The sequence below is a fragment of the Amphibalanus amphitrite genome, unplaced genomic scaffold, assembly GCF_019059575.1.
Source record: "Amphibalanus amphitrite isolate SeventyFive unplaced genomic scaffold, NRLGWU_Aamphi_draft 000551F_arrow, whole genome shotgun sequence".
Taxonomy (NCBI): Eukaryota; Metazoa; Arthropoda; class Thecostraca; order Balanomorpha; family Balanidae; genus Amphibalanus; species Amphibalanus amphitrite.
The window spans coordinates 56544-117491 of record NW_024882045.1 but is presented as its reverse complement, the minus strand read 5'-3'; the positions used below and the strand labels follow the sequence as shown (position 1 = coordinate 117491).

The 60948-nt window shown below is 49.2% G+C and overlaps 1 protein-coding gene across 1 annotated transcript; it reads right to left on the bottom strand.

Annotated features, from left to right (window-relative positions):
• Positions 1–13836: 13836 nt before the first annotated feature.
• LOC122393746 (tubulin beta chain-like) lies at positions 13837–40230 on the bottom strand. Its single transcript, XM_043390048.1, has 4 exons — positions 40192–40230; positions 38237–38311; positions 22705–22924; positions 13837–15485 (listed from the first exon to the last, which is right to left on the bottom strand). Exons 2-4 carry the CDS (start codon positions 38291–38293, stop codon positions 14395–14397), a joined length of 1368 nt encoding a protein of 455 aa, XP_043245983.1. The 5' UTR covers positions 38294–38311; positions 40192–40230; the 3' UTR covers positions 13837–14394.
• Positions 40231–60948: the final 20718 nt, after the last annotated feature.

The window sequence follows — 60948 nt, the reverse complement described above, 5'->3', positions numbered from 1 at the left end:
TAATTTCAAACTAAATTGATGGCTCGGTTAAGACTAGACTGGTGTAATCATCGTTGTATCTGTTCCGTCACCTGACAAAGTTTGTCATGTTCAATGATGCCTTATAAATTTTCAATTCCAGGATGTTAAGTGAAACTGCACTGGTCTGAAACTGTTGTGCTAGCATCCAAGGCCAGATATGAGATCAGTTGTGACTTGAGAGGTCAATGATCATTGACATTGAAATTCCATGTTCAATAGATCATGTCAATAGAAAGGGATCAAATAACCTTGGATGTTACTGGGAATAATCTGACTCGAATTGATGCATGCTACTGATTTACCATCTGAATTCATTAATTTCAGCGTGTCCCTCCAAAACTTTGTAAGTATAGTTGTCAGTAGCTTTTCACACCACGCATGACATGAGATGAATGTCCTCCTAGCTTGGGTGGCAATGACCTTGGACATATTGTAGTACCTGTTCGTTAGGGAATGACACTAGAAAGGTGACTGGGGTTGGTGCTATTTCCTCATAAGTCCCTGGTACTGTTCAATTGAATCTAACACCATCTGACTCAGCCATGGTCCTTTCTTTCTTTTAATTTCTAAGTTTTAGTGATACACGCTCAATCATAACACAATTAATTATCCATTCCTGCCTTTAGCCTATAATTGTCTGCTAATCTGATTTGGTGGCATGCCTTGCAATGCAGAGTTTGATTTCGACTGACATAGGTAACCAGTTTCTCCCTGAATTAGACTAGGGTTATAGGGTTGTTCACCAAAATTTTCTAAAATTTGATCGTATGTGACTCTGCTCCCTCTTTCTCCCCTTTAACCACCCGCAATTGTGTCCGTCATTTTTCACTGAAGTCAGGATGGGTCAATAGTTAAATTAGGTGTTCGTCCAGCTATCTTAACATACTAATTGTTTCTCTCAGCAGGTCCATATTCGTGTACTGCCCGCGGTTCAACTGAGCTGAGGACTTCATGGGCCCGTGCTTTCTCCGATCCAGCGGCGGGGGGACCAGGTCGCATTTGTGAGATCCAAAGCATTCGCGTCATTGTCTTCTCTGGTTTAAATTAGCATGAAGGTCGCTTTTGCCTACAGATATAAATGAAGTATTACACCTGGATATCTCACTCACTCACTCGCCCACTCTCTCTCTCTCTCTCTCTCTCTCTCTCTCCCTCTCTCTCTCTCTCTCTCTCTCTCTCTCTCTCTGTCTCTGTCTCTGTCTCTGTCTCTGTCTCTGTCTCTGTCTTGTCTCACTCTCACTCTCGATTATCTGTTCTAACTCACTGTCGCAGGTCTTAAGATTGAACCATATCGTTGAGTCTTTTAGGCAAACGGGATTTATCGAAATTGTACAATATTTGTAAATTAAGCAAACACAAAGGGACAGGTGATAACCGGCCTTTAATTGATTGTAATGAAAGCTCTGCGGCGACCTGACCCTGCTTCAGATCTGATCGGCGCCCATTCTGACTCATCGGTGATTTTGGCGACTCCTAGCGGATGTCGTCAAGGTTACGTTAGCTAGGTGGCGGTAGGGAGTCACGGGTTGGTCTGGATTGTCGAAGTTGTACCAAAATATTTTATGTATGAGATCGATCTTTATAACTACTGATTTAGAAACTTCGACATCTTGCTCTCTTTCTCACATACATACCAACTCACGCCCCAATTTACTCATCCACTCCCGCACGCGTCCACTCATTCACTCATCACTCACTTACTCTTTCTATCCTTGCCAGTCTGTCTCTCCTACGCATACTCGCATACGCGTCAGATTCAGGGTTATGTGGCGACCTCTCATGGCAGTTTTGGGAACCAGTGTGGCGTATTCCATGCTAGGTGGCACTGTTAGTACTGTCAGCTGCAGCTGAGCAGTGAGCACTGTCGGAGTCTGCACTGAAGGCATTGGATCTTGTAGGTGGCGCTAGTGGTGCTGTCGTCGGTGCGTCTATTGACCTGTTAAGTGTTTAAGGTCATGTTTAAGGTCAAGGGTCATACATTTCCATTTCGTTTGGACTACAATCGCTCAGTTTAAAGAAAAGCTCACAGGTCCAACATCAGTTAATTAGGGTCTGCATCTCGTTCAGTAAGGTGGCCTGGTGACAATCTGACCTGAACAAAACAAATTCTTCATCCTACATAAATGACGATGAGCTGCGGTAATTTCTGGCTTCCCTCCGTGACCAACTCTAGTTGTGTACAAGCAGGGTGACATTTTGACATAGTCACGTCACATTGAACGGTAACTCGCTTGATGTTTATGATCAATTGCCTCAAATGATGCATCAATTTAACAACCGTAACATTTCTACGTTAATCTTTGATATACCTCGACGGGGGAGCTAGCATCAGTATCAGTAGGTACTGATAATGCTAGGACAGAAGGAGTAATTGATTGACAGGTTACGAACAGCGATAAATTTATAACGATTGAAATGGTGATTCAGATGTGTCGGTTATATATAAACACGAGTCACGAAACGGCTCAATGCTGATTTAATAACGAACCGGAAGGCGATTCAGACTCACAGCGTTCTTGTTCTGGCGCTGAGCTGCCGAAGGAGCAGAATAATGTTTGATGTTTACAATGTTTACTCTCCCTATCCGAATGTAACTGAACACGTTACGACTTCTGGGCCGCCTTCATGACAAACCGTATCCGAATGATGAGTATATCCCATGAATGTGACAATCCTACGATGACCGTCGATTTATCTCGAATAGCACTTGTAAGGATTGAGAATCAATTGACAAACTTGGAATTAACACTAGATTGATAATGAATTGATACGCTGGCCTACCGAGTTCAAACTGATTAGATTATGAAACAACTTATGCTGACCTACTAGCTTCGAAAAAAAATGTATCTGTAAGGGTCGCGTCGTGAGGGATGATCATTGCATTTCCGTTGATTGGTGATCAGACGGCCGTGGCGTAGTCTCATTCAACTCCGGTGAGTCTGTGGTGCTAGGCTGGCGTGAGGCCGTGTGATCGACGATGACGACTCAATGATAATTACGTTAGCGGTCTCTGTGAATCTGAATCAGCAACATATCTGGAGTAACCCTCCCTTTCTTTTCCCAGACAGATTGTTAAATTTTCACGCTATATTTACAAACGGGCGATACAGTAATGCTCAAGCTCAAGCCATAACCGGTGCATTGCGATCGATATAGTCAACTCGCCATTCTCGATACAAACTTAGCCTTAAACCTAATCCTAACGCCCTAACCGCAAAAAGATTATTTACAAAACATCGCCAATTGAACTGTCATGACGTCATCTGACGTAGTTTGACGCGTCAGTGGTGACCAGCGCCCTAAAAATGACACCACCTGACCTGTTCCACTCCCCTCTCATACATTTGAATCCCACACCTCACTGCGGCCGGACCGCGCGCGCGATGACCGACAGATAGCGCTACCCCAATACCAATGTAATGGTGAGCCATTAGCCTACACTGACCATTACTGACCCGCCCCGGCTGTCCCTCTAACCCCTCTGTCTATCCCATAGACAAGGCCGGACCAGTCATGCCCATTAGCCCCTTCCCGCCTTTACAAACAGACGCACCACTGCCGCGCTGCTCGGTCGGGAGCGGAATGTAGCGACCATCTGCCCTCCCTTCCCTGCCGAATAACACTCCCACGATGTTAAATCCATTACCCTCTAATGGTGGCTCAGGTTAGACCCCAGGGAGTGGCATTTGTAATCCAGATCAGAGACATCCGACGGGTAAATGGGAGGTGAATTGTCCATGACGGGGAGGCAGTCTTGATGAGGCGGACAGATGAGATGACTCACTTGACAGTGTTTGATGATTGCTGTCCACTCCAGCTGAGGTCCGGTGCAGTGATGATCCGATCAGCAGAGAGGCCGCTCCGGCCGAAGCCGGGCGGGGCGGTGTCCCGCGCCGAGTCCCGAGGCGTTCTGTCTCTGGTGGTCGGCCACCGGTGGTCGGTCTCGGGTCTGTCTGAATCCCTTCTCCTTCTGCATTGAGTTTTTGTTCTCCTGTGATTTCCGGGCCGGAGGTTCCGGGCGTCGCCGGGCCTCGCTGACCGGGGCAGAAAATTGGCGACATCCCGTCTCGCATCCGGAGTCGAGACCGTCGCCCTCCTCCTCCATTCCGCCGGAACGTGACGTCATCCTCACTTGCTCGGCTCATCCGTCTCAGCTGTCTCCTGCCGGATGACGTTTTCACACTCGATTTTCGCCGGATGTCGGTCCCTGCCTGTGCCGGACGGCTGACCGCAACGACATCCTCCCACCTTCCTGTCAGCTGCGTCGGCAGGATGTGCGTGGCGCCAGGCGTCGGGAGGCTGGTCCAGCACCGGGAGCAGCTGTTTCCGGCTGCGTTGCGTTTGTCGGCGGCCACTGCGCCGGCCCGGATGGGTGTGTTTGTACTCCACCCTTCGGCGAGCCTTTGATCTTCGCTTAATGGTGACCGGCCGACGAGTCGGGGATCGTTTGGTCGACCCCCTCCCCACGCCGGCTCAGCGCCGCGGCAGGCAGTGCGATCGTCCTTACGTATAGAGTGTGAGAGATGTCCTTTTTGATGTACGGAGAAAAAAATGTCACAGCTTCCAGCTGTTACACTGGTCGCTGTGTCCCTGTGTCATACGGTACTGGCCGCTGTGTCTGTCAGTCGGTACCGGCCGCTGTGTCCCTGTGTCAGACGGTACCGGCTGCTGTGTCTGTGTCAGACGGTACCGGCCATTGTGTCTGTCAGTCGGTACCGGCCGTTATGACAGACGGTACCGGCCACTGTGTCCCTGTGTCAGACGGTACTGGCCGCTGTGTCTGTGTCAGACGGTACCGGCCGCTATGTCTGTGTCAGACGGTACTGGCCGCTATGTCCCTGTATCAGACGGTACCGGCTGCTGTGTCTGTGTCAGACGGTACCGGGCGCTGTGTCTGTCAGACGGTACCGGCTGCTGTGTCTGTGTCAGACGGTACTGGCCGCTGTGTCTGTCAGACGGTACCGGCTGCTGTGTCCCTGTGTCAGACGGTACACTACCGGCCACTGTGTCCCTTTGTCAGACGGTACCGGCTGCTGTGTCTGTGTCAGACGGTACCGGCCGCTGTGTCTGTCAGACGGTACCGGCCGCTGTGTCTGTGTCAGACGGTACCGGCTGCTGTGTCTGTGTCAGACGGTACTGGCCGCTGTGTCTGTCAGACGGTACCGGCCACTGTGTCCCTGTGTCAGACGGTACTGGTCGCTGTGTCCCTGTGTCAGACGGTACCGGCCGCTGTGTCCCTGTGTCAGACGGTACTGGCCACTGTGTCTGTCAGTCGGTACCGGCCGCTATGACAGACGGTACCGGCCGCTGTGTCCCTGTGTCAGACGGTACTGGCCGCTGTGTCCCTGTGTCAGACGGTACCAGCCTCTGTGTCCGTGTCAGACAATTACCGGTCCCGCTGTGTCCCTGTATCAGACCATAACGGCCGCTGTGCAGCTATGACAGACCGCGGCACAGCCAGCACCGGCCGATGTCTGCGCCAGCCGCCACCTGGTGGCAATTATCCGTGCTGACGCTGGGCCCAGGGGGCGCTGGGACTGAGGAGCTGCTGAGGACGATAAGAGCCGGGGCGCTGGGTCCGAGGGGCAGCTGAGGACGACGGGAACCGGGGCGCTGGGATTGAGGAGCTGCTGAGGACGGGGGGGGGGGGGGGGGCGTGGCGCTGGGACTGAGGAGCAGCGGAGGACGACGGGAGCCGGGGCGCTGGGACTGAGGAGCTGCTGAGGACGGGGGGGGGAGCCGGGGCGCTGGGTCTGAGGGGCAGCTGAGGACGACGGGAGCCGGGGCGCTGGGATTGAGGAGCTGCTGAGGACGACAGGAGCCGGGGCGCTGGGACTGAGGAGCAAGCAGCGAAGGATGACAGGAGCCGGGGCGCTGGGACTGAGGAGCAAGCAGCGAAGGACGGCAGGAGCCGGGGCGCTGCAACTGAGGAGCAGCGGAGGACGACGGGAACCGGGGCGCTGGGATTGAGGAGCTGCTGAGGACGGGGGGGGGGCCGTGGCACTGGGACTGAGGAGCAGCGGAGGACGACGGGAGCCGGGGCGCTGGGATTGAGGAGTTGCTGAGGACGGGGGGAGCCGGGGCGCTGGGTCTGAGGGGCAGCTGAGGACGACAGGAGCCGGGGCGCTGGGACTGAGGAGCAGCTGAGGACGACAGGAGCCGGGGCGCTGGGACTGAGGGGCAAGCAGCGAAGGATGGCAGGAGCCGGGGCGCTGGGATTGAGGAGCTGCTGAGGACGGGGGGAGCCGGGGCGCTGGGACTGAGGAGTTGCTGAGGACGGGGGGAGCCGGGGCGCTGGGACTGAGGGGCAGCGGAGGACGGCAGGAGCCGGGGCGCTGGGATTGAGGAGCAAGCAGCGAAGGATGGCAGGAGCCGGGGCGCTGGGACTGAGGAGCTGCTGAGGACGGCAGGAGCCGGGGCGCTGGGACTGAGGAGCAAGCAGCGAAGGATGGCAGGAGCCGGGGCGCTGGGACTGAGGAGCAAGCAGCGAAGGATGGCAGGAGCCGGGGCGCTGGGACTGAGGAGCAAGCAGCGAAGGATGGCAGGAGCCGGGGCGCTGGAACTGAGGAGTGAGGAGCAGCGGAGGACGGGGGGAGCCGGGGCGCTGCAACTGAGGAGCACCGGAGGACGACGGGAGCGGTTCCGAGTTCCGGACACAGATACCTGCTTAGTTACATACAAAAAGACCTACTATGGACGTCAAACCCCGTGAGACCCCACTTTTTTGCGATAATTTTTAAATGCGTCAACTCTCGTTGACAATATTCTGGCAATGTGTGTTTCAGAACCTGCCGAAACTTTTATTACTAAGGTATTTTGACGCCAAACGATTATGAAAGGTACAGTCTGTCTTGAAAGTACCGCAGCATGGGCTGCGGCGGCCCGGCGAACTAAAGGTCGGGAGCTCGGTGGTTTGAGAGCCCCAGAGCACGTGACGGCAGTGAGCCAGGAGAGAGTGACCGGGCAGGTCGCGTGGGGTGCCGCTCTCCCTTACTCTTTCCACCCCGCTGCGACGCCTGTCGCCCGGGGGCACGGGCCGTCTGCGAGCACGAGTGGAGAATTTGACCGGCCCGGCCGATCCCCCGGTGGCCGGTTCACCCTTGGAACCGTTTTATCCTGGACGAAAAGACAGACGTAGCCAATCTAAAGGATGAGCGCGACCGCTTGCATTGTTATCAGAACATGATGCATATTGAGCAATAATTTACGATCATTGAACGGAACAGAATAAATGTAATAAAACTGAAGTGATGATGTGAATAACAACACAGAACAATGTCAATGCAGTAGTTTTGTCGAAAATCTCAGATTAACTATGGGTTTAAATCTGATCGATTGATCCAGTAACTTAGGATAAAGTAATTTTGTTTCGCATTTATTTATGCGAGATAAAAAAGAAATCCCATTCTCACCACCCTTGTTGAAATTGAAACACAATAGTACCTATTTAAAGCGAAAGCCAATGGTAGTAAGATGGAAGGGTAACCTTTTGCTAATAACTTAAGGAAGCCAAAGCAAATCATACACTTGGGTGTTTTTCGTCTTCCTTTTATTCCATCTTATTACAAGTATAATCATCATCATGAAAAAAAAACGTTTCGAACCATTCAAACTATAGACGGCCAATGGCTGCTACATAAAAAAACAACACAAAATAACTAACACATTATACTCCTTTGTTTCCTATCCATAAAAGTTACAGGCAAATATTTTCATTTTACGATCGAATGGCCAAGCAATTGTTCGTAGCGCCTACTTCCAGACCTAGAGGATACGATCACTTTGATAATCGTATACCAAACACGAATTATGCGTATTTGTGCGGAAGGTCACTGAGATTATGGGTAGCTAGCGGCATATTAATCTTTCAGTTCCTGAGTGCTCACTGTTCACTGTTCAGCCCAAGATGAGAGTTGAGATCATACGAGGCTGTATAACTAGTGTTTATCTTATTCGTTTAACGATCTATCAAAACTCCTCTCTTCCTCTCTCTCTCCCTCTCTCCCTCCCTCTCTTCCTCTCTCTCTCTCTCTCTCTCTCTCTCTCTCTCTCTCTCTCTCTCTCTCTCTCTCTCTCTCTCTCTCTCTCTCTCTCTCTCTCCCTCTCCCTCCATAAGATCTGCTGAAAATTTTAGCAGACCAACAAATGTTGCAGAGTCTAGCTAGGAAAGCAGTCCGGGAGAGTTGCGTCCATCCCCGTACCGGCAAGTGATACGTTTAGCTTATGGCAGTGCACTGGTCCGGAGTCAGTCGGAGCCGATCAGCAGACCGAAGTCAGATTAAGAGTCGCAGTCGGAACAGCGCCGTCGCGACTCGGAACCCTTTTTCTTTATATCTTCGGCTTCAAAGAAGCTGGCTAGATTTATTGCTTAACAAAGCAGGCTCTCTGCACACTGCTGCGTTGGGGGGGGGGGGCTGCAACACCCCTCCACGCATGCCTGATAAGTGATATTACATCTTTTCTTAACACTTGTGATGGCGGAATGAATCAGACCCAGATATTTCAAGGTCTGTATTAAACACTTAGGTTACGTTATAGTGTCCTAGCCTCAGGAAAAGTTATAATGCTCGCCGGCACTGAATAATGCTCGAGAGGTTAACGGTTGACCTGAGCTCTTAACCTTCACACTTACAGGATGAGGTCAAACTGATGCGTCCCTCACGGCTTTTTCACGAATAACTCGGGTAAAAAGCGACCGACCTACAGACCACGACAAAACTTTCAATATCCTCGAATTGATCAATGTTATATCTTCCCTAAAAATATGACCCTGAACCCAATTGCCTTTGACCTGTAGCCTCTTTCTCGATACCATGTCAGGCCAAAATGCCGATTCCATGCATGTCAGCACATATTATCTACGCGTTTCCAGGCATTTTGTGATAGGAAACATTAGGTCCCAGCAGGTGAAATGATCAGGGCCGACCTGATCATTTCACATATCCGATCAGAAGCCGAACGGCTGTAAGGCAGGTTCCTACGGACCATTTCCATCAGTAGACGCTATGAAGCGGCCAATACTGGAAATGTTAGAAGTAGTTACCAGTCACTGTGTCTCGTAACCACGCACACAATTTTTTGGAAGCCCTAGGTTAATCTGAGCGAAACGACGGAGGCCGCACCCGCTGCCCTCTAGCCGGATTACATGTGTAACATGTAAATGTCTGGCCAGGCTCGAAAGGGAAGCTCACTTTCCATTTATCAAAACTTTCATGTCAGGACGAGAATTACTACGCTTAGCTGGTGTCTCTGTATAAGTAGGTATTCATAAAACAGCGCCTTGTCTGCCGCACTGGCAGCACAGAGAGCCCACTCACTCGCGCCCATCCCTCTCCTCCCTCCCTCCCCTCCCTTCCCCAAGGGTCAGGCGATCCAGTGGCCCTCAAACCTGACCGCCCTCCGCTGCGCCGGCCCAACAGCGCCACCCTGCCATGCTGCGGTACTTTCAAGACAGACTGTACTTCTCATTCACTCGTAATGCTAAGGTCAATTTAGGCCCGGGCAGAGGCTTGCGCTCGGCCACACTCGAGTCCCGCCACCAACGCCATCTGCTCTTAATGTCATCTACCGGCGCCCGCTATCGCTACCAGCTACCGCCCACCATCAAGCCTGAACGGAGCGAGAGTCGCGAGTGACCGGTCGCCGGGCAAGGAGCGCCAGAGGGGTAGGGCGGAGCTTAGCGCTGACGTCATTACGTGGCTCCGCCCCATGAGCGCGTAGCCTCTACCCAAACAGCAGATTCGTTCCGTAAAATTTAACATTACGAGTGAATGAGAAGTACCTTTCATAATCGTTTGGCGTCAAAATACCTTAGTAATAAAAGTTTCGGCAGGTTCTGAAACACACATTGCCAGAATATTGTCAACGAAAGTTGACGCATTTAAAAATTATCGCAAAAAAGTGGGGTCTCAAGGGGTTTGACGTCCATAGTAGTTATAGTTACTGTTGGCTGTTAGCATTGGTTGTCTCAGGTTCGGCAGAACTGGCACCACGGTGTCGGCAATAGTGCTTTTAACATGCTGTGGCTGATCCGGTCTTATTCCACTGGCTTGTTACCGAGTCCTTTCTTTTACCTTGCTTATTCCAATGCGTCATCCAACTTACCTCAGGACCGGTGTATCCCCTCCCTCTAGCAAACTGTCAGAGCTGTCAGGCCTATCAAATGTCAGGGCTGACGGTCACTCACACCCATTAGACAACCGATGATGAGGGCAATTTCTTTCGATCCCTCCGATCTGTAAAGAAGTCCAGGGCACAGGAATCCTTAGTTATCAAATATCAATTATCAATCCTCGCTATCAGACGGTATCGCGGGTTAAAGTGACCATCCCACCTTAACATTAGTTTTGAGTTGAGATAGCCAAATTGGTGGACATGGCCTGAAAATACCGGTTTGGGCACTCACAACATCGAAAAATGCTTTAATTCGGAGATATGGAATTTCAAATTTGCAGTATTCGGATTCTAAGGGGCTAATGCATTGGAATGCCCCCTTAGAATTTGTGATGCCAGCGGTGATCTAACGATTTTTAAACCTTATACTATAGTTCGTTTTTTTCAAAAGGACGCTGGCTCAAAGTATGTTTTTCGAACAAGCACGTGTTTTAGCGAGCAAAACGAGCAAAAACTGAACCTGAGAAAATCGAACGTCGGCTAATTTTAACATGTGATTTCTTCCCGATAATTTCCATATGTGCGTTTTGGAACCAGATATGAGAACAGTGTTGACGTCATGCTGTCGAACATGTATTGCAATGTAACGTATAACAATCATGGACGGAACCGCTTACTCGATTATAAGCTCGGCAACAGTGAAAAACTAAGTTTCACACAAATTCGTTGACACTTGTCCCAATGCACGGATATTTGGGTGCCGGCTGCCACCAGTGACGTCATCAAAGTATGTTCATTTTTAAGAAACAATTTCCAGCCACTTACCGTGCACAATTTGAAATCGATTATTTTTTCGGTAAGAAATTTTTGGCCAGACACTGAAGCCGCCAAAACTCACGTGAGAGGTTCGATATTGAACTTTGAGCCAGCGTCCTTTTGAAAAAAAAAAACGAACTATAACATCTTTGTGAATCAGTGGTGGTATATGCTATTTGCGCGCAACATCTGCCGCAAATGCCGCACTTCCCAAATGAAGTCGCTAGGAATAGCGGAGATCCCAAAAGTAAACAAAAGTAAAAGTTTAATATCTTGAAAACTGGTGAATATTTTTCGGTGAAATTTGGTAGATATTCGTTTTTGCTCTTTCGGAACCAAGCGACATCACTTTCATGCCAATTCATTAACTTTTTTGAAGGTGGGAGGGTCCCTTTAACCCTCGCCCGCACATGGGGGGGGGGGTTGCCACCCCCCCAGGTAGTCTTTCTGCTCTGCACTCAACATTTTTAGAGCTAGAAGGCTGATTTTTCGTATAGCTGCTTCTCTATCCTTTTTTGATGTCCACTGAAAATTTCAAGTTTCTGTGATTTTTGGTTTCGGAGATATGACCTTGTTTTTCAGGTCATGTCATGACCCAAATGGCCAATTCTCAACATCTTGCGTTTGCCATGGGCCTTATGAGCTTTTGACACCCTGATTTCGGCCTTTTTTGCCAGTCTTACCTCCTACCTATCATGGAACATGTTGTTCGACGATGTACAGGGGTCAAGGTCAGGGTCAAGGTCAACCTAGGTCACCTAAGATAATTGCGTTTTAGGCAAGCTGAATTTACTTTTTTTGAAGTTTTTTGACTGCATTTTTGGTAAAAGCTTCTCAGATCATGATTTCATGTAATATGGACCCAAAAACAATCGGTGCACACATCAGTATACGCACAGACACACACAGACATACAAACACATATAATTGACCTCGACCTAACTTGACCTGAAATGACCTCAGCAGCAAAATTCTAGTCGGGTAGTGTGACAAAGAGGTTCTAGCTGGCTTGACACCAGAAAACAGCATCGTCATCGGTATTTGATAAGCAGCACACTTGATATCCAACGGTGACCCAAAACAGCAACATTTTTTAGTTTGACCTGACCTGGAAGGTCAATGACTGACCTGAGAAGGTAAAACTGGGTATCATTGGATTCGTCTCTTCTCAAAGAATCTTTTTGGTCTTTACTGCTAAGCTCTATCTCCAACAGGAACGAAATGGCGCGGGGGGGGGGGGTGGCAACCACCCCCCCCATGTGCGTTCTAGGATGGGAAAATGGCATGTGCGGGCGAGGGTTAAACGCCTTGTTCCGAACTGAGCGGCCACCATCATCCGTCTCGATTGACTCCCTTCGAAGCACGTTCCTGTGCGCTGTGGGATGAGCGTTTGCAGGCGGACTGGTCTGTCCAAGGTGACAAGGTCGATTGACATGGGCGACATGGGGTCCTCCTTGGAGGCATATCATGGCAGCCATATGCCGGCCAGACCAATAACCACCCCCTCGGTCCTCCCCCGCCCCTCCCTCTTATTCCTGATTCTTCCAATTTTCATATTGTTTAGCTGGGCTGAAATAGCCTAACCTAACAATGCAAAAAGGAATGGAAGAACGAAGTCCTTAGCTGTACTATACCTTCGCCGGGGCGTCCAGTTTGATGGTATAACGGGCTGCCCGAGCGGCACACTCCCGTCTCACCGGAACGCTCTTTGCCACCTTTAGTGGTGTGCGTGCTCAGTCCAGTTTCTTTACTCTATCAGTCATCCCCATCCCATAGCAAATCAATGCTGTGGCCTTTGCACAATAACAGACTTGCTCACAACACAAATTCATTGTGCCCGCCAAGCTACTTGAAATAAACACTTTAATCTAACCCTCGCCGGCCGAGGGGGGTGCCGCCCCCCACACGTTTTTTTTTCGCGATAGCTCCGAACACGCAACTGGCGATAGAGAGCTGAAACTTGGCATGCCTGACCTTTGATTCAAGCCGGATTTTTTTTTTACACCAACCACATTTTCGGGTCAGGTCAGGTCACTGACCTATGACGTCATAAGTGAACCTCTGCACGGTCTTCAGATGTCGCAACTTCGCAACGCCCTCACTGCCAGAGGAGCTTTCACAGGGAAATGAAACTTGCAGGATCTAGTATCCATTACGAGTGTCACAACTTGAATATCTCGGATTTTTCGTAAAGCCGGCATATGAGGTCAGGTAATTTTCGTGACCTCACCATTATAAGTCAAGGGGGAAAAATGAAAACTGCTATTCTGGCGCCGGGAACGATCTCCAACTATCTCAAGCACATATAATCGTGATTTGATGCACTCCTTGCAAAGTTAGATGCGTCCCTTTTGCAATGTTGACCTTGCGTGACGTTATTTGTGACGTCATCAAGGTCATATTCGTTTTTCGTCAATAACTCCCGATCAAATTGAGCTAGCGAGTCGGGGAAGCCACCAATGGCCTCAGGAAGACCTGTCAAATAGAATGATATGCGAAATGACCTCCTCCGACCAGCTTCGTGACCTGGGGCGCTGACCTGACCGTGACCTGAGGTCAACACCCTAAGTTGACCTGACCCAAACAAAAAGTACCTATATATCATTCGACGCGCCTTAGCGAGGCAAACACGATGCTGCCAACATCGCGGCTCTGCGGCCTTTTTTGCGAAGTTATTCACCAAAAACTGAACCGTACATTTGGGCACTTGACCTGACCTCAGAGGTCACCGGTTGACCTAGGACCTTAAAATCGGTTATCAATCTCTGCGTCTCGTAATGGCACACACGCTCGTTTCTTTCCGCGACGCGCTAGCTCCACCAGGGGCGAAACGGCGAGGGTTAATGTACCCTCTACAAATAAAGGCGGAAAACAGTACAAACGTGTGCGTATTTGATGTATTTATTCGCCGTATTCATTGCATCCATTTCGTTTATGAGCTACGACTGATGTGCTGTATGCTAATGATGAATATATCTTACATTTAGGCATAACAAATGAGCCATCCATTTGATGTTTGCATCGATGACATTGTGATGTTTTCGTTGTAAAATGATTTAGATGTTCAATATTGAATTGCAAAAGGCAAAACAAGGTTTACACATACCTACAATGAATGTAAAAAGGTAAGCAATAATGAGGAATACCTATGTACGTAATGTCCTGAATCACCTTTAGTAAAAGTGACAAGGGTATATTTTAACATTTTGCTTTTATAGAATGCCAAAACATTTGTTTTTCCATTATAAATCATGATTACTGATACAACTTCATGCTGTTACAATAACAGAGATAATCACAGGCAAGTGTAAGCAGATAGACAAGTTTCCGAAAGAAGGTGGCCTTCAGAATACAGCTGTGCAAACTTCCCGGCACCCGCCGGAAAAGGTTTCATCGCCTTCCACAGGATCGTTGTTTCAAAGTCTGAACGTGACGGTGCCTCAGCTACTCCTGATCATCGTATTGGTCATTGTCCATGCCTTCCCCTTCGAGATCCTCCTCTTCATCATACTCTACGTCATCGGCAGTGGCCTCCTGATACTGCTGGTACTCGGAGATGAGGTCGTTCATGTTGCTCTCGGCCTCGGTGAACTCCATCTCGTCCATGCCCTCGCCGGTGTACCAGTGGAGGAAGGCCTTGCGCCGGAACATGGCAGTGAACTGCTCAGAGATGCGCTTGAAAAGGTCCTGGATGGCAGTTGTGTTACCGATGAATGTGGCTGACATTTTCAGACCTCGCGGCGGGATGTCGCATACAGCGGTTTTGACGTTGTGCGGAATCCACTCCACGAAGTAGCTAGAGTTTTTCTTCTGGATGTTGAGCATCTGCTCGTCGACCTCCTTCATGGACATGCGTCCTCTGAAGATGGCGGCCGCAGTGAGGTAGCGACCGTGCCGGGGGTCGCAGGCGGCCATCATGTTTCGGCCGTCAAACATCTGCTGGGTGAGCTCCGGCACGGTGAGTGCTCGGTACGATTCGCTGGGCCTGGCCACTAACGGCACAAAGCCGGGCACGAAGAAGTGCAGACGCGGAAAGGGCACCATGTTGACGGCCAGTTTCCTGAGGTCGGCGTTCAGCTGGCCGGGGAAGCGCAGACAAGTGGTGACACCCGACATGCAGAGACATATCAGGTGGTTCAGGTCACCGTACGTAGGATTCATCAGCTTCAGCTGGTTGTTGCAAATGTCGTAGAGCGCCTCGTTGTCGATGCCGAAGGTCTGATCCGTGTTCTCGACCAATTGGTGCGTGGACAGTGTGGCGTTGTACGGCTCGACGACCGTGTCGGAGACTTTGGGAGACGGTGTGACCGAGAAAGTGGTCATGATCCGGTCCGGGTACTCCTCGCGCACCTTGGAGATGAGCAGGGTGCCCATGCCGGAGCCGGTGCCGCCGCCCAGACTGTGCGCAAGCTGGAAGCCCTGCAGGCAGTCGCAGTTCTCTGCCTCTCGTCGGACCACGTCGAGGACGCTGTCTACCAGCTCGGCGCCCTCTGTGTAGTGGCCCTTGGCCCAGTTGTTGCCGGCGCCGGACTGACCTGCGGAAAAGATCAGGTAAGTGTCAGTACGTCAATAACGTACCTCGTCAATAACGTCAGTACGCCAGTACGTTAGACAATAGCCTTGCCCAAGGTCACGGAAAAGAAATATTTCATCTGCTTTTAACTTGAAGGCACAGATGGCGGACCGCAGTCATTAACTCATGTGTCTTCGCCATGTGTCTAAAACTGTCGATAGCTAACAGTAGGGCTGTTAACGTAAGGAACGGAGCGACAATAGAAACACGTACTGCTGCTTTTGACATTAAGAAGGGCATTTGTGTCCGTCCGACTCAAGGTGTACCGAGAATCATTTGCGTCAGATCCACGAGTGAAGTTACACTACAGTACAGCCACTTCTTGGCCATTCGTGCCTCCTCAAATGATGATACTTTTGTCTTGTACATAATAAGGATACACTTGTAATTTGATCAAGGCAGCAGGGGCTTGATCTTTCATGCTCGACCATAAACCTTTATATCGGTTTATCTATCCAAATATGACTCGACGCGCTCATAGCTTAACGTAATTGGAAATCGCTGGTTATACCTGTCCAGCTCGTCAATGATAGGAGACATGTTATTGTTGACAGAATTGACGAATGTGAAAACCCATACTTATGAGCAGACATGTGCATGGATCCGAGCGATGGATCTATGATCTCAGTGGATCTCGAAGCAAACTGCAGGTTAGGATCTATGATCCCATCGGATCCGGCGTGACAAATTTATCTTGGATCTATGATCTCATACGATCTGACGATAAATCAAGAACATGGATCTATGATCTGAGTGGATCCCACCATGCACAACATTTGAAACCATGTTTTAACACGCGCAGTGGAAGGGTTGCGAGTACTACGCCCAGTGGAAGGGGGGGGGCGGATGTCGCCCCCCCCTAAGATCTCAGCTCCCACTGGAGCTAGAAAGACGAAATTTGGAGGGTAGGTGGGGGCCATGGGGAACTCTGTTGTGTGTGAATTTCATGACCCTAGGTCAATATCTTCAAGGTCAAATGAGGTCAAATGTGGTCAAATCTGCCATATTAGCGACTTTTTTGCGTTTACACGCCGATAACTCAAAAAGTTACCGGCCGATTTTTTTAAATCTTTCTTTATACGAAAGAGCAAACATTTGTGAGTATGTATGGTGAATTTCTAGATAATCCAACAATAAATATGGCAGTTAGAAGCCTGCTAAGGATAAGATGTCGCCGGCTGAAGCGGCATCGGCCGACGCGGGAAACACGGCAATCACAATTTTGTGTTTACACACTCATAACTCAAGTTGTTACCGGCCGATTTTCAAAATTCTTTGACCATATGATTGCCCGTACATTTCTCAGTCTTCTCACCGAATTTGACGCGAATCTGATATAATCAGCGGTAAGGAGCGCGATGTAAAGACGGAACCGTCCCGCCCCGGCACAGTCTACAATTCAGGCGGCGCGTAACGGCTAGCGCCGGCCGCCGCGCCGCCGCGCCGCCGCGGCGGCAGGATGTTTGACTTTACACCGCTATTACTAGAAAAGTTGTGAACCGATTTTCTTACTTCTTGCACGAGAAGATCCGCAATTCAATTCTGGACAGATAGCCGAAATTTCACATTGATGTTATGCTTGCGGCGCGAGTTATTGGCGAAAAACAGGAGGGGTGGGCGAAATCCGCCCCCCCTTCCACTGCGCGTGTTAAAGGGTTTCTGTGTCAATAAGTGCCACAAAATTATCGATTATGACGTGCGAGCACATAAAATCACTAAAACAGAACGTTTATGAGTTGCAACAAGTGTTTTTTGGGGATTTCTGTGTTGACAAAAATAAGTGAGGATCTATGATCTCACTGGATCTCAAGCAAAACATGAGACTCGGATCTGTGATCCCTACGGATCTCTCGATAAATTTGAGAGCTGGATCTATGATCCCGTTGGATCCGAGATCACGATCCGTGGGATCAGATCCCAGATCCATTTTCTCGGATCCATGCTCATGTCTGCTTCTGAGGCAGCTGCTCGCAGTGTGGTCATGATGCAATGATGTATACTGTTTAGATCCAGGACCAAGTATCAGTAACCAAGACAGAAGCCAGAAGTCATATATCATGCACCATGTGGCACCATTCTTTATCCATGTGTCCACAGACCGGGCGGTACAAGGGGTCAATACCGGACTTTTCCTGTCTCCATAATTTAGCATATCGGCAGGCACGGCACGGGGGAGCGGCACAGATCGGCGGCAGGTGACCTTTCGCCGCCGCTCCATACCCACGGCTAATGAAGAGGTACATTTATGCATATTGTAGGTGTACTTGTATAGGTTCAGTCACTAATCCCTACCGGTTGGATGGGTCAGTACCGGCATACCATACTGGGAGTGACGGAAGTGTACAGTGGTTTATTAAAGGTAGTGTGCCAGCCCAGTTTTCCTGGACCGTATGGAGTTAATGGCCCAGATAAGGAAAACCGGATTTTTAGAACTTATTCGTACCTTCAAAACTCATGGAAACGTCTTAAATTCTTCAAATTTTGAGTACCCCAGTGCGAAATTCGCCCCGACGGGTTGTCGGTCGTACCCCAACCCCATTTCACACCACTATGAACAATAAATGCACACACTGAAATCGCTATTACCGATAGGCTCATCCAATCAAGTTTCGATAAACCCGTTCATCATCATCTCCTGCGGTTTCGAACACGCTTGTTAGGTGGTGCGGTAGACCGCGTCCAAAGCCAGGGCCCCGGTAACGTGAGGTAGCCGAGTCGGGGCAGCGTGCGCTGACCCAAGCCGGGGCCGCGCGTCCTCCCGGTGTCATGTGATAGCCCGGGGCTGCCCAGGGATGCGGTAGACCGCGCCCAAAGCCGCGGCCCCGGCTTGGGTCAGCGCACGCTGCCCCGACTCGGCTACCTCACGTTACCGGGGCCCTGGCTTTGGGCGCGGCTTCTGCTCATACTTTGTGGTGCGGTGGTGGTGCGTCGGGCCGCGCGCTCTGACTTCGGCCAAGAAAAATGCGTCAGCTGATCATTGTCAATTCTGCCACTTTCATGTGGTGAGATGGGGTATTAACTTTGGAGACGGCTGTTTCATATCAATTATTTTACATAAAATAATATTTCAAACCATAAATTAATGTTCGACAGCCAAATTAACCCGCGAGTTGCTGGGGGGGGGGGGGGCGTTAAACGCCCCCACTTTTTTCGCCGGGCCATAACATAAAAATGCCGCGCCGCAGGCAAGCCAAATTTTGGGTACCTGTAGGGAATTGATTGAAGCTTATTGTGACAAAGTTTCAACGAGGTTTTAGTGACGTCATGATTTCTGAGTTTTCGACCAAAACGGCATATGTTCAAAAAATCATATAAAATCACAGAATAGACATACAGACATGCCGTAAACGCCATTAGACTGCCAATACCATGAACAATCAAATGGCTATCTTCGATTATTGATTATCGTTTCGCATTTTCCAAAATCTTGAACTGAATCTTGGCAATTTCTCGTGACTACTTCACGACCATGATACATGCATTTCTTAAATTGAACTTTTTTAGCCAAACACGTAGGTACACATATGATAAAATAAATGTGACCATCGTGTTCTACGCCCTAAATTACCCATAAAACATGTGTCACAGGCTGCGAACATCAGTTTTGATTTTCGGGGATATGTGCCTACCCGGTTGACCTGACCTTGACCCTGACCTATGCTTGACTGACCCCTACATGGAGCTGACCAAGGCTATAGAACTCCAGGTAAGGACACCAGCCGTTTGACCTTGAACGCCGCCGGCCGGCCGATGACGTCATTGGAGGCAAGCCGGCTCGGCGGACACATAAGGCGAATGCATAACGGAGGGGCGTTGGAACGCTGCGGGAGTGGGGGAGATATTTTAATGTGGTTGCATACCACCATTGTTATGTTGATTGATCTATAGACTGCATTCTTTTAAACCTCGATGCATCCTAGGCCCGTGGATGGTGCGCACATTGTAGAAAGATTACCCCGTCCGAACACATGTTGTACTCGTGCAGGCGTATAACCATCAGAGGTAATGCCTGAACGTAGGAAAGCATAAGTAGTCTGTCATGTTGTTTAGGAATATAAAATCATAATGGAGATTATTGAGGATATGATCTCTACATTACGGGAATTCACTAATTACTACGACCCATAGGGGCACCGCCGGAGCTGTTGTTTTACCATCGGTCCCAGGCAACTCCAGGGAGCTGCAGTACCCGGCGGCCAAAGCGGCCACCTCGTCGACTTGCAGGTCCTGTGGGATTCTGTGATGCTTCAGTGCTTCACCCACAGAAGCACGGGTATAGCAGTAGGATGTGGGGTTAGGTGTCTGTCCAGTGTCCACCTCTTCCTTGTAGATACAACGTAATACAGCGCCTGGTCCCGTCGAAGCTCGGTATCGACCGTGACTTATTCATAAGTGGCGGATCCAGGAAGCGGTCGGTCTTGGACACTGCGGGGGCTTACCCCAAAAAGGTTTCTCCGAATTTATTTAAAAAACTCGGATTTCGATTCCTTGCGTACTGCTGTGCTGTGTGATTAACCAATATTTCCTCAGAAAAGTTGTGAAGTTTTCTTTTATTCTCGAAAAGCGATTTCGGGCGCTGCCCCGGTTGTGGGGGAAGACATTTGCCCCAAATGCCTTCCCCTGGATCCGCCAGTGGGTTGCCACACCCCGAGCTTAACTAAAAACGTCTTCAAACCCCACCAGAAACCGATGGTAAGGTGAATTTAAATCCAATAACTCATCTCTGTCTGCCCGCCTAAATATACTACACATGGTACGGCACCCGGCCCTGACGCAGCTTTGAGCCGATCGTGACATTTTCGGCTTTCCCGGCCCAAGCTCGATTAGAAACGTTCTCCTTCCCCAGCCGATTGCTGATGTCAATTAAAATTCAATACCTCATCTCTGTCTGCCCGCCCATAACCCGTTCATAACCCGTCATTGCACACCGTTCAGCGCCCGGTCCCGCCAGAAGTATCCTAGCGCGCTGAGCAGTTGCCTCCAGCCGCGTCATCCCGAGGCCCCGCGCGGCTCATAACTGAATACATTGCGCGAATAGCCGTGTCGCCCCCCTGGAGCTGACACTCTTGTAGGCTTTATATGATGGATTGTGCACCGTTTTGACAGAGTTTGTGACGAGAGGCGCCCATTGCGAAGTCCTGAAGTCCATGGTACTGAAAGCCCGATTTCAGGTGTTTGACCTGACCTTGACCCGACCTGTGACCTCAAAGTTCAACTTCAAAGTACTCATCTGAAGCGTCTCGTCGCGCTCTTTCGTTTGCCGTCTCGTGCGTTTCGCTGCGCCTATTGGTTCTCGAGTTATCGGCTGGGGGCGTTTAACGCCCCCCCCCAGCAAACGGTGGGTGGCGAAATACCCCAGCAACTGCCGGGTTAAAGGAACAATACCAATGCAGGCTTACAGTTTAAATTCGACATTGTGTTGTCTACGATTAGACAGCTGATAACTCATTATCGTACGTCGTAACTCTATAATGACCTTTGCTTATTGTCACATGTGCGCCGCATTCGCGATTGTTGCCGACGCCTGTTTGCAGGTCAGCCCACTACAGTTGTTACTTGTTATACATATCGAAAAACCGATAAACTTTTAGGCGAAAAAAGCACTTTTTAGGCCCATTTTTGTTTTTTTTTGCGATATTAGGTAAAAACAGAAGCTTATTATCCTAGGAAAAATAAAATGGGAAATCATTGGAAGGTGGCACACTACCTTTAACACTCTACCGAACTTTGTCTGAATGTACAGCGAGTCCGGTGGCAGACTAGCCTCTATGTCAGAATAGCTGCTATGTAATATATGCATTAGGCAACTATGAAGGGCGAAGGCCATTGTAGAGAGAGAGAGAGAGAGAGAGAGAGAGAGAGAGAGAGAGAGAGAGAGAGAGAGAGAGAGAGAGAGAGAGAGAGAGGGAGAGAGAGAGAGGGGGAGAGAGAGAGAGAGGGAGAGAGAGAGGGGAGAGAGAGAGAGAGAGAGAGAGAGAGAGAGAGAGAGAGAGAGAGAGGAGAGAGAGAGAGAGAGAGAGAGAGAGAGAGAGAGAGAGAGAGAGAGAGAGAGAGAGAGAGAGAGAGAGAGAGAGAGAGAGAGAGAGAGAGAGAGAGAGAGAGAGAGAGAGAGAGAGAGAGAGAGAGAGAGAGAGAGAGAGAGAGAGAGAGAGAGAGAGAGAGAGAGAGAGAGAGAGAGAGAGAGAGAGAGAGAGAGAGAGCATTGCCATTGCCCCTCTCCCACGCTTTAATCGTTCCGCAGACAAATGACATGACGTTGAACATCCCGAGTTGTTTAACAGGATGGCAATAGACGTCTGTGATGACTGATCTCCGACTGAAACCGCTTCCACAAACTCGTGGCCTATCACGTCATTGGCAACCATGTGTATGCAGAGCGGCCCATCGTTGCCAAATGTTCTAACGGGCCTGGCGTAGGTACATACCTAACACTATTCGTGCCAGCTAATCAACGGACTTCCCCATCCCACTCGAATCACCCATACCGTGAAATACCATACCATACTGACCGCTGAGGTGGTTGAAAACTCCGAGTATCTAAGATAACATTCGCGAGTTATTCGCGAAAATCCGATAGGGTATGTTGGACCCCCTCCCCCTCCTATGCCTAAGTGCGAGGGTTAATTGACATCAATACACTTAAGGTAATAGCCTGATTTACAATGATTTCCTGATTTAGATTTAAGGCCTGGCTGTGGCTACACTATGCGTTTTCTGCGTGCGTTTTTGCAGGTTTGCGTTTTTGCGTAACATCGTTATTGAAAAAAGTTAATAATATAACTTTTACATTAATTATATACAAAAGCCAATATAACCCTTATATTAACTAAAATTAAAGTAAAAAACATCCCAAAAGCGTAATATCGTTCTTTTTCCTAGAACGATATTACGCAAAACACGCCAACCCGCAAAAAAAAAACACGCAGAAAACACATAGTGTAGCCAGGTCTTTGCACCATAGGCGGCGGAACGGGGAGGGCGCCGGGGCACTTGGCATTTTAACATTAGCCCTATGGGCGTTGCATGGAAAGAATGGGACCAAAAGTCGGCAGTGCCCCCCTTTGATTGAAGGTGTTCCGCCGCTACTGCTTTGCGCTACACTGATATCTGGCATTAGCCGACGTCTCGCTATGCAAATAACTCACTCACTCGAAACATGCGGGTGCACAAGATGTGCTCACCGAACAGGAAGTTGTCTGGTCGGAAGAGTTTGCCGATGGGCCCGGCTCGGACGGCGTCCATGGTGCCCGGCTCCAGGTCCACCAACACGGCGCGCGGCACGTACTTGGCATCGCTCCCCTCGTTGAAGTAGACGTTGATGCGCTCGATTTGCAGGTCCGAGTCGCCCTCGTACAGGCCGACGTTGCTCAGGCCGTGCTCGTTTGAAATGATCTCCCAGAACTAAAACAGAAGATAAATATAATCAGGTATTCTTCCATACTTATAGAACAGTTCAATTCACAAACGGAATATGATATACGTTTATCGTACCCCGTAGGTAATAATACCTACGAGGTCTCGTTGATAAATGAATCTGTTGCTAGGTAATAGCTTGAAAATGCTTCCAACTAGACCATACTTGTCGGTTGATCTGAGGCTTTTATAATTGGCATTCACTTGTTTGGTCATTTCATGCCTCTTCAAAATCAAAAACAGTAAGAATAATAACCCAAATCTCGTATTTCCTAAACAAGGATTCAAAATAAAAACAAAGCAACTTTTTGAAAAGTTGATGAACCTGGCATGCCGCCATCATCAGCTCAACAGAGAGCTGATGCTGGGTACCGCAGGGTAAAAAAAAACTTACATAAGGTTACTGTTCTCCTTTTTAACAACGTGTCTCAAAAAGCGTTGAAATATATTGAAGGTTATTCAAAGCCATTTGTTTGAAACGTTTGCGATTTAAAGTTTATAATGCACGCATATTCATTTAGCTTGTAGTTATGCGTTGCGCAATGCTCGACTCCTATTGTTGCAACGTATCGCATCCGCTCGCCACTTGTGGAGCTCCGAAGCTTCAGACGTTGCAAGTTAAAGGTAAATTGTCAGCTAAAATACACCAGTATAGCGCCTTTTGGGGCGACTAACGGAGCGAGCGAGAGGGTGAGCCTTGCACGTGCGAAATTTCGAGGGGGTACCTCCAACTGACTTGTGCACGGCACCCTACTTACCGGTCTCTAGCGATGTGCCAAATTTGAGCACGATCGGCCCAGCCGTTCTCGAGATCTGGAAGCGGCACCCTGCACGTGCGCACGTGCAGAATGGGTCCCAACTGACTTGTGCACGGCACCCTACTAACTGGTCCCTAACCGTGTACCAAATTTGAGCGCCATCGGTCCAGCCGTTCTCGAGATCTGGAAACGACCCCTGCACGTGCGCACGTGCAGCAGCAACCCAACTTTGGCACATGAATATGCAGTGCCTAGTGGGTGCCTACCTACATGCCAACTTTCAGCGCAATCGGCCAAGTAGTTACCGAGATATTGCAACAATTACAAAACTGACACCTCTTCGTTTTGCGCGTGGCACGTGCATAAGGGGTCACCCACATGCATCGGGAATAGTCCAATACTTGGTAGAAGGAATGAAGCTACCTTACAAAAATTACCCCATGTAAATCGGTCAAGTGGTTGCTGAGATATAAGCCTCGCAAAAGCGTCCGCACGGCCGGCCGGCCGGCCGGCCGCTCATACTCAGAAATTTCCGTTAATCTAAGGAAAGACTACGCTCGCTTCGCTCGCTCCGTAAAAATTTGATATTTGGTAGAATCAGCACTCCACTTTACGAGACTGAAGTCAGATTTTCGAAATTCGGTCTGAGTCACGAGCAATTTAATGTTGAAATTGGGATTTCACCAATTTTTGAACTATTTTTACATTAAAACCCACCAGACTCCTCAACTATCACTATATTTGAATCGCGTGAAATCGGAGCTTCTCTACGAAACTTCAAATCAAAAGTTAATTTACGATTTTGATGAATATCAACATAATAATATCATCCTAGGTCATGACAATTCTGAATGTACACTGTAAAAAAAATCTTACAAGCCCCTTGTAGGAAAACCGCTGGCGCAAAAATGAGCATGCAGCGACGTGTAAAAATCGCCTCATATTTAGCTAGTAAGAGGGTACAAGCTTGTTTCGTTAGTAAATGACAAGCCCACGCCTGATAAACCGAGCACCTCCGTGTCAGCCCCTCGTTTCGTTATTCGGTACTTCGTTTGAAAACGAGGGCAAAACCAGCAGATCGGTACGCCGATTAGGCTCCTTAGCAGGACTCGCCTGGTAACCCAACCAGCTAGCGCCTGCTATTGCTGCCCGGTAGTAATACTAGCTCAATTGCGTCCCCCCCCATTCTTCTCCCCAGCCGCCCCTCCGACTGGTGGACGACCCGGCCAACGACAGCCACGACAGCGTGCCAACCACGTTACAAAAAAGCATACACAAAAATAACGTTTATTACTTATTAACATACGATACAAAATATCTTAATATATACATATTACAATATCATAGTGGAGTGGTGCAAAAGCTGATTCGAGTCACCACCAATAACATTAACAAAATAATACGGTTGCATGAGACACGATCGGGCACTTCCACGGGCTCTGACGCAACGGCACTTACAACAGGCGAGTGAGCAACTTGATCCTGCCATGTCAGGTACATTGTGCACTGTGCAGTCCATCAAATATTTGCCATACTTTGCAGATTCAAGCAAGTATTTTTCTGGGCGAGGCTTACCAACAGAAATATCGCTGGCTTCCGGTATACCTTCATGCCTCAGTCTCCCACAACTTTGAGCAACTCTGCAAAGAGAAAAGAAAATTAACTGCTGATTTTAAAATATCAGTGAGGATGGCTTTATTATCTAGGTACATCAACTGACTTTTGTATAAGAGAAATCAATGTGAGGCAATATGTGTAGCTTACACATTTGGAAAAAAAGGCTAGACAGCAACTGAAAGAAAGTCCGTCTTCCAATAGTCGGAATTCAAACGAAACAGTGGCCCACAACGGTCAAGGGGTGAATTCTATGACGCAACATGTGTTCAGAATATTACAAAATAAATAAAATGTCGCCCATTGCTACGTAAATATCATACAATATAACGTACCTTCGAAACATCCCAGTCCGAGAACTTCACAACGCACCGTGCCACAACACAACCGCACCAACCGCCGGCAGCCGCAGAACTGAACAATGGCGGCCGGAAATGACGGCCTCGCCGGAAGTGAAGGACGCGTTTTAGAAGCAGTCTCAGACTCGTCGCTGCTCACCGTAGCAGGGATTTATGAGGCACTACCGAATCAAAGTCGTTTCGCCTCATTCGGCAACACGAAAACCCTACCAGGACTAGTCCGATGATGAGTTTCCGACTAGGTGGCGTGTGCGCAGGATTATATTTAAAGCACGTGCAGGGCGGTGCCTCATTAGCCGACATAATAATGATATGACACGATAATGAAACACGCATGTAACTAGCATGCAACAAGCTTCTGGCGGATTTAATTATGAGACTATGCGTAGTTTTCCGACACACCGCGAAATCTGTTGATAAGCAGGAAGGGGTGTTAGGGAAGCATTTAAGTTATTAGGTTACCGTTTGTAACCAATTGTTTCACGAGGCCACTCTTTAACTAACAACTCTCAGGCTGATAATGTCCCTACAATTGTAACAGCAAGGTACAATTGACGACCGTGTAACCCACTCCTTGTCATAGAATTGGCTCGTGACATTTTTTTACAGTGTATTACCGGTTAAATTATTTTCAAAAACCATTGGCGTTTCGCATTTTTCATTTTGCAAAAAGAAAGCAGAAATCGATTCGCCGATGCTGTGGCTTTGGACAAGCTTTGGAGATTAGTAAACATTAGTACCATTCACTCAACGTTGGCGCCGGAATTCCCGGCTTTGGACCCGGGGAATCGATACACCGCAAAAGTAAACAAAGCCGGGTTGACGAGATTCAACGTTCGGGTATGGTGGTACCACTGGCGGTCGCAGCCGCTAGCAAAAGGGGGGGCCAAACTCACACTCGCGGGACATAACATTTATTCGTCATCGGAGGGGGATCGGCGGGTGATCGGAGGGGTGATCGGCTAATTTTTACGTCCACGAGGCGCAGCGCAGTTGGCACTAATTATGCTTCATCCATGTCATTCTTGCGTGGAATCAGCACAATTTAAGGCAAAATCACCAGTTCCATTTCCCGTCCCACGGTGTTTCCACCGGTCGGGCCACTGCACCATGGCGACGGATCGGTGTAGCATATACTGGAAGGTCGGGCACGCGGATTTATGACCTTACCACTATAAAACAATTCGGAAAAGTACAGATACCTACCTCTTGCTTTGAACAAGCATGTGAAACCCAGAGAGCATTTTCAGACTATGACATTTACCCATATAGTTGTGTGGCGGCGGGAGAGAGTAGGTCACCGACCTCTGGAGACCAAAGGTTCCTGGCTTTCAAAATTGGCATCTGAGGGCCGCGCGCGACTCCTGCGGGCTTCGTAACGGCTCTATTGGGGCTCACTCAACCTGCCTAGTCCTCATGCTGAAAAGACTGGCCCTGAGCCCTGAGGATTTCATCAGTCTCTGGCTCTGCCAGCCCCAAGACCCACAACGGCTCATGGGGTCCCGATGTCGAAATATGAGGGAATCTACGCGGGACCATCAGGTCGTAAAGTGATCTCGATCAGGACCAGCGTAAGGCTGTACAGGAGTCTGTGTAGGGGAAGTTGGGGGAACGCCGAAGACTTTTTTTCTGACGCCCGTAGCACGCAAGGTAGACAACATAAGCTATTCTTATTGGCGTCATTCGAGAGGCCAGTCTCTTGCCTTTCAAACATACCAGGCGCATTTGATGAATTCGCAAACCGTTAAGCGCACAAACTAAAAATATCAAAGAAGTGACTTTTTCGGCGTTGCCCCGGACTGCGGGGAAAGCCGAAAATGGGAGAAATGATCTACGGGGAATGCCGACATTGATGTTTTGCCATTTTATCTCAAACTTTATCCAGAATTCATCAAAGCTGACACGCGTTTTAAGAGCTTGAGGACGCGGTGCACACTGGAAGTTATAATCGTGTGATATAATAAGAAAATGCCAGGTAAATCATTCCTTATAGGTAACAGGCCGTTGTGTCGGTTGAAATGTAATTTGTGTGACTAAAAATACGCGTTGCTATTCTACTGTAGTAAAGTCCACGTAGCGTGCTTTTAACACGTGCGTAATCGCACGTTTTCGGCATTACCCCAGCCAGCCATACTTTCATTTGCAGGCCCATAACTTTTCAACGTGCTGTATAAATTTCAAATAGGCAGCACACTTATGCAAAGACATGCTAAAGATTACTTGACCGAATTGGCCAGACAAACGGTAGCATAATGAGTAAGAAATGCAGCTTCAAAGGCGCATGTGGTACAAGGGAAACGTACCTTGAAAGCGCTCTTGGCGCCCTCACAGCCGAAGTATTCCGAATGACGACTCGTAACAAACATGCGATATTTGTAGTCACTTAAGCTTCAGAGCATCACTGACAGGTGGCATCCATGTCTTACGGTTTTCGAAATATCTCGAATTTCGGCTTTGCCCCAACTCCGGCATTGCCCCAACTTCCCCTAAGCCCTCTGATCTTCAGAAGCCCACCCATGTATGTTTTCACTTAGAGGCCAGATTAGGGCCCTCTGAGACCAGTACAGGGCCTGCAAACTGCAAAGGCCAGTAGTTTGAGACCGTCAGAGACCGAGTTGGGTTCTCAGAGGCTAATGTGGGTCCTTACTCATTACAGGCCAACATGGGGCCCTCAGATGTCAGCGTGGGGCTCTAAAAGACCGGCATGAGCCGTCGTTGGACCCCAGAGGCCAGCAGAGGGCCCTCAGAGGCCAAGATGGGCCCTCCTCAGAGGCCAATGCAGGCCCTTAGAGGCCGGCATCGGGTCTTTAGCAGCCAGTGCGGGGCCCTCATTGGCACCTTAAGGTTCGTCTTAGGACACCAGAGACAGAAATAAGGCCACCAGAGACCGGTGTGAGACGCTCAGACGCCGGTTGGGGCCCCTGAGGCCGGTTAGGGGCCCTCATAGGCCAGATGTGGGGCTTAAGAGGTCGATGTGGGTTCTTAGCGGCCAACGTGGGCGCTTGACCGCCACTGAAGTTCCCTCAGAGGTCAGTATAGGACGCTCAAAGACCGGTGTGGGTGCTATATTAATAGCTTGGAGTGGGTTTTTTGAGCCTCGTGACGATCGAATAAGGGCCAGGGCCCCATACACCTATGGAGGCCCATCGGTTGTTTGAGGGGGGGGGCAAATGATATGATGGCCCCCTTTATTGGCCTTTGGGGGCATGGCCCTGATGCCCCTCCCCCCCACGCGACCGCCACTGTGTACACATTACACACAGGCTTCTGAGATTGCATACTAGCTCATGCAAACTCTATGCAGGCCCCGGAGGTCCCACGCTAATCCTTAAGAAACCAAGCCGGCATACGGCGTCACCACCGGGCTTCTGAGGTGCACCGCACCAACCCATGAGGTCTTACTTTAGTGTCGTAGAGTCACGCTCCTTTGGCAGGGCCCACCCGCCACTGCCGAAGAGGGTCTCATGCCAGCCATTGCTGGGCCTACGAGAGCCTCAAGTAAACCCACGCTGATATTCCATATAAGATCCGGCCTTACTCGTGAACCGGTGCCAGCGACGCTGACCGCCAAATTGACAGAATGCGAAGCTGAGCCCACTCATGAGTAAAATTTACGTCCTTTGATGGCGCAAGAAAGAAAATGAAACATACAAAAAGCTTTCTAGGACTTTTGTTCGATCTGAAAGGTGGGGCCAAAAGATAGTATGGCCCCACCTTTCAGCACCAAAGGGGGGGCCATGGCCCCCTGGGACCGCCTATGGGTGGTACGAGGGTATTTGGTTGTGTGTTGGCATCATTTTTTGCCTTTTTCTTTAAATGTGGAACGGGCGTGAGGCTTATATTGAAAAAAATAACATTGTAGCTTGCCTTCGGAAATTGCGTGATAGATGTATAAAGTGCGCCATTCAAGGTGACGATTTCGCCGTCGGCCATGCGTATTTGGAATTTCCGACCTCGACGAGCGTCTGTGGTAGAAAACCACCACTTTGGTAGGGGAAACTACTGCTGTCTGCTACAATTTGCACTGCATGTCAAGCTATTGTAGCGACATTTATGCATATGTTATAGGGAGTTTGAGAAATCCGTGAGTTTGCAAACTCCCTAGGGAGTTCGCAAACTCCCTGACCCATCAGTGAGTTTACAAATTCACTAGGGAGTTTGAAAACTCACTGACCATTCAGGGAGTTTGAGAAATTCCAGAGCGATTGGGCCAAATAAAATAAAGTGTGCAAGATGAGGGTGGCATACGTGCCGTCCGTGATGTTAAAACAAAGACGACTAGTGGTACGGCCTATATAACCGTCGCACGTTGACAAGCTTACAGATCCTTAATTGTTTTACCGGAAAAAATGCTACTCGCGGCTATGTAAAGGGGAGGCTCGGAGCAACGTGCTCCTCCGTTCCGTCGTTTCCATCCTCAGGAATCAGGATACTGAAATCCTTCTCCTCCACGCCGAAGCCCCCCACTCCGGGCTGGACAGGCGCCTTTATCTCATGCGGGCTGCTCCCTTGGAGCGGCACCGCTGCTCCCGAGGGAGCGCACCCCGTAGCCAGGTGCAGAGAGTGCTTGGGGGGACTGGTCGGCCTGTCCGTTCGGACGGGCTCAGCCCGGCCACTCTCTAGGGTGCCTGCCCAGACCAATGGGCAGACACCCTAGGGAGTCTGCCCATTGAATTCCCTAATTCCTGTCATTCGTCCGGCTCTGAAATGGTCTTGTCAGACCGAAAGGGCCTAACCCAACAAAACAAAAACAAACAAGCAGCGTGCGCCAGTCGCAGCTGGGCTGGCTGCCAGCAGCGCTGGCTCTCGATGACACGTCTATGGCGGAGTGGGAATGGGCGTGAATTGGTGCGTGTGCCTGTACTTAAGCATAAGTGACCAACAGTGAGCTGTTTCTACTTTGATATATTGAGCCTGACTCTGGAATAGCCACACTTGAGTGGAACGGACGTAATTGGGACGTGAACTAAATAATGTTTTACTAAATAAAGCGGCGGTACATGCATGGATAGATCACTGAGCAGTTTAAAATAAAAAAGGTATTAATAGTGTGCATATGATCTATAAGTTTTTTTTTTGTCAGCGTGCGAGGCCCTGTAACTAGCCGCCTTTGTTTTAACATCACGGACGGCACGTATGACACCCATATGCTGCACACTTGTTTTTATTTGGCCCAATCGCTCTGGAATTTCTCAAACTCCCTGACCGGTCAGTGAGTTTGCAAACTCCCTAGTGAATTTGTAAACTCCCTAGTGAGTTCGCAAACTCACTGATGGGTCAGGGAGTTTGCAAACTCCCTAGGGAGTTTGCAAACTCACGAATTTCTCAAACTCCCTGTAACACATATACATTTCCGACCTCGACGAAAATCTCGCGGCGCTTTGCGCCGACCCGCGCCGCCCATTCATACTGGAGACCAAAAGAGATTATGAGTTCAGAGTTGTGACAACTACCTAAAGCAACCACCACGTATGATGTATATTGTATACATTAACAGTTAACTATCAGATTGACGGCATGTGTCAACAATTATACCCTGATAGAAGACCGGAGTCTCTGGTTAACCGTGTAAAAATGAATACTCCAGACGCGTACCGCGTAGGAATTCAGCCCAGTATCGTTGAACAGATAATGCATCGGCCTGAAAAAGTACGGTAACGATACCTAATTTTGGGTTTTTAGTCGGCCGATCCGTCCCCCCTGTCGAAAATCTGTGGCGACGCCCCTGGCACGTAGGACAAAAGTACGCATCGCAAATGTTCGTACAGTATAAAGTACGCATGGACAAAGCTACGTCAAGGACAAAAGTACGCATGGCAAAAGTACGTACAGTATAAAGCACGAATGGATAAAAGTACGTCAAGGACAAAAGTACGCATCGAAGAAGTACGTATAGGTGCATTATTAAGTACCTACGCATAGACAAAAGTACGTCAAGGACAAAAGCACACATCGTAAAAGTGCGTACAGCATAAAGTACGTATGGACAAGAGTACGTCAAGGGCAAGAGAACGTATCGCAAAAGTACGTCGAGTATAAAGTACGTATGGAATAAGTACCTACGTCAAGGACAGAAGTAGGCGTATCGCAGAGGTAGGTACAGCCCACCGCTAAAGTAATGTAGGGTTTTACCAAACTCAACGGTTGGCTTTGACTGGCGATTGTTTAATGCGAAGTGATTGAAAAGAAGATGTCAATAGCTAAAGTTGCAGCTGCAAGGGTGACGATACATATAAGCTACATTCAAAGTTTCATTGTAGTCTGGCTAATCGTTCCTAAGCTTCAGAAGCAGAACATACCCATGACTGAAACCCCACATTACTTCTGCTGTGGACTGTACGTACAGTATGTACAAAGTACCTACGCATACCTAGACAAAAGTACGTCAAAGACGAAAATACGCATCGAAAAAGTACGTAAATTATTAAGTACGTATATCGCTAAGGTACGTACCCTTGCTGACTTACATAGATGTCGCAATCGGTCGCAACTTCAGCGAGACATGCAGTGCAAACGGTAGCAGACAGCAGTAGTTTCCCCTACCAAAGTGGTGGTTTTCTACCACAGACGCCCGTCGAGGTCGGAATTTCCAAATACGCGTCGGCCATAGTGAAAACAGTGATGAAGTGTTTTCGCACGCACTATTTTAGACTCGCAAGCGACTCTGGAATCATTTATCGAAAGAATGTGTTTGAAGAATCCGGTAAGTCTGAAACCTGCACAGAACGACTTCTAAAATTCGAATTGTGCAATCTTATAAAAATGAAAAAGGTGATAGTTTCCCTTTTTAATTAAAGATCAGTACAAAGTCCACCACATGTGGCGATCAGATCCACCTATTTAAACTCTGACATTTGTGTGAATGTTTGCACAGATGCCACTCCATAGCTGCCCGAGACACTTGTTCCGGACCTCCAAAGTCCGTGGAGGTATGAGAATATCCCCCAGTCTCTCCAGACGGATCTTCGCCACTGCCCTCGAAGTTCGAACATTGTGATCCGTGAACCCGTATCGCTACAGTGAGAGGCCATGGCTGACCCTGGATCATCGAGCGACGACGGGCGGACAGGTTCTGAGCAACAGAACCTGCTCGCAGGCTCGCCCCACAGAAACACTCACTGCAATACGTCATATTCCTCGTTGAGTGATTCCCCTCCCTCGGCCGTCGCTGCGCCGTCCCTGAGTAGAGGCGAGCTGGGAATGCTGGCGTGCCTCTCCACCAGCAGTCTGCTGATCGGCTGCTGCATCGGCCTGCAGGAGCCGTTCTTCACGCACGAGGCGCGCTCCCACGGCCTGAGCACGGCCTCCTCCGGCTCCGTCTACAGCTGCTTCGCTCTGGTGCAGATGCTGGCGTTCCCTGCGGCCGGCTGGCTGGCGCCGCGGCTCGGCGTGACGCGGCTGTACCGGCTCGGCTTGCTGCTGGCCGGGGGAAGCACGGTGGTATTCGGCCTGCTCACTTACCTCGAGCGGCCGGCGCCCTTCCTGGCCTGGTGTCTGACGGTGCGCGCTGCAGAGGCCATAGGCACTGCCGCCGCTCAGACGGCCGAGCGCACCATCACCATCCACCAGTTCCCGAGCCGGATGAACTCGGCCATCAGCGTCGTACAGAGCATGTACGGAGGAGGCTTGTGCCTGGGCCCGGCGCTCGGCGGCGCTCTGTACACTCTGGGCGGCTATGGGCTGCCGTTCTACACGCTCGGTGTCCTACTGGCCTCCACAGCCGCCGTCAGCCTGGCCCTGATGCCGCCCTTGGCGGACCGACCAGCAGACAAGACTGAGGGTGGCTGTCGACGCCAAACGTACCGCGCAATGATGGTTCCGGTGCTCTCCTCCGCAGACAACTGGCTTATCCTCATCACGCTGGTACTAATCGGTGCCAACTGGAACGCCCTGGACGCCAACCTCGAACCGTACGTGAACCAAGTCCTCGGCATCCAGCCGGCCGAGCTGAGCCTCTTCTTCCTGGGCTCGTTCGCCGGCTACGCGCTCTCGAGCCCGCTGTGGGGTCGACTCTCGGACTACGTCGACAACACATTCCTGCTGGTGTCTGGCTGCCTGGCGCCCACCGCTCTCGGCGTGCTGCTGGTGGCGCCGCCGGCCCCGCTCGGTGTGCGGCCGTCCCGCCTGCTGCTCGCCGCCGGTATGGTGCTGCGCGACGTGTTCCAGGTGGGCGCCTACCTGCCGCTGCTGCCGCTGATGGTGCGGCTGTCCGCAGCGCGCGGTCTGCAGAGCGACGTGGGAGGTCAGGCGCTGGTGTCGGCGGTTTCCGAAACGGCCTACTCCCTGGGTAACATGCTCGGTCCGGTGGGCGGCGGGCTGGTGACCGACCACCTCGGCTTCCCAGTGGTGACCTCGTGGCTGGCCGGCGCCACGGCTGTCCTCTGTCTGCTGCTGCCCGTCCGCGGCCTGGCCTTCCAAGTGAAGAAACAACCTGCACACCAAATGGTAGCCGAGTACAATGGGCTAAAGTAAGTGATGTGCAGTTACATTACACATCATTGTTTTGCTATTTAATGCTAATGCTAGCTATACTAGTAATGTACCAGCTTATCTGACGTTGAGCACATTGCACAATGCACATAGGACTTCAGAATAGTCGAGGTCTTTCGAATTCTATGCTAACTAGCATGATATGACGATTGGGCGCTGTACATATAGCAATAAACATACACGTCTGTTAGAAATATAAGATCATGTATTAACTGACATATGGATGAGGTACAGGGAGTTTCAATTGGCCTGTAAGAGGTATTGAAAGGGGAGCTAGCTTTCTTACTGGGGCTACTGTGCAGCAATTGGTCATTTGAACGTTATGTATTTGTCACGCATTATGCGTTTTTGCGTGAAGTACGTACCTATGTAATGTATGTCAACGGAGTGTCCTATTCCGGCTGTTTTGATCCGTTAATGACTGTTTAACCCTCGCCCGGCGAGGGGGGGGGGGGTTAATGCAACACCCCCTCCTAAGATTTAAGATTTTTCGCAAATAACGTAAAAACGGCGGCGTGTAGCGCCGCCAAATTTGGCATAGGCTCTGGGGCAGCTTTTTTGCACCTATGCTGAAAATTTCAAGTCCCATTCTTTTCAGGTCAGGTCACTAGGTCACAAAAAAACGGTACAAGGTCAGGGGAAAATTGAACTAGTTTAGCGGCAACTGAATGACAGCGTTATTCGTTGATAGCGTGGGTGCTATGGCACGTAGCGCTACCAAATTTCAGGCACGACTTGGGGCATCTATTTGTCACTTTACCAGGGAGTTTTAGGTTCCAGTGACCTGAGGTCAGGTCACAAGGTCACAAAAACCTGTGATTGTCAAAATGGCACTGAAAATGCACTATTTTGCTCATGGAAACTAGAGTTCTTCATCGCCTTGATTCAAACTTACAGGATATGCTGAGGTCACCAAGTGCCATCATATGCATCCCATATTTTCAAATTCGGTTGACCTGAGGTCATCTAGAAGTCATAACAATTTTTAAGGAAATTTGCCTGAATGTGTAAACTGTAAAGATAAGAGATTTGTGCTTTCTTTTAACATTTTTGTGTTGTACTTCCTTGATTTACATCTACTTGGTGGTTGCAAGCTACATGAACACTGGGGTCGGGTCAACTGAGGTCAACTAAGGTCAAACTACTTTTTTGCTAATAACTTGTCACACAATGAGGCTAGAGCTTCAAAAATGGTGTCGTTTTGTTCCTTGTGAGCAGGCGGTTCGAATGATATGCGACATGATGCATTTCGATTAAGTTAAACTTGGTTAATTACTTTAAGTTTACTTAATTTTAAAGAAAACTTGAAGTTCACTTAAATTGGTAACAAAGTACATCATTCGATGTGCACGGACATCCTGAATTCACTGGTGCTTTTATTTTTGCTCTATATTTACCAGATAAAAAGTTATAGAGGGTTAAAAATAGTCGTTTTCGTGAAAGTCCGTAGACACAAGTATGTATAAATGCAATCGCGAGGGAATAAAATATCTGGTGTTAGGCGACAATTTTGAGTTTTTCTAACAAATTCCACAGGCCTCTTACTGGTTTAAAGGCCTAATATTCTGATGTTTAAAAACATAGCAGGTGGTATTTCGACATTGAACCAATTCTTCGTGTCTATAAGAAAGCAAACTTCAGAAATCCTCACATCCTGGGAAACCCTATTGCCACCGACATGACCCATGTATACAGAGGTCTATGCCACCGATAACTAATTAACAAGGGCAAGCTCATAGCGTATGTCTACATTTCCAGCGACTGTATGATCGACCCCAAACCAGCTAGCGCGTCACGCGGCCATTCCCCGGAATCGGGCAGTTCCGTGACGACCCTGTTGACCTGGCCTCAGACCAAACGGTGCAGACGTCACGACACGAATTCCAGCGTAGGCGCACTCAGGACACCGCCCGTGGCTCATACGAGACATGTCTAAAAGAAGCACATAACATATGTTAAAACCAGTGCACAACTGGAGGCTGTTATACACTGGAGGCCTTTACGCACGCACTGTACACACATTACGCGGCTATTAGGTGATTGTATGCTGCTGGGGCGGCGAGTAACAGTCGCCACTGGTCGCCGTTCAGTTCCGGTCAGCGCTGGTCAGCGCCACCGACCCGCTGCATGCCTGGTCAGTGGTCAGCCCCTCGGCGGCCGGCTGGCGGCGGTGACAGCGCCGCTGACCGCGTGCCACGGCTCGATGGCACCCGTCCCGCCCGTGCCGGCCACCGGGCGACTCACGGCACGTCGTTATCGATGATTGCCGCCGGCGCGTGCCGTGCCAGGTCAGAGCGGCGGAGGGGGAGGGGGACTGAGCTGTTTGCAGAGTAAGGTGACCAGTGGCCAGCCAGTGACAGAACTGTAGGTGACTGAGCTGTGCTGTGGGTTATGGTAACTGACTCAGACTATTGCTGAGGCTGACAGTTGACGATGTCAGCTGTAAAGGCAGTGATGAAGTATGATTGATAGCTTCGAGAATGGAGGCGATAAGCCACCCACTACATTGTGACCTACATAATGTTAATGACCTACCCAGTACCCAGCGCGGCCAGGCGCAGGTTCACGGCGACATTCCATATAGCCGATAGTCATTCCACGCAGCCAATAGGCACTCCGCGAAGCTATGCGAGTGAGCATACAATGCAGCCAACAGGTCTAGTCACAATGAAGGGCTACATCGTTGATAAATTATACCTCTTCGTTCGCCTCTGCGGCTAAGTTATTTTTAATTGCCATTTGTAGTTTATGCCGTACAGCTGGGCGTCTTCAAAGTGATCATTTTCATGACAACTTTCCGAATTTGTTTACAGATCAGCTATGCAATGCTGTCACTTTGTGAGAAGCTAAAAGTGCGAAGAGAAATTGAGTTGGAATGCATTTGAGATGACCGCCATGTGGCTTGCGTTGAATAATTTGAACCATGCAGTCATAAGGTATCGACAAGCTGGTACAGCAAGTTAATGTTAAGGCGATTAATAATGCAGTAAGTTACTTTTGTTGTCTAGATGTCATCCATTTGCTTTATATTTCATTCATTGACTCAAACAAAACCATTTGAAAATAGTCGAATCGCTGTAGGTACCTGGTGTGGGAACACCGTTCAATAAATATGTACAATTGCGATGTTATTGATTTCAATCGATAAGCTAATCGGTAAGCTAATCAATCAACTTATTTACATAATTGAATAATGGACGCAATTTTCTGCCGTATGTGCACACATGCAGCAAAAGTTAACGGTTTCCGATGAATAATTTTTGAAAGCTTGTCTGAAAGTAGAACACTGAGCATCAAAATGCTCCCGAATTTCGCTTCGCTGCTTTAATAATAGAGCATCAGCTGTTGCCCTTTCAGTGATGGGGGCTAAACGCAATAATGGCCAAGTTCCGTGTGACAAATTAGATTTTGTCGTGCGTGGTCGCCCTTTTAGGAACAAAGAAAACATGCAGTGTCACGCAACAAACACGGCCAGTCTGCCTTTACATCCGAATTGGCAGCACTTCGAAGGGCGACGAAAGAAAGAAGCGGCCTCAAAGTTCAACGTCCCGATATCAACGCAGCATTTGCAAAGAAATATTTGACCCTTGATTTATAAACTGACAAATGAGTAGTAAACCACAGAAAGTGGGCAATATTAGAATCCCTTATAAAACCATATGATCTTTGTACCTACTATTTGAAATTAACAAATACAAAGAAGTCCACTCTGCAGATTTAGCGTGACGGTACCTAACCTGCAGTCAGTTTTACTTGGACGCATGCCGCGCATGCCAAGCAAGCCAAGCGCACCGTGGCAGCGCGGGCAAGTGAGTTGCTTTTTGCGCAGACATTGGGGACAAAGGTTACACCGGGTGGCCACTGGCCAGCCCACGACTAGCGCGGCCACCTAGCCGGTAACGGCTCGCAGAAACGCTGCCGTACCGGTGCCACACTGGAAGTGCGAGTAACGACCCAAGCTGGTGCGTGAGCAGGCTAGGCGCGTAACAGTATTATTGGAAAGATAACTATGCAGCATGCGGTTTGTGCGCCGGCTGGGGTGACAGTGGGTGAAACGGTGCAGGTGCCGCGGGCTGTACCTTTGAGCCGATCTGGTTCCCACACTGGCCCGCCTGGATGTGCACAATTTCACGCATCTTGGCGCCTGTAGATACCTGCGTAGAAATGTGTCTGTGAGAAACACCTTCTGGCTCAAGGCGAACATTAATCCACGGAATAAAAAAAAAAATGATGAGAAGCCGAACCTAATAAGGTCGAAAATGCAGTTCTAATATCGCTATCAAAGCAAAACTGGCTACAAAATGTTAGGTTAAACGATGCACAATGTGACACTTGTCTGAAAATTGGTGCATGACTAAGTCTGTGACGGTTTAAGTGATGATTACTAATTGAGCTACTGCCGCCTTTAGCACATTGAAATTTTGATGGTTAACTTCATTTGTCGCTACTCTCCAAAGCATTAAAGTATAAAAAAAGAAGTTGCAGCCGAAAGCTCGCCGAGCAGCCAGTCGATGCCGCTATGTTCGCCACCTGCCTTGGTGTCCTGACCTCGTGTGTTCTGACATGTGTGTCCTGACCTGTGTGTCTGACCTGTGTATCTCGGTAATTGTATGGACCGGTGTGTCCTGACCTGAATGTCCTGATCTGTGCATTCTGACCTGTGCTTCCTGACCTGTGTCTCGTTTGGTATGTGTCCTGAGCTGTGTGTCTTTGCTTGTGTATATTAAAGTGACCATTCTACCTTAACATTTGTTTTGAGTTGAGATAGTCAAAATGAGGCCCCTGGCTCGCACTTACCGGTTTCGGCACTCACAACATCGAGAAGGGCCTTTATTCGGAGATATTCAATTTCAAAATTGCAGCACTTTGGATCCAGAGGGGCTAATGCATTTGAATGCCCCCTCTGAAGTTATGACGTCAGCGCAGATGTAGCGATTTTTAAATCTTATACTAACATCTTTGCGAAGCATTGTTAGTCAGGCACGTACCCAGGATTTCGCCCAGTAGGGGGCCACCTGCTTCCGAAGGGGCCCTTAGGTCACCCGGGGGCCCCCAGGCCGCCCAGGCGACCAGGGGCCCTCAGGGGTCCCAGGCAACCAGGGGCCCCCCATGTGACCAGGCCCCCGGCTACCAGGGCCCCTTAGGCGACTAGGGGCCCCAGGCGATCAGGGGCCCCATGCGACCGGGCCCCGGCTACCAGGGGCCCAGGAAAACGAGGGCCCTCGGATGACTGCAGGGGCCCATCGGGTCATCAGGGGCCTCTCGGGTAACCAGGGGCACATAAATGAAACTTTGATATCATTTTTTCTTCCTAGTAAAAGACGTTTTATCCAGAGTTTGAAAAAATATACCGGGGCCTGAGGGGCCCCCTGAGCGCCTTCGGCGCTCAGGAGGGGGCCATGGCCCCCGTGGCCCCCCCTTGGGTACGTCACTGTTGTTACTATATGCTGTTTGCTCGCAACATCTGCCGCACTATCAAGATACCAAATTATTGCTTCCCAATGACGTCGTAGAAACAGCGAAGGCTCCGAAAAATAAACAAAAGTTATTGTCTAATATCCCAACAACCGATAAATATTTTTCAATGAAATTTGGTAGATATTCATGTTTGCTCACCCTGAACCATGCAACACCACTTTTATGCAAATTCATTAGCATTTTGAAGGTGGGAGGGTCCCTTTAACGTGTGTATTTTTACGTGTGTATCCTGACCTTTGTGTCCTGAGTTCTGTATTCTGTCTTATGTGTCCCTTGACCTGTGTGTCCTGGCCTGTGTGTCTTAACCTGTATGCCACTCGGTGGGTGTTCTAACCTGTGTGTTCTAGCCTGTGTGTCCTGAAATGTGCTCTGACATGTGTCCTGTGTCATGACCTGTGTGTCATAACCTGTGTGCCCTGACCTGTGTGTTCTGATCAGTGTGCCCTAACCTGTGTGTCCTGACCTGTGTGTCCTGACCTGTGTTCCCTGACTTGTGTAACGTATGTCCTAGCCTGTGCGTCCTGTGTAGTGTATACCCTGACCTGTGTGTCCTGACCTGTGGTCGCTCCGCGGTGGTCAGCCAGCCGTCCGCCGGTCACTGGTCAGTGGTCACCCAGCCCGCTCCACCCCTCTCCAATCCTGTCGGCACGGCAACCGGCCACCAACAAAGCAGTGCGCACCAATCGCCGCCGACTCCTCTATTATTGCTGAACGACATGGTCCTGGAGGGGGCGGCGCGTCGGCGACGACAGAGACACGGTCCCGCCACCCAATTCCGCAAACCCTGCCCGTGACGTCACCGTGAAAAGGGCACGATTATTCGGAGAAAAGTCGCCCCAGACCCAGACTCTGGCCATAGGTCACGCGTTGGCGTCATTGTCTTCTTTGTGACGTATCACGTAGGTACTGGCCCATACTTGCTCTAAATTTGGCACTACATGAATGAAAGGAACTTCGAATTCAAACATTATAACAAAGTATTCATTTTTATGAACTACTATGCATTTCAGACCCCATGAGACCCTGTTTTTCGGCGATAATTTATTGAATATCTATCCAATTGGCTTCAAATTTTCGCACAAAACATTTCAGTTCAAGCGCCAATTTTCGCTAATATGGTCTCTTAACAAAATATCAATTGTTAGAGTACTTGTCGTTGCCTCGTAATATTAAAATCAGCTCCGTAAATCCATCAGTGGAGTAGATGCTATCCGTACGTAGGCCTGACGTCACAGGCACGTGACCCCGCCCTCCCGGCGGACGGAGCGGTGACCTTGGCCGGTCAGTCGGATGCGTGGAGCCGACGGGGCAGTAGCCGCCGCACCCAAGGCCGTATGCCGGATCGGGGCGGCTCGCACTGGACGTGGCTGCCTTGCGGTTGCCGTTGCAGTAATAACGATACAGCAGAAACTAGCGCTCGTTATTAGCGCACTAGCCTTCGTTATTGCATTTTTTTTTCAAATTAACCTTCACCTTGCCAATCAATAAAGATATTCCTACTTTAACCCTCGCCGGCCGAGCGGGGGTGCCGCCCCCCATAGGTTTTTTTTTTCGCGATAGCTCCGAACATGCTGGAGATAGAGAGCTGAAACATGGCATACCTGACCTTTGATTCAAGCCGGATTTTCTGACACCAACCGCATTTTCGGGTCAGGTCAGGTCACTGACATATGACGTCATAAGTGAACCTCTGCACGGTCTTCAGATGTCGCAACTTCGCAACGCCCTCACTGCCAGAGGAGATGTCACAGGGAAATGAAACTTGCAGGATCTAGTAGCAATTATGAGTCTCACATTTTGTATATCTCGGATTTTTCCTAAAGGTCATATGAGGTCAGGTCATTTTCGTGACCTCACCATTATAAGTCAATGGGGAAAAATGAAAACTGCTATTCTGGCGCCGGGAACGATCTCCAACTATCTCAAGCACACAGAATCGTGATTTGATGCACTGCTCGCAAGGTTAGATGCGTCACTTTTGCAATGTTGACCTTGCGTGACGTCATTTATGACGTCATCAAGGTCATATTCGTTTTTCGTCAATAACTCTTGATCAAATTGAGCTAGCGAGTCGGGAAAGCCACCAATGGACTCAGGAAGACCTGCCGAATCGAATGATATGCAACATGACCTCTTTCGACGAACTTCGTGACCTGGAGGTGCTGACCTGACCTTGACCTGAGGTCAACACCCTAAGTTGACCTGACCCGAACAAAAAGTATATCATTCGACGCGCCTGAGCGAGGCGAACACGATGCTGCCAAAATCGCGGCTCTGCGGCCATTTGTTGCGAAATTATTCACCAAAAACTGAACCGTTCCTTGGGACACTTGACCTGACCTCAGAGGTCACCGGTTGACCTAGGACCTTAAAATCAGGTACCAATCTCTGCGTCTCGTAACGGCGCACACGCTCGTTTTTCCCGCGACGCGCTAGCCCACTATGGGCGAAACGGCGAGGGGGCGTCGTACCCGCCCCCCCCCCTCTGCCGGCGCGTATGTAGAAAACCAATAGGTCCGGCGAGGGTTAATAGGTACTAAGTTCAGGGCTAGTGACTGCATTTTGCTTGATTGAACGTCATTAAAAAAGGCCGTTGATGTGAATTGACTGTAAAATGATGCAAGACGTCGGCCAGCCTACGTCAAAATGCAAGAAATGGTAAACACTCAAAACAGTGACACCGTAGCGTTTAAAGGTAGTGTGCCAGCTTTCTTGGACCGTATGGAGTTAATGGCCCAGATAAGGAGAACCGGATTTTTAGAACTTATCCATACCTTTAAAACTCATGGAAACGTCTTAAATTATTCAAATTTGGAGTACCCCAGTGCGAAATTCGCCCCGACGGGTTGTCGGTCGTACCCCAACCACATTTCACACCACTATGAACAATAAATGCACACACTGAAATCGCTATTACCGATATGCTCATCCAATCAAGTTTCGATAAACCCGTTCATCATCATCTCCTGCGGCTTCGAACACGCCTGTTAGGTGGCTTCTGATGCTCGTCGAGGTCGGAATTTCCAAATACGCGTGGTGCGTCGGGCCGCGCGCTCTGACTTCGGCCAAGAAAAATGCGTCAGCTGATCATTGTCATTTCTGCCACTTGCGTGTGGTGAAATGGGGTCATAACTAATAAGACGGCTTTTTCATATCAATTATTTTACATAAAATCATATTTCAAACCATAAATAATGTTCGACAGCCAAATAAAAGAAACACTACCAATACGGGCTTACAGTTTAAGGCTCGACATTGTGTTGTCTACGATTAGACAGCTGATAACTCATTCCCGTATACGTCGTATGGTCGTAACACTATAATGACCTTTGCTTATTGTCACAAGTGCGCCGCATTCGCGATTGTTGCCCGACGCCTGTTTGCAGGTGAGCCCACTACAGCTGTTATACATATCTAAAAACCGAAAAAACTTTTAGGCGAAAAAGGTACTACCTATTCCAGGCCCATTTTTGATTTTTTTGCGATATTAGGTAAAAACAGAAGCTTCTTATCCTAGGAAAAATAAAATGGGAAATCTTTCAAAGGTGGCACACTACCTTTAACCCTCGCCCGTAAACGGTGTTTTGCCACCTTCGGTTGGTGCGACCCCCCCTGGCGTTTGAAAACGAAGCGTCGTAGAGCTTAGCGGAAAAGACCAACGGATTGCTCTCAACGAGATCTCGCGATTGGTGGTATATTTTTTGGTCCTAGGTCAACATTTGACCTACTTATGACCGGTCAAATGTCAAATTTTCGGAAAAAACTAACTTTTTCTGATTTCCGCGCCGATTGCGGCAAAACGGGAAACCTTCACTATCGTGATCCTTGATCAATTCTCTATCGTTTGGTGTGTATTTCGATGTCATAACTCTAAAAATGATGCGTTGGGAGCATCGGAAGTCTGCAAGGTCATTTGTGCATTGGGTCACGTCAGGCGTGTGACGTCACTGACCTGACCCTGACCCAAAATGAACTACAAGAAACAACCGACGATGCCTGAAATGGATAGCAAATTCGAATTCAGGGCATCAAAATACCCCGAAAAGGCATACAAGTGCAAGAAGTCATTACAGGTCAACCGAGGTCACTGACCTTACCTTGACCTTTAGTGACCTTCAAAATGTCAACGGACATTGTGCCAATGTCAAATCAGCCAGTTGTGATTCTTAAACAATCCATCAGTGCGTCAGGTCAGTCGGCATTTATACCAATGTGAAGCAATCTCCAATTTAGCGTAAATCTGGCCGGAGGTTGTTCCCTTTATGACGTCATAACTCCGTGACCTGAAATGACCTTGACAAAAAAAATACCAAAAGTTGCGCAAAGGATACCCCAAAGGGTACTGAAAATTTGAGCAGGCTATCTGAAACGGTTCGGCGTGTAGCTAAGAAAAACCTCAGGGGGGGGGGGGAGTTCACCCCCCCTACATGGGCGAGGGTTAAGAAGTATGGTTTACATACATATGATAGGCACAGCACGTGTTGTTCCAACGGTGACCCCAAACAGGAACATTTTTAGTTATTATTCCCGGCCGCCCCCTCCGTGAGGACGGAGGGGGCGGCCGGGAGACGCCCGCCCCCTCCGTCCTCACGGCCTGGCTGGTTGTCGGCCTGCTGCCCGCCGGCTCAATGGTCTCCCATATCGTCACCCATTTGCCGTTGGATTGCTGCGGAACGCTGACGCCCGCCTCTGGTAATGTTTTTCTGCAGGGGCTTGGCTTCTTTGCCTGGTTTCTGCTTCTGTACATGCTGGTGGTGAAGTTTTTACTCGCGTCCCAGCTGTTGGAGTCCTGTTTGGAGACGCTCCATGCCGGTTTCGCTGCCGCGTCTGCGCAGACCGGAGAGGACGGAGTCGATGCCGACATGCGGAGCATGGTGCAGCTCCAGGAGGCGGTCTCCGAGGGTCTGTCGGAGCTGACGGAGACCATGGCCACCGAGCTGACGCTGACCACGCTGTACGGGGTGCTGGTGCTGCTGGAGCTGGTGCTGCTGCTGGTGGACACGGTGCAGCGCGGCGCCCGTCCGGCCAGCATCGTCTCGCTGCTGTTGTACATGTCCGGCGCCGTGGTCACCCTGGTGGTGCCGTGCGAGCAGAGCGAGCGGCTGCTGCGCGCGCTGGGCGGCGCCCGGGACCTGCTGCTGCGGCTAGAGCGGCGCAGCTGGCCGCGCGCCACACAGGCCGGCCTGCTGCGCCGGCTGGTGGCCAGAGACCTGGCCACGGCCGGCGACCTGGGCCTGTTCCGACTGCGGCGCGCCACCCTGCTCACCATCTGCACCACCATCGTCACCTACATCATCGTCGGCGCCCAGTTCCGGCTGTCCGGCACCGGCGCAGGCAGCAACAGCGACACCCTGGATGTGGAAAACGTCACCGTGACGCAATAGCTGCACAGTGCCCAGTGCACGTGCACAAGGCGCTCAGCACCTTGTGGCTAGTTATCACGCTGTAACTATACGGACCTGGGTTCACCTATCACTGATCAGGTTAGCCTCCGATCTCTTTGTTTCATCCTCAGAGAAGTTTATGCCCCTTCTTTATAACTACCCAGGACTCACAAACCAACCATGCCTCGAATCCTGTGTTGTGGGCTGGACGGTCGTCGATCATCTTCCATCTGACTTGAGTAGCCCCCATCGGAGCACGCTTCTGCTCACACTTATGTGCTTCTGTGCGGTGGAGTGACTGTTATAGCGAAACTGGATAGCCAGTCCATCGAAATGGGCCCAACATCGGAGGTGCATCATAACCGTACCGGAGACCACAGACCAATGTCTCCCAGTCTCTCCTTTATTTCTATGATCCTTCCGGCTTTCCACCTGATCGCCTCGCTAGACCGAAACGGTCAACCCATCAGAATTGAAACGTCGATTACTGTGGTGTGTACCTACTTATTTTGCGATGGATATGTATCAACACATACCTTCGGTAAGCGTAAGGCACCTACTGCAACTAGCGATTCAGGCTACAAGTGAACATTTCCTTTACAATAAAGAAGTTAGTGAGTGATTAAGAAGTTTCATAATTCTTGAAAATCCCACTTAACTAGTTGATACAGTTACATGGCCTGCCGCTGAAGAAGAAGATTTCGGCCAAGGGAATCCCATTTAGACGAAACACAAACTATAGCAGAGACACTCCACGACAATGCTGCATTCGGGAAACGGGAGTAGGCCCACAGACTGCGAACAAGCCCTCTACCTGGTGGCGAGAGCTGTAAGCTTTAGTTGAGGTTCGATCCGTGGCGCCTGAGATCTGTTCTGTGTCCAATGTCCATCTAGCATTATGCTGATTGCTAACCCATGGGAGATTGGCCACCCACGTCGGCCAGTCCGTAACTGTGTTGTAAGATTGACATTATACACAACACAATCAACATTGTATATAATATGTATTCACTTGGTTCACCTGGTTTGTAAGCAGCTACAGTAAGGAAATACAGTAAATAATATGCATTGTAATGTGAGTCGATTGTGCTCAAATTTGGTAAGCGTCAGGTAAATTTGGTAAGACCGGCTAAACGAGCAACACTTTGATCAGGACCAACCAGCCCACCCTTGCTCACACCTCACTGTCTAGGCTGACGGTAAACCCCTCCAGAAAACCGGGCTAAGGTCAACTGAGTAAAGTGTCAAACCCAGTAGGACTTCGGAGTCGCTGGTTGATTCAGCCGTGCGAGGTCTCCGCTTTATAATCCCATCACTCAATGGCACTGAAGTGGTCTCAAAATACCCAGAAACAGAAAGGAGTTTAAGAATGCGCTCGTTCTTCTTAATTAGTTTAATGTTTCTCTGAGGCTCTTGGATTTCTATGAGTCCCTCCCTCGGCAGCTTGTCCCAAGGCGGAACTGGATTGCCACCTGCGATAGACCGGTAGTCGTACCGTCCGCCGCCTGCGATAGACCGGTCGTCACACCGTCCGCCCCGCCGGCAGTTCAGTTGTTTCAGCTGCTTCCCGGTAGACTCGGTTCGGACTGAGCTCATTGCTCAGCTGGCTCTGCGCAGCAGTTATCAGCTGTGTAACCATCCCCTCCCCTCTCCTTCGCTCCGCTCCACTCCCCTCCCCCGCACGGCTGGGGCGGAAGTACCCGCGCATCACCTGTGCGCTCAACCGTCCGCCCACGTCTGTCCGTCCGTCTGTCTGTCTGTCTGTGTCTGTCTGTCTGTCTGTCTGTCTGTCTGTCTGTCTGTCTGTCTGTCTGTCTGTCTGTCTGTCTGTCTGTCTGTCTGTCTGTCTGTCTGTCTGTCTGTCTGCCGTCTGCATGTCTGTCCGTCTGACCGTCCGTCTGTGCGCCTGCTTGTCCGTCTGTCCGTCGGCTGGCCCGACCGTCCGTCCTGTTTATTTAATTTAGTTATTCATTTGAGTAGGATTTCGGGTTTTTTGAAACGCTGAGTTTTTGCAGCGAGCTTTTTCTCTTAGGGCTTGCGAGATAGTTTAATTATTCATTTGAGTAGGATTTCGGGTTTTTTGAAACGCTCAGTTTTTGCAGCGAGCTTTTTCTCTTAGGGCTTGCGAGATATCTGCGTGCACACATATCTCTTCAACATTGCGCGCCTCACAGGAATGCGGCTGAATCACGTGCGATTGTGAGTGAGGTACCCCCAGTTGGAAGATTCGGCTGTAGAATTGTAGTTTTAAATACGTAGTTTGACGTAGATCTCGGAAAAGTGAGATACGGCCAGAAATGAGTGTGGGTATGTACCTCCGTCCTGAAGATTATGATCGGCGCCGATTGAAATAAGTCGCCGTGCATATCTCGGCTTATTGACGACCGATTGACACGGGACAAACACCGATCGATACCAAATGGCTCTGGGGGGGGGGGGGATAGAGTGGCAAGTTTTTCTACCCGACGAACCCGGAATTATCCCGAGGGTGTAGGGGTGGGAGTAGAGTCGGGGGAACAAGGGGGGGGGCGAGTACAAGTACCAAGCAAGTACCAAGTACTTTCGCAAGTACCAAGTACTTTTACAAGTTAATTATTCATTTGAGTAGGATTTCGGGTTTTTTGAAACGCTCAGTTTTTGCAGCGAGCTTTTTCTCTTAGGGCTTGCGAGATATCTGCGTGCACACATATCTCTTCAACATTGCGCGCCTCACAGGAATGCGGCTGAATCACGTGCGATTGTGAGTGAGGTACCCCCAGTTGGAAGATTCGGCTGTAGAATTGTAGTTTTAAATACGTAGTTTGACGTAGATCTCGGAAAAGTGAGATACGGCCAGAAATGAGTGTGGGTATGTACCTCCGTCCTGAAGATTATGATCGGCGCCGATTGAAATAAGTCGCCGTGCATATCTCGGCTTATTGACGACCGATTGACACGGGACAAACACCGATCGATACCAAATGGCTCTGGGGGGGGGGGGATAGAGTGGCAAGTTTTTCTACCCGACGAACCCGGAATTATCCCGAGGGTGTAGGGGTGGGAGTAGAGTCGGGGGAACAAGGGGGGGGGCGAGTACAAGTACCAAGCAAGTACCAAGTACTTTCGCAAGTACCAAGTACTTTTACAAGTACCAAGCAAGTACCAAGTACTTATGCAAATACCAAGCAAGTACCAAGTACTTTGGCAAATACCGAGTACTTATGCAAATACCAAGCAAGTACCAAGTACTTTGGCAAGTACCGAGTACTTTGGCAAGTACCAAGTACTTTTGCAAGTTCAGCAAGTTTTTCGCCAATATCGAAGCTTCTAGACGTCCGATCGTCACCGGAAAAACACCATTCGATCCCAAATTTTCTCCCGAATCTTTTTATGGTCAAAGCGACGCGGAGCGAGCCAAGATATCTTGTTTAATTATTCATTTGAGTAGGATTTCGGGTTTTTTGAAACGCTCAGTTTTTGCAGCGAGCTTTTTCTCTTAGGGCTTGCGAGATATCTGCGTGCACACATATCTCTTCAACATTGCGCGCCTCACAGGAATGCGGCTGAATCACGTGCGATTGTGAGTGAGGTACCCCCAGTTGGAAGATTCGGCTGTAGAATTGTAGTTTTAAATACGTAGTTTGACGTAGATCTCGGAAAAGTGAGATACGGCCAGAAATGAGTGTGGGTATGTACCTCCGTCCTGAAGATTATGATCGGCGCCGATTGAAATAAGTCGCCGTGCATATCTCGGCTTATTGACGACCGATTGACACGGGACAAACACCGATCGATACCAAATGGCTCTGGGGGGGGGGGGGGGGGGGGATAGAGTGGCAAGTTTTTCTACCCGACGAACCCGGAATTATCCCGAGGGTGTAGGGGTGGGAGTAGAGTCGGGGGAACAAGGGGGGGGGGGGCGAGTACAAGTACCAAGCAAGTACCAAGTACTTTCGCAAGTACCAAGTACTTTTACAAGTACCAAGCAAGTACCAAGTACTTATGCAAATACCAAGCAAGTACCAAGTACTTTGGCAAATACCGAGTACTTATGCAAATACCAAGCAAGTACCAAGTACTTTGGCAAGTACCGAGTACTTTGGCAAGTACCAAGTACTTTTGCAAGTTCAGCAAGTTTTTCGCCAATATCGAAGCTTCTAGACGTCCGATCGTCACCGGAAAAAACACCATTCGATCCCAAATTTTCTCCCGAATCTTTTTATGGTCAAAGCGACGCGGAGCGAGCCAAGATATCTTGTTTAATTATTCATTTGAGTAGGATTTCGGGTTTTTTGAAACGCTCAGTTTTTGCAGCGAGCTTTTTCTCTTAGGGCTTGCGAGATATCTGCGTGCACACATATCTCTTCAACATTGCGCGCCTCACAGGAATGCGGCTGAATCACGTGCGATTGTGAGTGAGGTACCCCCAGTTGGAAGATTCGGCTGTAGAATTGTAGTTTTAAATACGTAGTTTGACGTAGATCTCGGAAAAGTGAGATACGGCCAGAAATGAGTGTGGGTATGTACCTCCGTCCTGAAGATTATGATCGGCGCCGATTGAAATAAGTCGCCGTGCATATCTCGGCTTATTGACGACCGATTGACACGGGACAAACACCGATCGATACCAAATGGCTCTGGGGGGGGGGGGGGGGGGATAGAGTGGCAAGTTTTTCTACCCGACGAACCCGGAATTATCCCGAGGGTGTAGGGGTGGGAGTAGAGTCGGGGGAACAAGGGGGGGGGGCGAGTACAAGTACCAAGCAAGTACCAAGTACTTTCGCAAGTACCAAGTACTTTTACAAGTTAATTATTCATTTGAGTAGGATTTCGGGTTTTTTGAAACGCTCAGTTTTTGCAGCGAGCTTTTTCTCTTAGGGCTTGCGAGATATCTGCGTGCACACATATCTCTTCAACATTGCGCGCCTCACAGGAATGCGGCTGAATCACGTGCGATTGTGAGTGAGGTACCCCCAGTTGGAAGATTCGGCTGTAGAATTGTAGTTTTAAATACGTAGTTTGACGTAGATCTCGGAAAAGTGAGATACGGCCAGAAATGAGTGTGGGTATGTACCTCCGTCCTGAAGATTATGATCGGCGCCGATTGAAATAAGTCGCCGTGCATATCTCGGCTTATTGACGACCGATTGACACGGGACAAACACCGATCGATACCAAATGGCTCTGGGGGGGGGGGATAGAGTGGCAAGTTTTTCTACCCGACGAACCCGGAATTATCCCGAGGGTGTAGGGGTGGGAGTAGAGTCGGGGGAACAAGGGGGGGGGGCGAGTACAAGTACCAAGCAAGTACCAAGTACTTTCGCAAGTACCAAGTACTTTTACAAGTACCAAGCAAGTACCAAGTACTTATGCAAATACCAAGCAAGTACCAAGTACTTTGGCAAATACCGAGTACTTATGCAAATACCAAGCAAGTACCAAGTACTTTGGCAAGTACCGAGTACTTTGGCAAGTACCAAGTACTTTTGCAAGTTCAGCAAGTTTTTCGCCAATATCGAAGCTTCTAGACGTCCGATCGTCACCGGAAAAACACCATTCGATCCCAAATTTTCTCCCGAATCTTTTTATGGTCAAAGCGACGCGGAGCGAGCCAAGATATCTTGTTTAATTATTCATTTGAGTAGGATTTCGGGTTTTTTGAAACGCTCAGTTTTTGCAGCGAGCTTTTTCTCTTAGGGCTTGCGAGATATCTGCGTGCACACATATCTCTTCAACATTGCGCGCCTCACAGGAATGCGGCTGAATCACGTGCGATTGTGAGTGAGGTACCCCCAGTTGGAAGATTCGGCTGTAGAATTGTAGTTTTAAATACGTAGTTTGACGTAGATCTCGGAAAAGTGAGATACGGCCAGAAATGAGTGTGGGTATGTACCTCCGTCCTGAAGATTATGATCGGCGCCGATTGAAATAAGTCGCCGTGCATATCTCGGCTTATTGACGACCGATTGACACGGGACAAACACCGATCGATACCAAATGGCTCTGGGGGGGGGGGGGGGATAGAGTGGCAAGTTTTTCTACCCGACGAACCCGGAATTATCCCGAGGGTGTAGGGGTGGGAGTAGAGTCGGGGGAACAAGGGGGGGGGGGCGAGTACAAGTACCAAGCAAGTACCAAGTACTTTCGCAAGTACCAAGTACTTTTACAAGTACCAAGCAAGTACCAAGTACTTATGCAAATACCAAGCAAGTACCAAGTACTTTGGCAAATACCGAGTACTTATGCAAATACCAAGCAAGTACCAAGTACTTTGGCAAGTACCGAGTACTTTGGCAAGTACCAAGTACTTTTGCAAGTTCAGCAAGTTTTTCGCCAATATCGAAGCTTCTAGACGTCCGATCGTCACCGGAAAAACACCATTCGATCCCAAATTTTCTCCCGAATCTTTTTATGGTCAAAGCGACGCGGAGCGAGCCAAGATATCTTGTTTAAATATCCATTTGAGTAGGATTGCGGGTTTTTTGAAACGCTCAGTTTTTGCAGCGAGCTTTTTCTCTTAGGGCTTGCGAGATACCCGCGGAAACACATATCTCTTCAACATTGCGCGTGAGATGGAATGCGGCTGAATTCACGTGCGATTGTGAGTGAGGTACCCCCAGTTGGAAGATTCGGCTGTAGAATATGTAGTTTTAAATACGTAGTTTGACGTAGATCTCGGAAAAGTGAGATACCCCATATGCTTAACACAGAGCCGAGCGGCGGCTGACAGGTGGCCGGCTCTCGGGAGATCGGCAGCCGACACTCGAAAAATCGACAACCCGCCGCTGAATGCGCGTGCGGCAGTGCTGAGCCGAGTCGTTCCCACGGTCTGGCGGCCAGCTGGGTGGGGGCGGGGTGGGGAGTGGGGCGGCTGATTGCCAGCCGCTTCTCCACGGGCAGGTGCTGCCACCTGCGCAGTAGTTCCACTGGTGGCCGCCAGGCCCGTGTGCGGGCCGTGCGCGGTAGTTCCGCCAGCGGCCGCCAGATGGATACCGCCGCGCGCGTCGTGTCTAACCTGACGAAGCTACAAAAAGTTAGATAACTTTAATAAGAGGGACGGTAAAGCCACAATTCCAACGCTGAATGTTGGGCAAAAGCAAAGGGATCCAACACAGCCATCTGTATTTACTGTATTTACCCTGTTCAGTCAGCAATAAGCCCCAGCAATCGCACCGCTGTAAAACTCGCAAGCTGTTCACCGTGCAGGGTATTGCATTATAAACACCCACCGGCTCTTCCAACGTAAGTGTAATCGCTTAATAGGTAGGACGCAACAAGTAAATGAAAATGATAGGTAGGTGAAATAAAATACGAATTGGATTTAAACAAAACTCTAATCGCAGACAATTCATTGAAATCAAATCAAAACAATCCGAGACCAAGGGGAATTTGGGAAGTCTTTGACGCCGTCTGATTTAAACATCGGAAAGGAACGAGTTCTTTGCGGTATTTAGGCAAGTAAATACCACCCAACGGCTTTTTCAAGTTATGTGTAATCGCTTAATAGGTAGGACGCGAAAAGCGAATGAGAAATGATAGGTAGGTGAATTGAATTACGAATTGGGAGTAAGCATAACTCAAATTGCAAACAATTCATTGAAAACGAATCAAAACGATCTGAGACCAAAGCATAGGTATTCGCAACTTTGGTCGTCTAAAGACATCTGATTTAAACGTCGGAAAGGAACAAGTTCTTTGCATATTTAGGCAAGTAAATACCAAGTACTTTGGTTTTCAGTATATTAGCAAGTTTTCAGTACATTACCAAGTAGCAGGTGATACAGTAAGCTGGCAGGTACTTTGGCAAGTTCAACAAGTTTTTCGTGAATATCTAAGCTTCTAGACGTCCGATTAACACGGGACGAACACCAATCGATCCCAAATTTTCTCCCTCATACTTTGATTGCCAAAGCGACGCGGAGCGAGCCAAGATATCTTGTTTAATTATTCATTTGAGTAGGATTTCGGGTTTTTTCAAGTGCTCAGTTTTTGCAGCGAGCTTTTTCTCTTAGGGCTTGCGAGATATCTGCGTGCACACATATCTCTTCAACATTGCGCGCCTCACAGGAATGCGGCTGATTCACGTGCTTTTGTGAGCGAGGTGCTTCCCTCCGGGAGAAATTCGCCGTCCCCATATGCTTAACACAGAGCCGAGCGGCGGCTGACAGGTGGCCGGCTCTCGGGAGATCGGCAGCCGACACTCGAAAAATCGACAAGCCGCCGCTGAATGCGCGTGCGGCAGTGCTGAGCCGAGTCGTTCCCACGGTCTGGCGGCCAGCTGGGTGGGGGCGGGGTGGGGAGTGGGGCGGCCGATTGCCAGCCGCTTCTCCACGGGCAGGTGCTGCCACCTGCGCAGTAGTTCCACTGGCGGCCGCCAGGCCCGTGTGGCAAGCGGGCCGTGCGCGGTAGTTCCGCCAGCGGCCGCCAGATGGATACCGCCGCGCGCGTCGTGTCTAACCTGACGAAGCTACAAAAAGTTAGATAACTTTAATAAGAGGGACGGTAAAGACACAATTCCAACGCTGAATGTTGGGCAAAAGCAAAGGGATCCAACACAGCCATCTGTATTTACTGTATTTACCCTTTTCAGTCAGCGATAAGCCCCAGCAATCGCACCGCTGCAAAACTCGCAAGCTGTTCACCGTGCAGGGTATTGCATTATAACCACCCACCGGCTCTTTCAACGTAAGTGTAATCGCTTGATAGGTAGGACGCAACAAGAAAGTGAGAAATGATAGGTAGTTGAATTAAAATACGAATTGAAATTAAACAAAACTCAAATTGTAAACAATTCATTGAAAACAAATCAAAACAAACTGAGACCAAGGGAAATTTGGAAAGTCTTTGACGACGTCTGATTTAAACGTCGGAAAGGAATAAGTTCTTTGCGGTATTTAGGCAAGTAAATACCAAGTATTTTAGAACAAGTTCTTTGCGGTATTTAGACAAGTAAATACCTTTGGCAGGTTTTCAGTACATTAGCAAGTTTTCAGTACATTACCAAGTAGCAGGTGATACAGCAAGCTGGCAGGTATTTTGGCAAGTTCAACAAGTTTTTCGCGAATATCTAAGCTTCTAGACGTCCGATCAACACGGGACAAACACCAATCGGTCCCAAATTTTCTCCTTAATCATTTTATGGCCAACGCGACGCGTAGCGAGCCAAGATATCTTGTTTAGTTATTCATTTGAGTAGGATTTCGGGTTTTTTGAAACGTTGAGTTTTTGCAGCGAGCTTTTTCTCTTAGGGCTTGCGAGATAGCTGCGTGCACACATATCTCTTCAACATTGCGCGCCTCACAGGAATGCGGCTGATTCACGTGCTTTTGTGAGCGAGGTGCTTCCCTCCGGGAGAAATTCGCCGTCCCCATATGCTTAACACAGAGCCGAGCGGCGGCTGACAGGTGGCCGGCTCTCGGGAGATCGGCAGCCGACACTCGAAAAATCGACAAGCCGCCGCTGAATGCGCGTGCGGCAGTGCTGAGCCGAGTCGTTCCCACGGTCTGAGGTACCCCCAGTTTGAAGATTCGGCTGTAGAATATGTAGTTTTAAATACGTAGTTTGACGTAAATCTCGGAAAAGTGAGATACGGCCAGAAATGAGTGTGGGTCCCTCCGTTCTGAAGATTCTGATCGACGCCGATTGAAATAATTCGCCGTGCATATCTCGGCTTATTGACGACCGATTGACACGGGATAAACACCGATCGATACCAAATGGCTCTGTGTGTGTGTGTGGGGGGGGGGGGGGGGGGGAGTAGAGTGGCAAGTTTTCCTACCCGACGAACCCGGAATTATCCCGAGGGGGTAGGTGTGGGAGTAGAGTCGGGGGAACGGGGGGCGAGTGCAAGTACCAAGTACTTTCGCAGTACCAAGCAAGTACCAAGTACTTATGGAAATACCAAGCAAGTACCAAGTACTTTGGCAAATACCGAGTACTTATGCAAATACCAAGCAAGTACCAAGTACTTTGGCAAGTACCGAGTACTTTGGCAAGTACCAAGCAAGTACCAAGTACTTTTGCAAGTTCAGCAAGTTTTTCGCCAATATCGAAGCTTCTAGACGTCCAATCGTCACCGGAAAAAACACCATTCGATCCCAAATTTTCTCCCGAATCTCTTTATGGCCAAAGCGACGCGGAGCGAGCCAAGATATCTTGTTTAAATATCCATTTGAGTAGGATTGCGGGTTTTTTGAAACGCTCAGTTTTTGCAGCGAGCTTTTTCTCTTAGGGCTTGCGAGATACCCGCGGAAACACATATCTCTTCAACATTGCGCGTGAGATGGAATGCGGCTGAATTCACGTGCGATTGTGAGTGAGGTACCCCCAGTTGGAAGATTCGGCTGTAGAATATGTAGTTTTAAATACGTAGTTTGACGTAGATCTCGGAAAAGTGAGATACCCCATATGCTTAACACAGAGCCGAGCGGCGGCTGACAGGTGGCCGGCTCTCGGGAGATCGGCAGCCGACACTCGAAAAATCGACAACCCGCCGCTGAATGCGCGTGCGGCAGTGCTGAGCCGAGTCGTTCCCACGGTCTGGCGGCCAGCTGGGTGGGGGCGGGGTGGGGAGTGGGGCGGCTGATTGCCAGCCGCTTCTCCACGGGCAGGTGCTGCCACCTGCGCAGTAGTTCCACTGGTGGCCGCCAGGCCCGTGTGCGGGCCGTGCGCGGTAGTTCCGCCAGCGGCCGCCAGATGGATACCGCCGCGCGCGTCGTGTCTAACCTGACGAAGCTACAAAAAGTTAGATAACTTTAATAAGAGGGACGGTAAAGCCACAATTCCAACGCTGAATGTTGGGCAAAAGCAAAGGGATCCAACACAGCCATCTGTATTTACTGTATTTACCCTGTTCAGTCAGCAATAAGCCCCAGCAATCGCACCGCTGTAAAACTCGCAAGCTGTTCACCGTGCAGGGTATTGCATTATAAACACCCACCGGCTCTTCCAACGTAAGTGTAATCGCTTAATAGGTAGGACGCAACAAGTAAATGAAAATGATAGGTAGGTGAAATAAAATACGAATTGGATTTAAACAAAACTCTAATCGCAGACAATTCATTGAAATCAAATCAAAACAATCCGAGACCAAGGGGAATTTGGGAAGTCTTTGACGCCGTCTGATTTAAACATCGGAAAGGAACGAGTTCTTTGCGGTATTTAGGCAAGTAAATACCACCCAACGGCTTTTTCAAGTTATGTGTAATCGCTTAATAGGTAGGACGCGAAAAGCGAATGAGAAATGATAGGTAGGTGAATTGAATTACGAATTGGGAGTAAGCATAACTCAAATTGCAAACAATTCATTGAAAACGAATCAAAACGATCTGAGACCAAAGCATATTCGCAACTTTGGTCGTCTAAAGACATCTGATTTAAACGTCGGAAAGGAACAAGTTCTTTGCATATTTAGGCAAGTAAATACCAAGTACTTTGGTTTTCAGTATATTAGCAAGTTTTCAGTACATTACCAAGTAGCAGGTGATACAGTAAGCTGGCAGGTACTTTGGCAAGTTCAACAAGTTTTTCGTGAATATCTAAGCTTCTAGACGTCCGATTAACACGGGACGAACACCAATCGATCCCAAATTTTCTCCCTCATACTTTGATTGCCAAAGCGACGCGGAGCGAGCCAAGATATCTTGTTTAATTATTCATTTGAGTAGGATTTCGGGTTTTTTCAAGTGCTCAGTTTTTGCAGCGAGCTTTTTCTCTTAGGGCTTGCGAGATATCTGCGTGCACACATATCTCTTCAACATTGCGCGCCTCACAGGAATGCGGCTGATTCACGTGCTTTTGTGAGCGAGGTGCTTCCCTCCGGGAGAAATTCGCCGTCCCCATATGCTTAACACAGAGCCGAGCGGCGGCTGACAGGTGGCCGGCTCTCGGGAGATCGGCAGCCGACACTCGAAAAATCGACAAGCCGCCGCTGAATGCGCGTGCGGCAGTGCTGAGCCGAGTCGTTCCCACGGTCTGGCGGCCAGCTGGGTGGGGGCGGGGTGGGGAGTGGGGCGGCCGATTGCCAGCCGCTTCTCCACGGGCAGGTGCTGCCACCTGCGCAGTAGTTCCACTGGCGGCCGCCAGGCCCGTGTGGCAAGCGGGCCGTGCGCGGTAGTTCCGCCAGCGGCCGCCAGATGGATACCGCCGCGCGCGTCGTGTCTAACCTGACGAAGCTACAAAAAGTTAGATAACTTTAATAAGAGGGACGGTAAAGACACAATTCCAACGCTGAATGTTGGGCAAAAGCAAAGGGATCCAACACAGCCATCTGTATTTACTGTATTTACCCTTTTCAGTCAGCGATAAGCCCCAGCAATCGCACCGCTGCAAAACTCGCAAGCTGTTCACCGTGCAGGGTATTGCATTATAACCACCCACCGGCTCTTTCAACGTAAGTGTAATCGCTTGATAGGTAGGACGCAACAAGAAAGTGAGAAATGATAGGTAGTTGAATTAAAATACGAATTGAAATTAAACAAAACTCAAATTGTAAACAATTCATTGAAAACAAATCAAAACAAACTGAGACCAAGGGAAATTTGGAAAGTCTTTGACGACGTCTGATTTAAACGTCGGAAAGGAATAAGTTCTTTGCGGTATTTAGGCAAGTAAATACCAAGTATTTTAGAACAAGTTCTTTGCGGTATTTAGACAAGTAAATACCTTTGGCAGGTTTTCAGTACATTAGCAAGTTTTCAGTACATTACCAAGTAGCAGGTGATACAGCAAGCTGGCAGGTATTTTGGCAAGTTCAACAAGTTTTTCGCGAATATCTAAGCTTCTAGACGTCCGATCAACACGGGACAAACACCAATCGGTCCCAAATTTTCTCCTTAATCATTTTATGGCCAACGCGACGCGTAGCGAGCCAAGATATCTTGTTTAGTTATTCATTTGAGTAGGATTTCGGGTTTTTTGAAACGTTGAGTTTTTGCAGCGAGCTTTTTCTCTTAGGGCTTGCGAGATAGCTGCGTGCACACATATCTCTTCAACATTGCGCGCCTCACAGGAATGCGGCTGATTCACGTGCTTTTGTGAGCGAGGTGCTTCCCTCCGGGAGAAATTCGCCGTCCCCATATGCTTAACACAGAGCCGAGCGGCGGCTGACAGGTGGCCGGCTCTCGGGAGATCGGCAGCCGACACTCGAAAAATCGACAAGCCGCCGCTGAATGCGCGTGCGGCAGTGCTGAGCCGAGTCGTTCCCACGGTCTGAGGTACCCCCAGTTTGAAGATTCGGCTGTAGAATATGTAGTTTTAAATACGTAGTTTGACGTAAATCTCGGAAAAGTGAGATACGGCCAGAAATGAGTGTGGGTCCCTCCGTTCTGAAGATTCTGATCGACGCCGATTGAAATAATTCGCCGTGCATATCTCGGCTTATTGACGACCGATTGACACGGGATAAACACCGATCGATACCAAATGGCTCTGTGTGTGTGTGTGGGGGGGGGGGGGGGGGAGTAGAGTGGCAAGTTTTCCTACCCGACGAACCCGGAATTATCCCGAGGGGGTAGGTGTGGGAGTAGAGTCGGGGGAACGGGGGGCGAGTGCAAGTACCAAGTACTTTCGCAGTACCAAGCAAGTACCAAGTACTTATGGAAATACCAAGCAAGTACCAAGTACTTTGGCAAATACCGAGTACTTATGCAAATACCAAGCAAGTACCAAGTACTTTGGCAAGTACCGAGTACTTTGGCAAGTACCAAGCAAGTACCAAGTACTTTTGCAAGTTCAGCAAGTTTTTCGCCAATATCGAAGCTTCTAGACGTCCAATCGTCACCGGAAAAACACCATTCGATCCCAAATTTTCTCCCGAATCTCTTTATGGCCAAAGCGACGCGGAGCGAGCCAAGATATCTTGTTTAAATATCCATTTGAGTAGGATTTCGGGTTTTTTGAAGCGCTCAGTTTTTGCAGCGAGCTTTTCCTGTTAGGGCCTGCGAGATACCCGCGGAAACACATATCTCTTCAGCATTGCGCGCCACACAGGAATGCGGCTGATTCACGTGCTTTTGTGAGCGAGGTGCTTCCCTCCGGAAGAAATTCGCCGTCCCCATATGCTTAACACAGAGCCGAGCGGCGGCTGACAGGTGGCCGGCTCTCGGAAGATCGGCAGCCGACACTCGAAAAATCGACAAACCGCCGCTGAATGCGCGTGCGGCAGTGCTGAGCCGAGTCATTCCCACGGTCTGAAGTACCCCAGTTTGAAGATTCGGCTGTAGAATATGTAGTTTTAAATACGTAGTTTGACGTACATCTCGGAAAAGTGAGATACGGCCAGAAATGAGTGTGGGTCCCTCCGTTCTGAAGATTCTGATCGACGCCGATTGAAATAATTCGCCGTGCATATCTCGGCTTATTGACGACCGATTGACACGGGATAAACACCGATCGATACCATATGGCTCTGTGGGGGGGGGGGAGTAGAGTGGCAAGTTTTCCTACCCGACGAACCCGGAATTATCCCGAGGGGGTAGGTGTGGGAGTAGAGTCGGGGGAACGGGGGGGGGCGAGTGCAAGTACCAAGTACTTTCGCAAGTACCAAGCAAGTACCAAGTACTTTTACAAGTACCAAGCAAGTACCAAGTACTTATGCAAATACCAAGCAAGTACCAAGTACTTTGGCAAATACCGAGTACTTATGCAAATACCAAGCAAGTACCAAGTACTTTGGCAAGTACCGAGTACTTTGGCAAGTACCAAGCAAGTACCAAGTACTTTTGCAAGTTCAACAAGTTTTTCGTGAATATCTAAGCTTCTAGACGTCCGATTAACACGGGACGAACACCAATCGATCCCAAATTTTCTCCCTCATACTTTGATTGCCAAAGCGACGCGGAGCGAGCCAAGATATCTTGTTTAATTATCCATTTGAGTAGGATTGCGGGTTTTTTGAATTGCTCAGTTTTTGCAGCGAGCTTTTTCTCTTAGGGCCTGCGAGATACCCGCGGAAACACATATCTCTTCAGCATTGCGCGCCACACAGGAATGCGGCTGATTCACGTGCTTTTGTGAGCGAGGTGCTTCCCTCCGGGAGAAATTCGCCGGCCACCGGCCGGCCGACGGCTGGAAAATTCCACCGGCCGGGCCGGCGGCGGTGTGCAATGTGGGCAGGTGCTGCCACCTGTGCAGTCGTCCGGCCAGAGCCGCCGTGCGCGGTAGTTCCGCGTGCGGCCGCCAGAGGCATGTCGCCCCGCGCGTCGCTTCAAACCTGACGAATCTACAAAAAGTTTAATAACTTTAATAAGAGAGACGATAAAGCCACAATTCCAACGCTGAATGTTGAGCAAAAGCAAAGGGATCCAACACAACCATCTGTATTTACTGTATTTACCCTTTTCAGTCAGCGATAAGCCCCAGCAATCGCACCGCTGCAAAACTCGCAAGCTGTTCACCGTGCAGGGTATTGCATTATAACCACCCACCGGCTCTTTCGACGTAAGTGTAATCGCTTAATAGGTAGGACGCAACAAATAAGAGAAATGATAGGTAGGTGAATTAAAATACGAATTGGAATTTTAAACAAAACTCAAATTGCAAACAATTCATTAAAAACAAATCAATACAAACTGCGACCAAGGGAAAATTGAAAAATCTTAAACGACGTCTGATTTAAACGTCGGAAAGGAACAAGTTCTTTGCGGTATTTAGACAAGTAAATACCAAGTATTTTAGAACAAGTTCTTTGCGGTATTTAGGCAAGTATATACCTTTGGCAGGTTTTCAGTACATTAGCAAGTTTTCAGTACATTACCAAGTAGCAGGTGATACAGCAAGCTGGCAGGTACTTTGGCAAGTTCAACAAGTTTTTCGTGAATATCTAAGCTTCTAGACGTCCGATTAACACGGGACGAACACCAATCGATCCCAAATTTTCTCCCTCATACTTTGATTGCCAAAGCGACGCGGAGCGAGCCAAGATATCTTGTTTAAATATCCATTTGACTAGG

Excerpts from the sequence above, each read along its gene's own strand:
- LOC122393746 (XM_043390048.1), bottom strand. The coding sequence starts at position 38,293 with ATGCGTGAAATTGTGCACATCCAGGCGGGCCAGTGTGGGAACCAGATC. Across the intron at positions 22,925-38,236 it reads GGAACCAGATCGGCTCAAAG|TTCTGGGAGATCATTTCAAA; the intron begins GTACAGCCCGCG and ends CTTCTGTTTTAG. Across the intron at positions 15,486-22,704 it reads ACCAGACAACTTCCTGTTCG|GTCAGTCCGGCGCCGGCAAC; the intron begins GTGAGCACATCT and ends TCTTTTCCGCAG.